At 46.9% G+C, this 70,749-nt stretch overlaps 2 protein-coding genes and 2 long non-coding RNA genes across 12 annotated transcripts; 2 read left to right on the top strand and 2 right to left on the bottom strand.

Moving 5' to 3' along the window:
* Positions 1 to 11,159: 11,159 nt before the first annotated feature.
* Positions 11,160 to 34,614, bottom strand: LOC114012537 (uncharacterized). 8 transcript variants are annotated; one of them, XR_008749254.1, is made up of 8 exons: positions 32,813 to 34,614; positions 29,764 to 29,852; positions 28,651 to 28,780; positions 21,361 to 28,028; positions 19,381 to 19,994; positions 16,682 to 16,811; positions 16,428 to 16,593; positions 11,160 to 14,647 (listed from the first exon to the last, which is right to left on the bottom strand). It is a non-coding gene; the product is annotated as an uncharacterized LOC114012537 (long non-coding RNA). The 8 variants fall into 8 exon arrangements; XR_008749253.1 differs by lacking the exon at positions 21,361 to 28,028 and having other exon boundaries at positions 16,677 to 16,811; XR_008749251.1 differs by lacking the exon at positions 21,361 to 28,028.
* Positions 34,615 to 36,299: 1,685 nt separating this feature from the next.
* Positions 36,300 to 45,201, bottom strand: LOC129785337 (uncharacterized). 2 transcript variants are annotated; one of them, XR_008749260.1, is made up of 5 exons: positions 44,523 to 45,152; positions 43,504 to 43,632; positions 43,044 to 43,305; positions 37,523 to 37,746; positions 36,300 to 36,526 (listed from the first exon to the last, which is right to left on the bottom strand). It is a non-coding gene; the product is annotated as an uncharacterized LOC129785337 (long non-coding RNA). The 2 variants fall into 2 exon arrangements; XR_008749259.1 differs by having other exon boundaries at positions 36,300 to 37,746; positions 44,523 to 45,201.
* A 2,601-nt stretch (positions 45,202 to 47,802) lies between these two features.
* SIX3 (SIX homeobox 3) lies at positions 47,803 to 52,647 on the top strand. Its single transcript, XM_055816719.1, has 2 exons — positions 47,803 to 48,890; positions 51,129 to 52,647. Exons 1-2 carry the CDS (start codon positions 48,124 to 48,126, stop codon positions 51,319 to 51,321), a joined length of 960 nt encoding a protein of 319 aa, XP_055672694.1. The 5' UTR covers positions 47,803 to 48,123; the 3' UTR covers positions 51,322 to 52,647.
* A 3,118-nt stretch (positions 52,648 to 55,765) lies between these two features.
* Positions 55,766 to 62,496, top strand: LOC129785325 (translation initiation factor IF-2-like). Its single transcript, XM_055816473.1, has 3 exons — positions 55,766 to 55,819; positions 58,742 to 59,188; positions 61,937 to 62,496. Exons 1-3 carry the CDS (start codon positions 55,766 to 55,768, stop codon positions 62,183 to 62,185), a joined length of 750 nt encoding a protein of 249 aa, XP_055672448.1. The 3' UTR covers positions 62,186 to 62,496.
* Positions 62,497 to 70,749: the final 8,253 nt, after the last annotated feature.

The raw sequence follows: 70,749 nt of genomic DNA, 5'->3' as shown, positions 1-70,749 counted from the left end.
CTTGAGTGATGCCGAAGTAGTGATTTGAATGTCAGGGGCACCAAAGAGGAGGAGGCTGCAGTGGGCAGCAAAGCAGGTGGTGGGGTTTTGATGTGAGATTTGGTCAGAAATAGATTTTAGGTATGTTCTAGAGATAGATGTGGCAGAATTGTAATGTAGCTTGGATGTGTGATTGGAGAGGAAGTCACAGATGATGCTCAAATTGTAAGTCTCAATGTCAGTGAAAAAAGGCAGCACAGATAACATGGAAGAGGTCAAAAATGTTTAAGCAAAGATGAGGGGCTTGGTTTTTGTTGGAGACAGGCTAAGATACAGGATTGTGCAGATGAAGATGAGACAGGACCTAGCAGAGATGAATTTCTGAGCCGTTGCCACTGAAGTGGTGTTCATTACACAGGTGGCTGAGGGAAAAAGATATGCTAAAGGAAGACATAAGGAAAGAGCTAATAAAAGATAACGCTATAAAAGCAAAGGGAGATGCAACTTTGTGGTGGGGAGAATGTCTGATGTGGAGGGCATGTGATGAGAAAAGCTCAGCAGAGAGTTTATTGAAAACAGTTATGTGAGATTAAACAGATCATAAACAGCTGAATATTGGGTCACAGGGGATGACAAAGCAGAAGTTGATGCAGTAGTTTAATGCTGTTTGATAACATTTGGTCAAGCAATGGGAACACAAACATAGAGTTGGAGACTATATTTAAGACATGGGTCTATGGACAGGAAGCATGCAATGGGAAGAAGGAGCCAGCAAGCATGACTGAGAAGTGGCAGGAGACAACATGAGCAGAAGACATCCAGAGGTAGAAAAGAAGAAAGAAAAAACACAAACCCAGAGTTGTATTGTGAGAAATTAACCAAGATTTTAGTTATCAGTTTCACTCTGTTCCAGAGTAAAAACCTCCATCTGTGGAAATCCCTGGAATGGGGAAGACCTAGCATCCTTTCTGGATCAGCAGAACTTTCCTGATTCAGAATGTACCAACAGTGTTTTACGTAAGTGGATATATTTCACTGTTACCTCAAGTAAGGCTTCCTGACAGCATTTTCTTCAGAAATCAATGTGTTCCCATAAAATTCATGAAACAATTTTTCCTAAAGGAAAGAAAAAACCCAGCCAGTGTTAGAAGTAGAAGAAACCTTCTCATTGGAAATGGACACACATGCTAAATGCAAAAGCTGGGATGCTTCTAAAACCCCACACCTTCTAAAAACACACAGAGCTACAAGGCACAAAACCTGAAATTCACAGATTTTTCATCCTTAGTTCACTTATTCAGAAAGGAAACACTATTTCACTGGCTATCAAATGCAACTGAGAAGCATCACATTTTTAATGCCACTGCCTGCCACCCGAGACATTAAGAGAGTAAGTGGAGAAGAATAGCATATCCAGCTGAAATTGCAGGAAGGACTACAGGCAAAATGTAATGAGATGATCAGTGAATGCAAATGAACCCTCTCATTTGAGAAGGTGATAGAATGACTTCTTTGAATAGTACAAAAACTTCACAGAGGTTTTTAGGCCAATAGATAAGAGAACATTGTTAATTTTAAAAGACAAATTACTTCAATAATTATCCTTCTCTTTAAACATTTTCTTAATTATTCTCAGGCATATCTTCAGTTTTAAAGCAGAAAGTGAAGTGTAAGACTGACAAGCTAGAACGTTTTAAAACTTCGCAGGTACCCAAATCAGAGTTGCTGATAATTGGACTTAATCTGTAGGACTGGTATCTAGAAAAACTCCCATTAACTTCCCACAGAGAAAAATAGAGAATGAAGAAGTAGACCTTACATATTAATTATTCAAAGCTTACAGTTTTGTACTGAAGAATCAGCTAGTTGAGAGTGTGTGTTTATGTATAAATATAGATAGATAAGACAGATAGACAGAATTAAAACGTTGGGGTTTTTTACTATCCTAATTATAGCTATTTCTGTCTGTGATTACTGGTAGGTTTTCTTTTTATCGTACATCACCAATACCAGTTGTTAGCTGTCTTTGACAGTGGGTTGAAATGCGTGAACTTGGCATATATACTGGAAATGGGTGGCATTGAGCAGAACAGCTTTGCCACGCAATGATACACTTGAGCTTTGACAGAATACTAGCCCTGTGTCAATCATCCTGTCTTTGCCAATCAAATGCACATCCTTCTGGAGGCGCCTGTAGTTGACACTGGCACCCCAAACACAGCAAAAAGGTTAATGCAATGACATTTCAAAGATGACACACTGTCAAGGGCCCAGCAGAAACAGCAGAACTAGACTGTGTTTAGGAAAAACTAGTGTGTTTTACAGGACACATACGTGATGACGACATTCCCGGAGGGGATGGGTTTGGTGCAAACACCCTTGAGAGACCTTGTTCAAGAAAATCAGGAGTCAGGAATGGATAACAGCGTAATAGGATCTGGCCAGAACCCTGAGGTTCTTTCTTTTCCCATTGAAAAGCAAACGTCCTTTTGCTAGAGCTCTGGCTAACCTTTGCCAGAGAAAAGAGCAGGAGCTGGAACGACAAAGCCTTTGGAGTCTGCAAAGCCTTCTATCCAATTACAGGGATTTGCAGGGCAGTTTATGATTATAAAAATATATAATAAATTATTTTGCTTCTTAGGTGAAGTTGTGTGGCACCCCGACTCATTTTCAAAAGAGGTAATTGGCAATTAAAATCATTCAGGTAAGGGGAAAACTGCATGTTTAGTAAGACATATGCCAGTATGTATCCCTGGCACAAAGAGACGCTATGTACAAATTTTAGAAGTCCATTTCAGCTGCTCCCTCCCTATGTCAATAAACTTCCCATTTGTTTCCATTCTTCCTCCAGCTTGCTTCTTTTTCACCTGTCTTATGTAGAAGGCCCCCTCTCCTGGCACCTTCTCCTAATCTCACCTCAGTGAAATATAATGCAAACATTCATATTTGACTCATTACTATAAAGAGTAAGTACATTGGAAATGAGGTCAAGTTATTTCCTTTGCCGTGACCATCAACAAAAGATCGGTTGGAGCAGGGACTCTTTTTTTATCGTACTTGCCATTGACTACAATTAAGCTCTGCTGACTTACTCCAGTTATAGATCAGGCCTGGTATGTCCTATTTATTTATTTGTTATTTATATGTCTACATGCTTGCTTATTTATTTGTTGGAACTTGAATGCTGTTTGAAGACATAGTCAAAGGCATAAACAGTCACTAGGCGTAATGGCAGAAGAGGAAGCTATTTCAGAATAATTTGGATGGTGAAACAGAAAACAAAATGCTCAGTGATAAAGGCAAATAAATTTTAAAAAGAGAGCAAGGTCAGAAGTGCTGTGAGGCAATTGTCTCTTCCCTTTGAGACAATGTCAAGGACTTGATGGCTACTGTATCTGGGTCTGAGCTTCTTTTCGTTGACGTCAGTAGTAAAACTTTCATTGACCTCGATAAGAGTAAGACTAGGGTCTACATAAGCTCTTAATGTCGTCCCCTGCAAAGCTAAACGCCACAGACTGGCCTCGCATTATGCACTGATCATCAGCTACTTCTTTATCCTATCGATGTACTTACAAAAATGAAAATATTAAGAAATACTGTTTCTGTTCTAATGAGTGGTTTAGCTTTAAGAACTAGAGATAAGCCCAAGCCAGATGTTCAGAAACAAAAATTTTCCTTGAAATCTTAGAGCAAGAAATCAGAGGGTAATAGCTTGTCTTGACACCTTTCAACATGCTCCATTGTGAAAGGAGAGAAACAATCATCCCTGGGACAGAATCCCTTCCTCTGGTCTTGGATAATTCTCATTCTAGGAGGTGCTTTGCCCTTTGGGGGTGCCTGTCATCTTGCTTGCTTGACTATGGAGGCAGCCTGGGCAATGCAGAGGCCCAACATCAAATATTTAGGCACCAACATTTAGGTGAACTGAATCTTATCCTGAATTGAAGTTCCACTCCTGTGAACTTTAATCTCCCATATTCAACACCTTCCACATCTTAATCACTGTCGTATACCATTTTTGTCTTCTCATAAACAACCTGTCTCTCTTTGCACACTCTTGCCTTCTCCATCTGTGGGACAATTTCAGCAATCTCCATCAATTACCAGCCAATCATCTGTTGGTTTAATTACCTCATTAGACATGAAAACCTGGGAGTTATATCCACACAGCCCATATCTATAGCTGGGTAATGCATATTCTTACCAGAGGGTTATTTTAGAGTGGTGGCTAGTTTTAAGACATGTGTGGATACTGTCCCTTGACAACTGTAGCTGGCATAAGCGTGCTTAGAGTCCTACTGGTAAGACAAGTGAGAAAACGTATTTCCCAGGCTTGCTCCAGGGCTTGTGGGACTGCCAGGCATTGGCAGTTAGCAGTCTTGTGCACATCCATGTCTTTGATAGAAATATTGATGTTGTAGGTGACAAGGAACTGTAGAGGTAGGTTGCAGCTGAGTAGTACATTCAAGGATAATATTAGCACATAAATATCCAACATCTAAAAAGGTCGATGTCTATCCCAAGAAAAAGCAGGATGTTTCAGCTAAAATCAACCCAGCTGTCAGATCCAAGCATGAGAGATCCAGTAGTATTCTTGGACCTATTTAGCTTGAAGAATTTGGAAACGATGCTCTAGTCTAAAGCACATAACTATTGCTCACTTCTCATGCTTGCTTATAGACTGACAGATCTACACAAATAAATTATTGTTCCATAGAAGACTTTCAGAAGACAAGTCAGACTCTATAGTTAATTAGATCAGGTTTTACATAGTTTCAGATTGAAGGTGGTACACCAGCATTAGATGTCTTCTCTCTGGATCACTGAATGTTTCTATAACTCAGCTTGAAATAACCGAGGTTTTAAACCATTTCCTCTTTTATGTTTGTCTTTGTCTACTCTGTAATAGTCATGAGAGTTTGGTAAAGAAGAGATTTTCTAGCTTTGTGTTTGTTGTGCACAAAAAGATCTACAACTTATCATTTATTTCTTGGAGGGAAATTCTTCTGGCTGCTGGACATTTCTTCAAGTCAAGCACAAGATATGAGACTGAACTTCATGGGCTTAGCTTGCTGAACATACAGGTCACAGATGCTCTTGCTTTGCATTTCATTGTCATGACAAAAGTGACAGAGCTAAAGGTCTAAGTAATTTCCTCTCTTCAAAGTGTTCCCAAAGTGTTCTTTTCTTTCTTTGTCTTCATAAGATTAGACAAGAAATGCATTTACATTAGGAAGCAAGAATTCAGGGTGGACATAGACATCACAAACTGGTTGTGGAAGAGCAAAAAACCCTTGTAGGACTATTCAACCAAATAGTGAATCTTTATGAAAGGTGAAATCAACAAAATAAGCTACAAGGTGTAAAAAGAAGTTTATTGCTGCTCTACTCAGTAACAGAAAGAGCAAAGGTTATCACGTAATTATACCTTTGTGTTCCTTTTAACAGGACTCTTACAGCCAGTTACAGTCTTCTGTATCTGTTCTTGGATGCACTTACAAAGTCTACATGCCTTCTGGACCTGCATTGCAAGGATCTGAGGGAATCATGAATGTTTGTGCCATGTAGAATTATTTTTCCTGGGGTTGCTTCTTCCATACAGGTATATATTTAATTATTAACTGTAAAAACTGTTATTGAAGGAATGTGTCCCTTATGTGTCAGGATTTGTAACTGTGTAAGCTTCTCTTTAAGGGTTGTGAAGCAGTTGTATGCTGCCTGAGAAAACTCTGGAGCTTACCAGGCCCTGAAATACTTGGAAGAATAACTTGGCAATGCCTGAAAAACTGGGTACTTATGCATGTTCAGTCTTCCAGATGGTAGTCCAGACAGACCCTTTAGTGTGCCTTGTTTATGCAGTGTTTTGGTCTGCAGCGTATAACGAATCTTTTTGGCTTAGCAATGAATTTTAACTTTGAGCCCCACTGCAAGGAAGAGAATGCAACTGCTTTTATTAATACAAATTGTGCAGTTGGACAAATGTAATGGCATAAAAATAGCATGCTGCTAACTTGCTTTTGAAAAGAAACTTGAAAGAGTCTGTATACAGTGTGAACATTACATTGTACAAGATTTTCCTTTGAAGAGATGAAAAAATATTATGCTTAGTATTTTCATCTGTCTGTTAACCATTCCAAATACAGTCCTTGTTAAATATATGGGATTGCAAGCTTTTTACACAAGGAGTTTATTTTAAAATTGCTCAGACACATAAAAGGTTGCCTTATTCTACAGACTAGAAGTCAGCTAACCCAGAGCATGCCTTTGCATTAGTATTAATAAATAATATTTTTCCACAGCCTGCATAACAATTATTTTCTGTGTATACAAATAAGATGTATGCATAACAAAGACATTAACTTAGAGGGATATAGCATGCAAAATGCATTACAAGGTCAAATCCAGCCCAAACTTCATTTTTCCTTTCATTAATATTTTTAGAAGGAGTCTTCAAACTTGTAGGTGGTGACTCAATGGGATTTGATATGAAGATGTGACACCTCATCTTAAATTCCTTAACCACATTTCTTAAGTTGACAGGAATGTCAGGAAGTGTGCCTGATAAGGCTTGCTGTCCTCTCCGAGCTGACTAATCATACATGAAGTCTTGGCAAGAGATAACCAGGTTACAGTAGAGCCAAAATGACATCACATCAACTCAATTTCATATCCTGTAGACACCAGTGCCTATCACCACTCCAGGTTGCTAACATCCTTGACACACAAATGGTATTTTCAGTCTCTGATGTCCCCCTTTTACCCTGTGTCTGTCACTCTGGGGTAAATCAGGAACAAATTTGTCACTAAATGTAAAGAACCATTAACTCATGGGCACTTTGTCATCTGAAGCATAATTTTCTGTGCACGGCTCGCCAATCCCTGAACTCTAGCTATTTGCATAACAGTTTGCTATACGAATTTATGACGGAGGATAGTGCTGAACTTGTTAAAATTCCATGTGAATCTCAGCACAGAAAATGGACTGGTGCTTTAAATCTTGGAGAGTTGTTCACATCAATAATGAATTTCAAATAATTTATTCACTTCAAGTGTAAGTGGTTGGCATACAGTCCTTACAGCTGGTTTGTTGAGATAATTGATTTCCATATAGTTTAAAGATGGGGAAAAGAAACATATGACAACTACAGCGGGTTTCGAGGCAATTGTGAATGCCATATCAGTTTAATTATAGCTCCATCTTTAGCTGACATGGGTTCTGTCCTATTGGAATTAAAATATCCCAGCAACTTGAAATGTAACAGTGATGAATTTTTTATGTTCTTCTACCTACCTTGTATGCTAGCTTAGGGCACTGTTACAAGTACAGTTCTAGCTTTTTTCAGTGGATAGTTAACATGACATGCAAGACTGGTCTGCATGACACAGATAACTCAAGGGAGTAGCAACAAAGTAAATGAGATGCATTAGTATCTGGATGTGAACTGGGGGATATAAGTTCTCAGAACTTCTTGTTTAATTTATAGAATTGGTTTTTTTCCCCTGTGCATAAGATTTCAAAATGGTAATCATATTCAGGAAATGAGATGTTCCCACTTCAGGTACTAATATCAATATGTAAAAGATAATCATTAACCAGATGTACTACTCAGCGGTGCCTGTTATATGTAAACAACCTAACTGAGGTGGTAAAAGAAGCTTTTACTTAGATTTTAGTTAAATCAGCCATAGAGACTGGGAAAACTGGGAGGTTGTTTGTTTTGGGATTTTTTTTAATTGACTACTGTATGCATGGTCTTAGCAAGGGCTTAGTGAAATAAACAGTGTAATAAAAATTTGCATTACAGTTAACACCACAGTATATGAAACACCCTCATCATATAAGGTCCAAGCTGGCTGCTCCTGCATGTGACCATTTAAAAGGAGATGGGCTGCACCTCCACATTTGCACATATAGGACATAGAGAATAAGCAGCGAACCAGGATGACTAGAAACTCCAAACTTCACTCCATTTTTTTAATTTCCACTAAAAATTGCATCACATAAATTGTAAATAGAACAGCTTTATTTTATTCTTATTCCATTCCTAAGTTTCACAGTGTAGAAAAAGAAGTAACAGATGGGTTGTCTGGTAAACTTTTGTGCAGTCAGGAGCCTGATTCCCTACTGTGTTGTTTCTGCTTCACTTGATGTAACTTCCCTGGTTCCAATCAGGGTCCTCTGCTTAAGTTCCAGTATTAAATTAAAGTAACTTCTGTGGAATGAGGCCACAGTTTTGTTTCAGATTAAAAAAAATTTTTTTAGGTATACCTCAAATATCCTTTCAGCATCTGAATAAACTGGAATAAATTAGAATGGACTCTTCTCTGAAACAAATTATAAACTGTAATGATGAAATAAGGACTTCAGTTGCCTAGCTTGACATAGAACAACATTCCTTGCCATTAACTCTTTTTTTGATTGATAGGTAGGTAGGTAGGTAGGTAGATAGATAGATAGATAGATAGATTAGATAGATTAGATAGATAGATTAGATAGATAGATAGATAGATAGATACATACATACATACATACATACAAAGGGTTTTTTTGACATTGCTCAGGAGCAGGAGGTTCCTCAGCATTGTGACTCCTAGCTTCCAAGATTTCTTAGGGAGTAACTGTTGATGACCTGCCAACTTGGAGTAAAAGTAGTTGGTAAAAAATATTCAGTAGACTCCACAAAGGTCAATACTTCACAAGACAGAGGCAGAGGAAGGGTAGGGTACAGGCTTGGTTAGATGCTTGAAAAGCTCACATCCCCTCCAAAGCCAAAGACAGTTTTGTAAGCCTCTGTCACCAGAGACTGAGAGACTCATCCTCCAGCTCTCTCTTTGAGCAGGGGCAGGTGCTGCGTGGCCGGATGGTTGGTGAGCTCTGTGCAGGCATATTGTTGAGTCCTTTGATGTAAATCAAAAGCTACAAATAGGATAGGAAACAGAGGGGGAAAGGAAGGGGTGATTCTTGCTCTGGTGGCAGTTTCTTCCCCTGGAACCTGCCACATCAACACTCTCGAGGTCTGCAGGCAACAGCTCAGCTACCTCCAGGAGGGCGCTGTGGTCTCAGGGAGCCCTGGTGCCAGTGCACAACTGCCACGGTGTCAAGACTGTCATTCAGACTTTTCAGTGCCATGCAGCAGCAGATCAGGAATCCTCTGTGTGTCCCTCCATGACAAAAAAAATCCAACCTTCCAATCATACCCTGAGCAGGACACACCAGTCACTGGCCATGAGGAGGACAACCTGCCGTAGGGAGTTTTGTTCACCAAAACAGGTGGCATTCAGAAGTAGGCAGAAATCTTTGCTCATGACCATTTTCACAGCTGCCTGTTCTCATTAAAAATTACAGTAAATTTATCAAGAAATGCATTGGTACTCCTGAAGTGCTTGATCAGCTGGTGTGAAAAATACATTAATAAACCCTACACATTAAGTAATCAGACATTACCTAATGTTTAAAATTACAGCACAAAAATGGAAAGCCATGTCGCACATTAGACCTTTGCCTTCCTTTGCCCAGACTGTCCGCAAGAATTCCCTAAAGCTTCTTCTCTGCACCAAGGTATAAAGCACTGTGTGGAGAGTCTTCCCTGGAGGGAGTCTGGCCCTGGAGGGGACGCAGTGGTACTGCTTCTATGCTAAACTATTTGTGTTTGATTCATACTGCACACATACCAACATTTGTGGGGACATAAAGAGCCTCAAGATGCAAAAGGATAGTATCATATTTAAGTATAAACTGGATAGCCAACTTGACTGTTTATACTACAGAAATTCCTGGAAATAAAATAAAGAATTATGAAATAAGTGTATTTCACTTACCCAGATAATGAAATAACCATTTCACAGCTAGTCTGTTAGCATAGAATCAGCAGTGATGTGGACAGGATAGCTCAAGGAAGCAGGCACTTGACAGGTGATCCCTGTATTTCCCCTTTTCATATGAAATTCTGCTTACATACACACTCACACAGAAACAACGCACATAATACTTGTCATCATATTCTTAATGCATCAAACATAACAATATAAATTAAAAAGAATGGCTTCTACCCACACATTTCATTTGCTATAAGATAAAATAATTGAATTCCCACGAGCAGAAAAATAAACTAACATAGACCTTTCACTTTTGCTCTTGAATCTCCTTTATTTTATTCCAGCATTGTATGCCAGTAGTCATATGTGATCTTCTGTCTGGGCTATGCTGCTGCTTTATGCCAGGTCCTGAAGTGAATGGATGCAGTCTGCATGGCAGTGTATGTATGCAAGATGCAGCCCGCTTCCCCTGATGACCATGAATGCGAAGTCTCTGATAGTTTGATCCACTTTGTGATCTTTCTCCAAAACAGTTTTTACTAACTTAATTTTTTTTGGTTAATTAAATTTGTGTCTGCCATCTCCTACTTAAACAAACAATCAAAACAAACAAAAAAACATGCAGAATTGCTGTGTTTGGTATCTACGCATAAGCGGGAAGCCTTGATTTATTTGCTTTCTTGTTTGCATAGCTCTAAGTATGGTTATTTATCTAGATTATTTATTATTCATAGACCTCTGTAAACACTGGCCACACACACCATTAGTACATGTTTGCAGTTCTGCATCTGCAGTGATGGATTCTGACCAGCCTTTCAGAAACATTCTGTAGTCACTTCATTCTAGAAACAGCACCTTGCTGATTAAGTAATGAATTTCAGATCTTGACCCCATATTCAGTCAGTCCTTTATATCAACTGACTTTGGAGTATTAATTAGGAATTTTAATCTCCACATAGGCTTATAGGATGTAACAATAAGTTTTATGAAAGACTAACTGTTTTCAGCTGAACCTGTGACACATACTAGGTGTACAAACACAAAAAACACATACACAGAAATAAAATAACCTTTTCTTTAAGTCTTCTTTTTATTTGCTTTGGTCATAAAATACCAAGATCTTGCTGTAGTTGTCAATCAATATGAAATGTGTTTGGTTTATAAATGAATATTCCGTTTTGCTGTGTTAGTTTATAATGAATGAACAGCAACAGCTAAGTAAAGAACGATTAATTTTCACTTTTATCATTCACTTGCAAGAAGTTATTCTCCAATTACTTATTACCTGTGGAATAACGCTGAAATTAAAATGAAAAACCCAGTCAATATTGCATGCATCAAAAATGAAGGAAATCTTCACACACTGAGAATGGTGAAATGTTTATTGGTTTTTAGACATAGAGTCCTCCAGGGAGTGCTACAAATCCACACAAACTCACTGCATCTTCGATGTTGCATTTGGAGCGTTGATTTAGGTGAAATATGTGTAAAAACTCCTGTAGGCAGACAGCTCTCTAGTAACTATACATCTGCAAAGGCTCAAGAACATAAATTATTCCAGCATGAGTCTGGGATAAACTGTGCTCACTTCACAAACTTTAGATCTGGTTGATCCACACGGCAGCAAAGGAAACAATGTTGTGTTTCCGAGTTAGGGAACGAGAGTTTATTTAACCATTCTGTATATATGTGCGTAATTTTACACTGATTATTTTCTCTAAGTAGCATAACATTAATGCAACCAACAAAGGAAAGAGGACTTCTGAAAATAGGACATGAAATGATGTGAGACTGGCCTGGTACAACAGGTTCCCCAAGTTACATCAGAGCCAAAGGTAAAGCAGCTGCCTTCTCAGGAAGAAAATGCATCAAGCTTTTTGCCCCACAGCTCAGACCCCTGAAAGCTACTTTGTATCCCCTGCAAACATAAAAGCACTGTACTTTCTTTTCTTTTCTATTTGTATCTCAAAGACTATCAAAGAGTATTCTGACTGGATCAAACATAACGGGAAAAAAAAAACCCACACAAAACATTTTCCAGTATTCTGTCTCCAGAAAACCGGAGAACTATATAGTGGTTCATCACTTGCTACTACTACACACCCAGATCTGGCATCTCAATGCTGCACTGTGGCAGGGCTTGCCTTCCATGATTTACTGAGTCTTTTCTGAGTTTACTTATCTTTAAGCCTTGGCAACATCTTGTAGCAAAGAGTCTTACACTTCAGCTACTCTGTGAAAAAAATACTCTCTTTCATTTGCTTTGTTGCCCCGTGATTTCTTATGTACCACTTGTTCCTTTGTTGTGATAAATAGTTAATAGCCTTTCATATTTACCTTCTCTGTGTCTCCTGAAGAAATAACATGCTATTCAATGCAGATAACCATTCTTTCTGTCTTTCAGTGTATTTTTCTAGGTTTACCTACGTTGTTTTTGTGATGAGGTGACTGTCCACCACAGGCTACATATCAGCAGAATAGTTTCTGATTTTTTCTCCAGTGTTTTCCTAATAATTCTTAATTGTTTTTACTGCTGCTGACCACTAAGCTGACATCTTTATCAGGCTCTTGAAGATGTGTTTCCTGAGATGAAATAGCTCATTTAGTGCTCATCGCCATGTAGATGTATTTGTTTTCCCTACATGCATTGTCATTATTGAACTAGAATTTATTGAGTTCTGGTTTATTACCCAGATACTCAGTATCAAGAGGGATCAAGAGGGGGTTTCTGAACTCTTCACCTAAGTTTTAGTTTTTCTATCTTGAGTAATTCTGTTTTAATATAGATCTCAGCCCAGATTCCTGTGGGTCTCCAGCAGCCACCTCCTCTCCTTGAGATAACTGACCATTCATTCTTTCTTCCCTAGTTGTTTCTGTCATGCTTTTCCTGACAGTGAACGTGCTGTGTTTATCTGTGAAAACAAGCCTGATTTTTACTGTCATATCGCAGCTACAAACACTGTTTCAGACAATGAAATACGCAATTAGTCTTCCTTGCCATTTGCTTTTTCTTTCCACCTTATTTCTTTATATAGTTCTTATGTCTTTTTTGCTTTCGTTTTCTGTCTCTATCACTCTCCCTCCCTGTTCACTTTCTCAATGATCCACTTTCCCATCCAACATCTTCTCCTGTTCAACTTTCCTGCAAGGTCCTGACCCTTTCCTCACGACTCGCATCTCTTTATGTGGGCTTACTAGACCTAGAATAACTGTGTACATGGTTCTATTTCTCTGCTTTCCCTATCCATCCATCTTTCACTAAAAATGGAGGCAAGCAGATATAATCTGTGCATCAGTCAAAGCCAGGGAACCTAGTGGAAGTCTCTGCATTGGAGTAAGTAGAGTTGGAGCAGTTTTCTGTGAAAGCAGGCTGACTTATGTATGAGGCTGGGTTACGGATAGATGCTGCACTGCTATTCTCAGCGGAGTTAGGGGGCAGGGAATATGCCACATCTCCTCTTGGGCTGGTCAACCAGGTGATTTGGACTTCATGACAAGATGGAGCAATTTTCCCAAATGGGTTGAGGTGCACAAGGCTAAATCATACCCCTGGCTCATCTGCCCCTCTGGTGAATTGCACACAAGGGGTGAACAGCTCTAGGAGGAAAATGGTAAAAGTTCAGCTGCCTATGTCTTTCCTAATATTTGGCAACTAGGGGATAACAGAGCTGCCAGCACATACAGAGAAGAATGAACAAACCAGTGCAACAGGCAGATTAACTCACCTAGGCTTGCTGCAGATGCCTGTAAAGACCACAAGAGCAAAACACAGGACAGCGAGCACTGCAGTCACTGGCTTGGAGAGCTGTGTTACATTTTGCTCTTCAGTCCCACGAGCCCTATGAAGAGGGAGCAACCACAGTACTTAGATCTGTTAGCATGATCATAGCAGAGATGAAGCAGCCATCCTATCTCCCGTCTGTCACCGACGACACTGATGACACCGATGTGGAGCAACACATATTGGGAAACCATAGTGGAACTTCTTTCCAACACAATGGAACTTTCCCACATGGTGCGACTTCTTTCCTCATACTTCAAGCCCTGATTCTCTTAACTTCCCTATTTGATGCCAGCAATTCCTTTTCTTCCTCATATACCCAGCATTTACCCAGTCATCACCAGAGAGTTCTGTGGGATTCAAGATTCCCAGTATATGGAAAACTTTGTGAGAAGATGTTGTGATGGGTGAGAAAGTGGAGAAGATAATTTCTGTGAAATAGCTTGTTACTTTTACCATTCTCAAATCTATTTGTCAAGCACTAAGTCGAATAACAGATAACAGGACATCTTCACAGTGAAGCATCCATATTTTTCAGCTATCCACACCGGACTTTGTTCTGACATTCACAAATACCTTGCTCCTTCAATGGCACTGAAACCAGCAGGGATATTTTGTAGACTGAGATATTCTTCCACCAAATAAATTATTCTCCGTGAGAAAAAGCGATGGACTGAATGTATTTGGCACAGCGAGGCAATCTGCAGAACTGAGGACAGCATGGGGGAGTAAAGGTGCCGCAATCAACTATTTCAGTGAAAATAACTGCATGAGTCAGCTGTTAGGCGTTAGAAGCGGTAATGGCGATAATGACCACACCTCACGGCCACGCTGCTCTCCTTTTGCCAAGGACTGTTTTCTGTTGGGTGACCTCTTCTTCAGGGTAGTCAGGATACTTCTGCTGCTGCAATGCTTTTGCACAAAGGTTCTTTGTGCCAAATAACATCATATTTTTGCCAGAGGGTGTTCATGGTTATTGTTTCTTCAGTGCGTCTCTAATTAATTTTGCCAAAGCCACCCACCTTCTGCCATCTGTCAGGTGGCAAGAAGAAAGAATGTGGCTCCAGACAGCTAGACAGGACAGAAGAGCATGTGGTGAGGTGAGAAGGATATAGAGACAAATTCAAATCATCACTTCACAATAGTTTCTTTTATATGATAGTTTACAAATCATAATGGGCTATTATATCTATAGTATACAAACTAGGGAGTTAAAAACCCACAGATTAAGAAATTGCAGCAATGTTCTGAAGCAAGAGATGCTAAAGCCCTTTCTGGCCTAATATATCAATGACAACAATAATACAGTTATTGTCGTGATTCTTTTTAACCAGTAAGCTTAGTCTTTGTAGACAATGCCCATAGTTTATACTTCCTGTAAGAACAAATGTGTATTATCTTTTACCTTAACTGTTTCCACGTTTCCATGTGCTTCCAGTTATTTATCTTAATTTTGGAAACAAAAACAAATACACATCATCTAAAGAAATGGCTTGACCTTCCTTCCATAGGCCACATCCTATATTCTTTGCATGCTCCAAAGCTATTTTGCACTCTGGTTAACTCAACTAGGAGTTGTGTTTGTGTATATTCCCGCACAAAACGTATATATAACCTGACCTCACACGGCTTCACAGCACTGAACTAAAATCCCAGTAGAACTTCAGCTATGGTATTTATCATGTATTCATGACTGAATGTGGATTGCAAGAAAATATTTAAGAGTCCATAGAAACTTTTCTTTAAAGTATGCAATCCCTAAATATTTGGGTATACATTATGGTCCTTTAGTTAGGAGTTTTTAGACTATTTCATATTTGCCTTTCTGTTTATTTTGTAAAAGTATACTTGTCTAGCACACATTTTTATGCCAGCCTTGCTTTGCATTTTTACAGTCTGCTAATTAGACCATTTTAACTAATTTGTTTGCATTTTGTATGAGCAAGTTGGGCTTTTGGATTGACTAATGTAATTGCAGCCAGTTTCTGCCAAATACAAATTACTCTTTCTAGTGTGAGCTAGAGAGAAAAGTAAATATTTAATAGCCATCAATACCCTTGCAGCATTTTAGAGTGTGCTTTTTTCCTATGGAAAGTTTAAATAATTTCTTCAGTGCTTGATTGCACTTTAATGTTAAGAAATTATTTTTTAATCTTTTTTGAAATAATAATGAATTAGACATTTTAGCGTCTCCATAAGGGTTTTCTTTCTGTGCACTTTGCAGTTTTAGATTCCAAGCTTTAAGATCTGGTACTTTCATGTCTGAAGTTTACTTGTGTATCTTTTTGCATATTGAATACTGTCTCCTAAAACTATTTTCCTGGAATGTACCCGGGTTTTAATGTTTCTAAGTAGATGAAGTCAAGTCTTAACAGCAATGTGAAACTGTGGGACTTGCTTTCTCTTTTCTTTTTCAGAGGAGCATAGGAGAAGACAGGAACTGGTTACCAAACCTCAGCATTATTGGAATCTGTCTTTTGAACAGCAAATCTTATGCTCTTCATCTCTGCAGAGGTGGACATAAAGGCATAGGTGCACCAGAGATTTAAACAGGCTAAAGCTCCTCAATTTTCAGCTTTAACATTCCCAGGGTACTTGCTCCAGTGCAGATCAAGAAGACCACCTGTTTGCCAGCACAGAGCAGCTCTCTTCCTTCCCCTTTTCCTTCCTCACACCTCCCTCCTTCCGTGACCTACCCGGAGGCCAGGGTGAGTCTGCCTCGCCCGAAGGGCTGTCTCCCAAACATTATACACAGACCACACTTCTCAGATCAGGGCCAGAATAAGAGTGCTGACAGGTGTTGCTTTCTGAAAAAATCTGGGGATGGTGCTCTTCACCCCGGTGTACCCACCTGCATGGTGCCACTGCATTTGGCCTGGGGTATGAGTGTTTCAGGCTCTATTTTCTTTTCCCACGTGAAGCTTTCAAACACATGGGTCCCATAAGTGTCCTAACCAATGGCCTAAGGAGCAGGGCTGCTGTCTCTCTTCGTTCCCCAGTGAAGGTGGGAATAATCCCTGCGAAGTAGATGGGTTTGAGCAGGAGCAGTGGGGAATGGCTGGCTGATGCTGGGGTTGCCTTAGTGTGTTTCTAACCTTACCTTACCTCTTGTCAGTCGTCTTGTGCAGCTGCTACCAGTCCCAGGATGCTGTAGAAAGGAGAATCTGCCTTTGGCCATCTTGCTGTTTCATCTGATGAAGCTAAAATGATAACAGACCGACAGCGAGATCCAGCACTAAGGAGAGAGAAACCAAAACACCTTTAAGCTGAGTCCTTGACATGTCAGACCTCATTTTCTTTTCAGAAAGGGTGCAACTTCATATAATATTAACCCATAATTATTAATCCATAATTATTATTTAAGAGGGTGAATACATAATCACTGCCAAGTGACAACAGAGTTCCATGTCATCATCAGGCTGTATAATCAGGTCCTGAATTTCATAACCACAACTAAATTCCTTCTCCCTGTCCCATTCCTGTTACATCAAATGTGCCATGGAAAATGACATGTCATGTAACAACATGTTTTTGATGGATGCTCTATCATTATCCCTCACTGTCTTTGCAATCCTCCCCATCATGCACTAAGAACAGGTGCACTGCAAAAGGTAATAATTTTTTTTTGTTTCAGGTATTTGCTTGGCCTAGACAGATAGGCGGGTGATTTGATCAGTGAACAAACAATGCTGTTCTGAGAAAGTTACTGTTAACAAGCAGGCTTACCTGCCCTCCCAGATAAGTTTAAGTGTGGCACTTCATTAGCGAACCCAACACTGCCACTGTCCGATATCTGCAAGTCTCACAAACATCTGTAGCAAATTTGAGCATAACTCAGTGATAGAATTTGTCTGCTTGGATCAAAACCTAATTTTTTTCAAATTTAACACTACATTTAATACTAAAATCTAATATCAAAAAGCTGTAATTATCTTACCAACAAATTTAATAAAAGTAGATTTAATACTGAATTTCTAGTGTATATTTTCCATTATGGGCATGGTCGATCTTTGGGAACAGTGTTCTGTGGTCCTAATTTATATGAATTTCTTGATTACATACTTTCTGGTCCTAGATACAGAGAAAAGTAACTTCCTGTGTATCCTTATATTTGTTATTTTGGAAACGAAGAGGACAGATTATCAAATGTATTTGAGTATGTACCCAGTACATCTCTGAGTGTGCCTAGCTGAATGCACATTGCAATGCTGGTGTGATTTTGGTACTCCTGAAAGGAGGTAAAAGGCTGAAGGCTTTGAAGATGTTCGTACCATCGCACAAGAAGGCTGTCTAAAATAGCTGCACAGATCGTCTTTAGAAATGAGAAGGAAGTTAGGCTATTTTCTCACTTCTAACCATTCTACAATTTATTCATGCCTATATTCTCTTGGTGCTAATAGGATTACTCACACAAGTAACACAATAGCACTTTAGCCTTAAGCAGTTGGCCTCCACGCTGATATACAAGTGAGCATGTCAGCTGGTGCTTACTGTGATGCAGAGAACAAATTCACCAAGAACTGAACTGGCTCTGTTTTAAGTCATAGATAACTGAAATCTATTTTCATCATTGCAGTCACAGGAAAGTGTTTTCTAAATGTGTTATGTCAAAACATCCCAAAAAGTGACATGTAATCCAAGGCACACGTTTTATTCTTGATTACATTTGCAAATTGAATCTCAGTCCTTTCAAGGCATTTTGAATTTAAAGTAATATTGTTGAACACTTCTGTTCTTGATATTCTACTAAAGTAGCACCACAGGAATGTTCCATAAAGGACTTCAGCACAATAATTCATTTATTCACTGAATACCCTGTCTTAACAACTGACAATTTTTACAGATCTCACCCCTCTCCAGGGATTTAGTCATTCTCCAAAATGTAACAGCAAGAGATGCAGAGATGTTTAAAAAATGTATAGCACTTTCCGAATTCTTCAGTAAATAAATATCCAACAGAAAATACAGATGCTTTTCACCAGCTACATCACAAGACCTTTCAGTGTCTGCTCTCTGCTTATGAACTCTCTATTTCTTTAAAAGCCTATGAGAATCAATGTCTTTACAGTGTCAGGTCCTGGTTAAACTACACAGGGAAACAAATCCCAAACATTTAGCTTTCTAAAGCTACAATGGCATTTCTCACACTGACTCAGCCCAAGTCTTCTGCTGTGCTAGGTTGTGTCAGTAATTTTCAGAATTTCATATTTCAATGCAAAATTATTTGTTTGAAATTTTGGCTGTTTCTAAGCCCAGTATTTCTGTGCCTGAAGAGTAGCTTGAATGTAAGGTGCATGAGTGTCTCTGTGTTGCTGTAACATTCCAGCAGGAAAATTCTTGACTCAAATGATGAACACAGAGTATGGTATAGCGGTTCGTTCTTAAACATACCCTCTCCTAAATTTGTGCTCTGCCCATGACATTTTTCCACTAAGGATAGGCATACTTAGAAGACAAATTTCCATGTGAATGGCAAGATATTTTGCAATCATTGTGTGAACTATAAGAGGAAATGCCAATCACCAATTTTAGACTATTTTATTTATACCAAGCAGTAGATGTTTCTAGTGTTAATTAAACTCTTTCAAATATAACAGCAATGAAATGTCCAAGAGAAATCGTTGGTCCGTTTTATGTCATTTGCACCTGTATTTTGGACTTAATAGAGCAAAATGAAGATATGTATGGGGAAGGTATGCGAGGGAAAAGGGCATGCAAAGCAGTGACGTGAATAGCAAGAAAGAAAAGCTGAAGAAGAAAAAATAATGGTCTGATTAGGTGCTGGTGGAAGATTTTCTACTCACCTGTGCTGGAAAGTGGTATTAAAATATCTGGTCCTCATAGAGCGCTACAGTAACACAGGACTTCTGCAAAATTTAGTGTCTTGATCAACAATCGGGTTTGCACCTCCAAGAGTTTAGATTTACATCTGGCCATCACCTAAGTAATGCACTTTGACACAAAGCATTGCTTATGTTGCTGCTAACTAACAAAATTTATTTGCAAAGGTGAACACTTATAAAGGTGTTAAAGACACAATGAACAGGAGCCAAACTTTTGAACTTTTAACCCATTCTATAACCTATGTGAGGTATACTTATAAAAACAGGAATGCCAGTTATGTTTGCAAGTGGCTTCAGATTAACAAGGGCAGATATAATCCAAAGTACTGCTTACAGGTCAGTGAAAAGTTTAAAGGTTAAACCCTGCTACTTTTTTTCAGTTCAGATTCCAAAGAGTTCGAAAAGAAAGGCCCATTTCTACTCCCAGCTACACTAGTGTGAATTTAGTATTCACAAGTGCTTGGTCTTAGTTGAATTGATGTGGATTTGCAGCACAAGGACTACCAGCTCTGGCTCTATACTGTTGCTTCGCTGCTTGGTTGAAAGAACATGTTTTGTTCAGCTGCCACTTTCCCCTGAAAAAAAAAAAAAATCCATGTAAATTTGCCCATGGAGTTTTCAGAGCAGAGAAGCTACACAAAATACTTGAATACACTGTAGAAGTTGAAAATAAATATATTGGGAAAGGTGAATTTCCATATTAAATAAGTTTATTTGATGCTCATTATCTCATAGCAAAAATAACATTCTTCCATCAGCAGTTCTACAGCATTTTTTAAATATGGTGCAAATGTTGGATTATATTTTACAAGAGAGGTTTGTTAACAATAAAATCATCATAGCCTTACTTCTATAATAACCTAACAGGAGCCACACCACTGAAAAGAATAATGTCTTATCTGAAATGAGATTTCCAACTAAGATCATCTAAGGAAATATATAACAACACTGTGACTCTTGGGTGACCTTATGTTTTTCTTTTCTACTTGTTTTTCTACTATTAGCAGTAATAAAACCACACTATTTAGCAACACTTTTAAAAACGTCAGACAACAAATACCAGTATTCACATCTGCATCTTTTCTTCCTGAAGAAATACTTCAAGTCTCCCTTTTGGACTCCACTCTTACTGATACTACCTGGGAACAGAAAATCTTCCAGGGAGTGGAAGGGTTTAGGGCCACTCCTGATACAAACTGCAAACATAACACACTGGGGCACTGCCTTTACCACCTCTCTACCAGTCACGCTACCCACAAAAAGCCCATCTGTAATTGTTCTGTCCTGGCCAGGTTCCTGAGCAGTAACTACTGGAGAAAGTTGCTTAAAGACAATGTACAGAGAGCAGTGATAAATATAGAGAAAGATTACAAACCACGTTCTGCAAATTCCTTTTGGGTATCTTCCCAGAATGTTATGCAGAGAGGTAGATGGGTTAATAGCAGCAAGGAGCCTCACAGCATCCCTGCACTCCCCCCTGGTCTTACAGACTCTTTGAGATTGCCTGTTCTGCTCATGTCCTCCCGATGGTTCCTTTTCAGCAACTTTTGTTTCATATCCCACTTCTTCAAGTGTTCTCTTAGCATCTCCACTGCTCCTGTTCGTACCACGCTATCCTGCTGCTTTTCTATGCCTGTGCAATGCCAGTCCCCAGGCAGTTCTCACCTCACAGCTCCCTGTCTGGTTTTCAAACCACATAACTCTATGGAGAGGCTTTTTATAATATTATTTTTTTTCAGTGTTTTGGTTTTGGTTTTTTAACCTTTTGAAACTCTCTGAAGGAACTAGATGAGCTTTAAGTCATGATCTCATGCAGAAGGAAGAACAAAGTGTTGCACAAGGGGGAAGAATGAGAAATGGTAGACTTTGTATAATACATCCAAACATTCCTGAAAAAAATACTATACGGTTCTGGAAATTGCAACTTTTCTTATGACCCACCTTACAACTCGCGGCTTGAAAAGCTGCAAAACTTTTTCTTCCCTTGAAAACCTATCTGTAAAAGCACTTCCAGCAAGAAGGGTTGCCCATACAGCCCTGTGGGTTTTTTTTCCTTTTCAACCTTTGTAAACATTCATACAAAGAAATTCAGTTGCTTGGTTATGGATAGAAAATGGATCCACAAGAACGAGAACTTGGGCAATGTATATTCATTTCAAAGTTAAGGAAATATTGATGGAAAACACTTCTGCATCTTCCACTAGAATTACTGAATATATCTGATTAAATATATAAACTTCACTTTGCTATTCAAGTTCACCAAGCATGTTTGGAATATCAATTATTTTGTTAACATACTGACATGATCTAGTCAAACAAATGCGTTTTGGGGTAATAAAATGTAAAGCCCTATTTAAGTATCTTTGCTTTTTTAAAACAATGGAGAGAGAGAGATTTCTGCAAAAGCAAAATTATATTTCCACAAAAACTGTAAATTACAATCATTAACCTCAGCCTTGCCATAAGCACCTTTTTTCCTCAGGGGCATGGACCAGCTGTCCTCAAAGAGAAATTTTAGTTTCAGAAAGCTCTTGGGAAAAAGATACAAAATACACTGTTAGGCTATTTATAAAACACAACAAGTTATCTCTAATCTGTTCCTACTAATCAGTGTAAACCACAAGAAAAAAAAATTGCTCTTAGAATAAAAATTCCTAAAGAGTCTTAGGGACACAGGGAAGCTTCTGAAGGAAAAAGTTTAATTTTAAGTAAGGCATCACATTCTGACCATGGCATTGGCTTAATAAACTGTACAGGCTCAGATGCATGAATTTATGCCAGATTTTCCAAACTGTAAAGCATGACTGATATTTCTTACCTTGCTCAGAGCAGCTGACACACTTTAGTTCAAACAGTACTTGATTTTCCTTCTCCCCTTGCCTGCTCTGGCGCACCAGGGTCTGCCTTTTTAGTATTTTACTGTGACATCCTTGTTATCTGTTGCCTCAAAGTTTTTGATGGTACCATATATGTACGTGATGCCTTGTAAGAGTAAGGTTCAAAACTGCTGAACTTGTGCACCCATGCATTAATCTACACGCAAGAATAATCTAGTTAATGAAAAGATGGCCGGGGGAAAGCAGAGCCTGTCTGTGAGCTCGGGATGTGAGAGGTAGCACGGGCTGTGGTTGGCACTAGGAAGACCTAAAACTGCCAGTGACCCATTGTGTGATTCCAAGGAAGCCATTTCACCTTTCTATTGTGCTTTTCTTCTCAGCCTCCGTCTCTCCAACCCGCCAGCCCTTCACAGCAAGATCTGTCTCTTACGATATGTGTCTCACAGCGGGAGCTCAGCTGGGGCTTCCAAATTAGAGCTGATTGGGAATTTTTCAACAAAATGAATTTTCATTAGAAAGTGCAGCTCAGTTCCAGTGCAGTTCTGCAGCGCAGTTGTGGGGACGCTCACCCAATATATGAGGATGCAAATTCAGCTAATGACTCTGAAGAATACATTGCTATAGGAAGCAGATCATCTCTAGCAGAAGCTGTGGAGTGTACCTTGCCCTAGGATAACTATCAGGCTGTGGGTGAATTGGCACAGTCATCTGTAGTTAGAGAGATAGCAGGTCAGGAATCTGAACCTGAGAATGTAGGGGAGATCACATGCTGTACATCCCTTTTGTTGTTGTGCGTGTTTGTATAAAAACAAACTTTCTAAAAGCACCCGAGTTTGCTACAGGAAAGAACTGGAGCATCAATGAAATCCTGAGAAGTTTCATGAGTGGGTTTACTTGATCTCACTCGGTTCTGCTCTGAACCCTGCAAAGTGTTAACAGTGAGATCAGACACGTTTTATCTTGTAAAACACTTACAGTCTAAAGGAAACAGACAACTTCAGAATAAACCATGACCAACCATTTGAAGAGAGTTAATGGCAAAGAGAGAAGTTATTTTCAAAAATCATTCCAACCAGAAATAGAAAGGCTTTCTGGTGATTAGTAAAAACAGGTTGTCCCCAGCATGAGGAAGGAGATGGCAGTAGGCAGGTGTGGGCAAAGGGAATAATCAGATCAGTAAAGTCAAGAGCATAGTCACAAAGTTCAGTGGAGACAACAGGAAATTAAAGCATGGATTTAGGGGGAAACTCATATGGGCCTTTAGTAAGTTTTGGTGTGCCATAATGAGAGAAAGGAAATAACCAGGAATTTCCAAAAGTGATGCCATTAAAGCTTTTAGAATATTTCCTTAGCAGCTTCTGAGTCTTGATTCTGGTGAATCACTCTGAAAAAAGAAACTTTTAGAAAGAGGGTTTTTTTATCAAAAAATATTCATTGGTATGAAGCAGATCTCCGCTACATGCCAGCATATTGTGTAGGACACTGCAGGAATCCCAAAACGGCAGTGCTGAGGGGAATGTGTTTTATCCCCTTCCCAGGCCGACTGCAGCTTCTCTTACTGCCTGCCAGTCTAAGCCAGCCTGCATTCGTAACCCAGAGAGCAGCTGAGTCATATTCCGTTCACATGGTCACTTTGCAGCTGACGATGATTGCACTACCTATGTGGCATTTCCAAAGAATATGCAAAATGTCATTTGCTGAAATGGCAACTCTGTAAACATGTCTCCAGGGGGCATTTTGTGCAAAAGTTAAAGACTATCAGGAACATTATATCACTTAGGTGAAAGATTTGTACTGGATCATGCACTATTCTCTCTCTAGCCTCTGTCTACCAAACACCAGTTCTGTGCGCACGGCTGTGAACCTGGGGCAAGGGTTCAGGCTCTGGTGTAGCTGAAATGAGGACACAGCCTCCCGCCTGGCATCAGCACTGCCACTGTGCTCACCTTTCAGGAAAATTAGAGCCTCTTTCTCTGGGAGCTAATTTTGCTTAAGCTCGCTCCATGAGTTCCCATTCTCTAATTGTTCACTTTAAACTCAGCCAGAACAAATCATTTTTCCAACTTCAGAACAATATGCTGGGAGAATATATGGAGAAATGAGTCAAGCCCTGAAAGAAAGCTCAACAAAAATATTGCATCGACAGTACAGATTACTAACAAAACCACTAGATGAAGCTCCTTCTTGATGAAGACTGTAACTTTTCCAATGCAGGATGATGACCTGTATTACTTCCTCAGAAAGAAAAAATTGTCTCCGTTTAAATGATATGACTAGTAAAAAAACACTAAACTCTGGAGCCTTCTGTGGGCAAAAGGTTTGCCTGTGAACCTTCTGCTACATAAATTGAGATTAAGAAGAGAAAAATTTGAGACAAACAAGCACTGACCTGTGAGTGAGAATTAAGCAAACACGCAGATGAATTCAGAGATGGAGCCCTGCGATGGGGAAATACCCAGGGTAAGAGATGTTTACAGAGAAAAATTCTGTGGATTTTCAGGCAGGGGAATAGTGGTGGTTACCTCCTGCTAAAATATCACAGCCGCAATGAAGTGGCAAAGACGACAACTGACATGTCAGAGACACATAAATCTATCTTTATAGGGCTGACAACCTGGTATGATTGCTCTCCAAAGATAACTTTATAACTTGCTGAAGTGTGATTTAAGGACGCCCTGGAGCAGCACTAACCTGTGTACCTTTCTTGTGGGTAACTTTTTATAAGCTATAGCTTTATTTAATAGCTTATGCAATTTTTCATTTGACCTACGGGTGTCCCATGTGGGTGGGATTTTCAAAAAGACTCAGGCCCAGATCCCCAAAGGGATTTACACAGAGATGATTGCACCTATAACATGTGTAGGGAGCAGAGCAGAGACGTGGCCACAGTTTACACTGTAATCTAGCGAGGATGCTGCAACACCCTTAAATGTTCACCAGGAAATCTACCCATGCTTATGTGTGAAATTGCTCTGGACTCTGGTGATGCTTTAGCTCTATCCCACCAAAATGGAGTAATATTAGGCACCAACCAAGTTCTCTTGAAAAGGCCAGACTGAACCTTTCCTTTCCTACTGTAACTTTGACCCTTTCTAAAGTATCTTTTAGAAATGAGTACTTGTATCTTATTACCAGGTAGACCACTTCAGCAGGAAAAATGTGTGCTGCTTTTATTTCAGTGTTTTGTTTTTCAAGTGAACTATTGTATATACATGTAAGAATAAAAAGAATGGTAAAAAGGATAGTAACGCAATATCCAGTTTGGTCCCAGTGATGTTAGATGTGCTTAATCTGAAGCAGCTGATAATCTCTGCATACAACTTGGGCTGTAGATCTTTGAGCACATCTTCCTTTTGATGCTGGCAAAGAGCAGGGGTGGTATCTTCATATATGTCAAACACTAGGATAAATTATGTCTTCCATGGGAAAGAAGCCACAAGCAGCAGTCTACCTTATAAATAAGCCTTTAGGGAAGCTGCTGTATTTCCATTTTTTCCCTGTCTTTTCACAAAGCCAAACTGTCCCCTGCGGCATTTGGGCACTCAGAAGACAGTTGTATTTGAAAGGCCATAAACAGTCAAACTAAATAAAGAGATGTGAAAAGCTGAAGTCCTTGCAATGCCGTGCTACAAAACAGGTGCCAGACTGGCAAGTTCTGCTTGAAGGCTCGATGCTGATTTGCTTCCTCAGACCCAGAGAGCTCTTGGCAAGAGTCTCTAAAGAAAAGCAAAGTGCAGGCTGCGCTGGCCTCACGCCTGTGGAGCAGACAGCTACCTTTCTGAAGGCTAGTGCAGCACAGGGGCATTACAAGCTAAACTCTCGGATCCATGTTCTGACCTCCGTCAGTGGCTGAATTTACGCTCCTCTGAGTGGGGAGAAAGCATCTTGAAAGCAGTAGAGGACCTCAAGGCTCTTTAGAGCTCCTCAAATACTCAAGTGTAGTGGTAGCAGAACATCCTCATCTGACTTTCACTATGACAGGTAGTAAGCCCAGTAAACATAACTCAGGGTAGACTTCTGAGGGCTGCAGAGTAAACTGGAGAAAAGCCTTAGTCCTCCCAAAACCCGCCTGGACGCAACTCTGTGCAGCCTGCTCTAGGACAACCTGCTTTAGCAGGTGGTTGGACTAGATGATCTCCAGAGGTCCTTTCCAACCCCAATCATTCTGTGCTTCTGGGATTCTGTGACAGTGTTACGGGAAAGCCTACAAAGCTGTAGGTCCGAGCACAGAGCCTCTGCTCACTTCCAGGGGAGCACCAACTGCAAATAAAATAGCAGTGCAAAAGGGCTAAAGGCATGGTAAGAATTCATCTCAAAAGCATTATAAGTTTACTTTGCTCACACCTACAGGACAAAGTATGGTAATGTTACTGCTGTTGTAGCAGTAGTATGTCTACAGACAAGAACTCCAGTATTTTCAGAAAAGCAGCAGTATTTTCTTTTAGACCAACTGTTTTAACTAGGGGGGGGGAAAGCTTGCAAACATAAGTCCTCTTTAGTATACAAAAAAACCTTCCTCCTGCTACTGGTATCAGCTCTTCCAGGAGAACAGCTTTCTTTTCTCTGTAACTTTGCCTTGGAAACAAAGATCTGAACTCTTCTCCAATGTAAAATAGGGGGTAAGCTATGCCTACACAGTAAAAAAGCATTGAAAATGTTTACTGGGAAAACTGATGGACTCATAGCACGCTTTTTCCTAAGACTGACGTAATTTTAAGGTTAGTCAGAAAAGAGGTTTCTTCCCAGTGGGTCTGTTTTGTAGGCATAGTGATTTAAAGTCCCATTCTCGCAGAAAGCCATCACAGAGCTTAACTAAGAACACTTAAATCCTAAGGGTGAACTGTGGGCCCTGTGGAATTGGTATGGTTATACGAGTGCACAGGTATTGTATTAAGGCATGTTTGTAACAAGGTAGAAGTTCACATATAGAATGGGAGAAGAGGAAAGCAGATTCTATCCTAAAGCACTTGCACCCTGGCTCTGGATAAGTCAAATAAGTGTTTTACGCTACATAGCACTTCAAAATTTATGACCTCTTGTCCTTGCTAATAAAGAAAATACCACTTCGCCACAAGTGGAAGAAAAATTACATAAAAATAATTTCAGCTACTTCCTACTTCATAAGAACTAAAGTGATGCTGTTGTCCCTCAGCATCAAAAAATTTACACTTCGTCAGATAAAGTGCACCATTCACCATTGCCAGCAAAACACATGTTCTTGTTGGTCCTAGCACTTCATTCTTTTTGTGCTTTCTGGCTCTTAAATGAGGGAAAATATGAGGATGATGCTTTAGGATCACAGAAAAGGGAAGTATGCTACTTTTTAAAGCTTTCTACTTCCAAGGAACTAGAGTATTCATTGCAAAGGCCGGGACAACTAAGGAAAAGTGACTCCAAAATACCATCTGCAGTCAGATTTGGGATGAATGTTCTCAAAAACTGTTTTCTCTTACACCTACATTTTGTGGGCTTGAGCATTATGCCCAAAAAGATGACTGGGGACTATGAAAAAAGGAACAGAAACCTAAAAGCAGGTTAATCTCCTAGAGCCCTGAATCCAGGGCAGCTATGTTGTATTTCTGAGGCTGCCTTAATGTCTCAGTCAGTCATTCTTGCCCTGTTCTCGTACCTGATCTAAAGAGGGTAGTAACATTATTTCCTCTCACCCATCCATTTTTAATTAATGTTCATTTTAATCACAGGTGCCATCAGAGACTCTTTCTTAATGTGTATTATTCCTTTGGCCAGCATGGAGGGTTTCTCTTGGCAACCCTAGATGTAGGAGCAGTATAAATATAGTCAGTGCTACAGTGATAAGCAAAGTCTTTAAAATAACATAGATCTCAGCATACATGCATATTCATACGTAAATGGTAAGGTACATTCAGCATTAGCCTAAACAGAGGAAATCAGGTAACACAGCACAAGCACAGAAAGCAAGTATAAAATTATTTGATCAAACTGTTTCTACTTCATTTATTTTTGTCCTGCTCTGACTGGTGTAACTTATAATTAGTCTCTGCCTGCAGTGGTGTGGTTCCAAAGAATGGTGGATTAAGGAGAAACTCTAGAATATCTCCGTAACTTGACAAGTTCTAACCTGAAAAGCTACACTTAGTCCATTAAGGATTTTTCACAGTGACATTTTAGTGCAGCTAGGGAAATATGCCACTTTGGCATTTATCATTTTCAGGGCACGGACAGTGAAAAGGAGTTTGCTATGAAGAACAAAATAAATTAGATTACACATATAGAAGTGAGGTGAAGAATACCGATAAATATACACCACTGAATGTCAGCGAATGTCACTTGAGAAGCCATTTGCAGCTACCAGAACAGCCTTGCAAACCAGCAAAAGTAGCAAAACCAGGCAAAACAAGTTGGGTGTACTCACTTCCACATGAATAAGCAATAAACCTCTCTGAAGTTACACCAGAAAGTTGTTTAACTTGATAGATGAATCTTTTCCAAATTGCTCTGTCGCATACTGTATATGGCTACAAAGGACTATGGACGATTTAAAGCTAAAAAAAGAAGCCATTGCTGAGAATGCAACAATTTAAGCATTTTTGTTAAAACATTTGTATTCTGCTTTGTATTAAAGGGACAGTTGGAACAAAGGAGTGATTCATCACACTGCTTTTTCTTCCATAGGGCTGCTCTTTTTTTTTTTTTTGTCACAACTATTGCATTATTACTGTTTCTCCTTTAAACGTATCTGCTGCTCTAGCAACAGGGCCTAGAGGTAAATCAGCTTAGGTTTGGTAGGCAGAAACGTTGCAAATGAAAGCTTTTCTGTTGAAAAATTTCTAATGGTAGCTATCTAGCATGCCATCTGAGTATAAGTGAAAGACCTGCAAGATGTCTCCTATCTTTCCAGCAGCATCCGATTTGTAGATCTATGGATCAACTCCATTTGGGTTTATAGACACGCTGACCTGGAAAAAGCCCTCCTTGTGAAAGTTACAATACTTGAGAGACAACATCAAGATTCCTTCAGGCTTATTTTAATCTGGGCTTTCTGTTTGCAACCTCTTGAACCACTACTCTTCATTGATAATAAACAGAAGTGAAGATCTTTGACTCAGAAAATATCTCCAAGGAAAAGTAGGAGTTCTTAAAATTTCAGAAACCCTGACTGCTTTTATATTTAATTTTCCATGAGATTCTTCCTCCCAAATTCTAATTTATCTTAGCAAAATCAGAGGCAGCCTGCATCATTTTGATTTCATGAGACTGTTATCCCCAGACACCACACTCATGCAAATTTCAGATCAGTTTTGTTTTCATTAGTGAAAAGCAGCAACACAGATCACATAAATGGGGTCATACAGGAACTGCTTTATTCAAAATATTTCGTACACGCTAAGATATGCTGACTGTAGAACTGTTTCAGTCAAACTTCTCGCCATATGTTCATGTAAAAGCTACAAACCACCAGCCCTGTAACAGCATCCTAAAGCCTGGAAGTTTAAATCTTTGAAGAGAACAAATTTCATGTACTTACAAATCCTGTAGATGAGGTAAGGGCAAACCTTCCCTTCTTGGGCAGGTGTTTATGCAGTGAATTTTCTTTGTACAAGTCTTCACTCTATTCTTGCAAAAGCAAAATCAAAAGTGATCCTTATTAGTCAAGCTGAACACTTTATTAAATTAAATGTAAAACCTGTTTTAGAAATGGACAATGAAAATCAGAGAACAAAGATTAAACAGATGGGTTGAACTTTCCTGAACCGCTCCCTGCCGCCCTCCCCCCCCCTCCGATTCTTTGAAAACTGAAGTAATCTTTGAGGCAAAACAGGCGTTTGACAGCATCCGTCACCCAGAAGCTCTGTAGCAGTAGTGCTGCTTTGGTCTTGTTTTGAATTTCTCTGTCAATTTGAATAGACACAACAGAGTCTCAAGCAGCGATGCTCACAAGCTGAGAAGGCAAGGACCGTGTCACGTGCAACAAAGGAGAAAGGATCATTTTGTTACCTCATCACAAATATCAGTGTTCCCGAAAGATTCTCCCTTCACATAAATGTATGCAGTTCAGCGAAAAACACAAGAAAGCTTATTTACCTTTTACATGTGAAATTTAATACTCTGCGTAATAATATGCTTAACATTTTTAGAAGCTCTGAGATGTATCACATATGCCTTCAAGAGAGACAAAAATACAGATTCTTAAAGGTTATTTGAAAAGCATATATGCTTGGCCAAGAGGTTTTAGAAGAATTCCCAAACAAACAGGCAGCACATGCATAAATATGCTGATTTTGTGACAAGCACTGAAAAGAAACTTCTGGTTAGCAGCCTGCCTAACCTAACGAATGGTTTAGTCCTTCCTTCCTCCATCCTAAGCGTGAAAGCTGCTATCCACACCCCAGACTTGATCTGAGCTACGGAATGCGATGGCGAAATGCCTACTGACGTCGGATCAGGCCCAGCAGCCTCCAGGCTTGAGCCTGTAGGCCTTCACCAACCTACACTTCCCCACAACCAAAAGTCCCTCAAATGCAGCTGTTAAGGTATGTGCAAAATATCTGAAGCTCTTAATCGGACAGATCTTGTCCTTTGGAACAAGTAGAAATTTTGCCTGAATAAAGCAGTACAGGGTTTGGCGTGGCACAGCCAATAATAACGAAGAATCACAGTTTCTGTTATCAGGGGGTTTTGATACATTTGTCTTTCTAAGTAAAAAGAACATACAGTTCTAAGGGGGGGTGTCATTTTTTGGTCCTTTTTTATTTTAATGGCTAAACATTGTAATGCTAGCTAAATAGAAATTCTTGTCTGTTAATAGGTTCCTTTAGTTTGTAATAAATAGGAATGCTAATGACTAAAATTTGGTATTTGGTATGCATTAGCTTTTGTACGTCTTTTCTTTACAGGCTTCATTGACATTCAATATGGCAAGCTTCCTTTGAAACATATTTATAAAATAACTACAGTATAATTAAACCAACAAAGCCATCTTTTAAGTAAGCTTAATAGCTCCGTTTTTCACTCTGTAAATTTTTTAGTTTAAGGAGGAAAAATAGTTATGCTTCAATTCTACTGTATATTTCATTTTGCATCTGGTATTTTCTTTCCATTTGCAATCTGTGCATATCTAATTCTTGAAAACTGTGATTATTAATAAGTGTGCATGAAAAACATGCTTTGTAGAATCTTCCACAAGAATACTTTTGTTAATGAGAACTGAAACATATCTTGGCAAAGACAATATAGGTAATACATATATGTGTGCGTATATATACATATTTCAATAGCTAATGGTGGTGTAGTTAATACACAAAAATGGATTAATAGATATTGTAGGTAATACTCGAAGTGGATGCTGTTTAATAAATGTAACTAAAAATATTTTAATGATATAAAAGCAATAGGTAAATAAAAGCAATTACATTTAATTTTGCTTTCAGCTTCTGAGCTTTTTCTGTAAGCTTTAATAGAGGGGAGAGCTTGTGCAGAAAGCTAATGGTAGAGTCAGCATTAGCATTATTCATTAGGGTTTCTAAGTAGTACTTATTCCGAGGTATTTTCCGGAAGGCTGAAATGTTCTTGGTAAGGGTACTTGGATCCTGATAACCCTAATTCGTAATAATATCCCCCTCATTCAGAAAATTAAAGTTTACAGAGTCCTCAGCAGTCTGAAAATCTTTATACTATTTAGAAACATGATCGTGTTTACTAAGGACAAGCTAAAAAGTGATAGCTGGCATGATGGTAAGCAAAGTGGAACCTCGGCACTGTCTCTTAAACTCTGTCCTTTTACAGGCACAATAATATTGAGCCCCCATTTACGGTATGGTGAAGAAAAACAGTTGACATCATTGTTATAATCTTTATTTAAAACTGTTACCAAGGTTACAAATTACCATCACTGTGTGCAACAGGTCCCTCTGAAGCAGTATCATTACAGATTAACTGTAATGTGTAGGATTATAATAAAAGGCATAAGGGATTACGCACGAGCAAAAGTGCTAGAAACAACACAAATACATCTACACTATCCAGCGCATCGCGTCGCAAAACCTCCGCTCTCCGTGCGGCTTTTTGTTTCGTTCGGGCATTCAGAGAGATGTTAACCGTGCCCTGAAGTGGCTTTACCAGTGCCAGGGCGCGGAGGGGCAGGGTTTGTCTCGGCCTGGAAAACCGCCGCTGCTGGAAACGTCCCCAGGCCACCGCCGCCCTTGGCGGTGCACCGGCGCAAGGGAAGCACGCCTCCATTGTGCGGGGCGGGACGGCGGCGACGGGAAACGGCGGCGGCACGGCACCCTCCCGGGGCCCGCAGCCCCAGCACAGCCCGACCGGGCGGCGGGGACCAGCCCGGGGCCGCGGCCTCCCCCGCCCGCGGGGGGTCTCGCCGAGCGGCGGGGGCGGTGGGCGGCCGGGCACCTCCCGCTGGCCGAGCCGGCGGCCGCCCCGGCCGGCACCTCCGTCCCCCGCTAAGTCACTCTACCCCGCCCTCAACTTAATGACACAAATCCGGGCTCTTAAAGTCTTTGCGACTGATCGTACGCGCTCATTTATAAATAATGATCTCCATATAGATGCATAACAACAACATACCAGAAGTGTTTGGGGAGAAATCCGATTAAAGTCTATAGCTTTCTTCCCCGCTCTCTCCCGGAGCAAAAGTCTTGCCACAGGTCAGCCGCCGCGGCCGGCCCAGGCTGCGGGGTTAAAGGGAAGAAAGGGCTCCAGGCGAGCCGCTCCCCCGGCCGGCGGAACGGGGGCTGCCGCCGAACGGCTGGTGCTGCCGGGGCGCGGCCCGCCGCCCCCTCCGCCCGCCCGGCCTGGGCCGCTCGGCCGCGCCGCCGGCGGGGACGGCGGGCGTTTCGGGGGCAAGGAGCCGCTGCCCCGGCCGGAGCGTGAACTCCGCGGCCGAGGCCGATGTCCCCCCGGCGCCGGCGCCCCCGGGCAGGGGCGTGGGGCCGCCCCGCTCCGCCCGGCCCGGCCGGCGGTGACGCAGGACCGCGCTGTCCTTTCCTCTTTCGGGCGATTTACGGGAACTAGAAAAACAAACATCGGGCTGTTTCATGGAACCGGTGGAGAAAGCTCCGAGGGGAAAGAGAGCGGGGCACATCCTTTTAGAGGAAGGACAAGGGTTCTCTGAGGAGGGAAAACAAAAGATGACAGTGGTGGCTGTAACCCCACCATGAACCAGGGACCTCCTGGCCACGCTCGGAGAGCTAACCTCCCCGGACTTCCCATTACCTCTCCATGACACTTCACTAATGCTCACACAATGGCCAACTGAGCAGTTCAAGTAAAGATATTTTAACCTGAACCAAACATTGTCTCCAGACAATAGGATGCAAAGCAACATCTGGTACCACACATAAACAATGCTGTGCAACAGCATATGCTCGACGTCTGGAAGTTTGTGTCAACACTAAGTAGCGGAGGAGGCTGTTGCTGCTCGGCATGAAACCTTCATAAATGGCCGCTCGCCGAGCCTCCGAGGTGAGCATCGAGCCTCCTTCCTCCCGGGGCATCCTCTCCAGCTGGAGGTTGCCCGGCCAGACACCTTCGGACCCCACCCGCGCCTCCGCCCTCCCGCCCTCGGAGCGAACCACCGGTGAGAGGTGCCACGGGGACAGCCCGCGGCCCGGCCTAGGGACAGCACCGGGTCACCCCTGCCCCGCCGCGGCTCCTGGGGACACAGCGCGGCCGCCGCCGCCGGTGGAAGCAGCCGGCGCTGAATGGCCAACTTCAGGGAAGCGCGCCTTGCAGGGGGAGGCTCTAGGCTAATGAAACAACGGGAGGTGACTATTGCAAACAGCTGTTCCTCATACATATTTCATTATACAATCAGATAATGCGTCTTACCACCTTCTCAATTATTCACAGATAAACATTTTCAAGACGTTTTGACATCTGTCTTAGGGCCTGCTATTAATTTAGTAATCGCTGTGGTTAAAAATGTATGGGGACTGCACCTCACAAAAACTCCGATTTTATTTACGAGGACACCTTCCGTAACAGCTCGCCCTCAGCAGCACGTCGGGTCACAGAGAGCCCCGAGCTGCCGGGCGCAGGTGATCCTCGCCCTGCAGCCCTCGCACTGGCCGCCCCGGGGGGGCTGCGCCGGGGCCGTGCAGCGCCGGGCACCTCCCGGCACCCTCCGGAGCTCCCAGGGAGAAGCGCCGGGCGCAGGACACGCGGCACTTTCCCTCCCCGGTGAGCCAGGAAGCCACCCAGGAAAGTCACGTCCGTCCCCTCGGTTGGCACCAGCGCTCCCGCTCCTCTCCACGGGCAACGGGCGCTCACTGTTGCCTCGGGCCGCCCCGCAGGGGGACAGCCGCCTGCCCGGCTCGCCCTGGCTGGGGCTGCGGGGCGCCTGCTCCCCCCAGCACCCGCCAGCCGCCCGGGGCCAGCGGTGGCAGCTCCTGCGGCTCCGCTGCCCGCCGGAGCAAAGCCCGCGGGTCCCCGGCCGGGCGGCGGGACGCGCCTGTCCCTCCTGAGCGTCAGGGAACTTCTGACAGAAAGTTTGTTTCGCTGCCGCTTGGGCTGGTTGTAAAACTGCAAGGCTGTAGGGAGTCGCGGCGTCTTAAACCTGCCTCTTTTGTGTCTCTTCCCTGGCGATAATCCCTTCTCTTAAAAGAAGGAGCACACCACCCCCCGAAACACACATGCACATGCACAACTACCAGATGGCACACATGAGCATTAAAGAGCGAGTTAAACGAGCAAAGGGGGGAATCAAATCTCGACAACTTTCAGATACTTTAGTGATTAAACCAAACCATTCAGCACCTCTCCCCTCCCTCCCCTTCCCCAGGCTACCTCTTTTAACCACCAAATTCACAGGCAAGCAATCGCCCCCCTTCACGACCCCTCATGCCCAGGTAAGTGGGTGGAAACGCGTGCGGGTTTTCCCGTTCTGCTACAAAAGACCTTGGTTACTACCAGCTTCCAGAACTGCGTGCAGGGGCACGGGGCTTCTGCTTTGCAGAGGGCGCAGGACCCACGCCTGAGCCAGCAGAACGAGGGAGAAGTGCTTCCAGCCTGGCCCCGCTCCTCTCCCTGTCCCGCTGGGGCTTGGCCGCCCCCACGGGCCTCACCCCCCCTGCTCGGAGACGGCCGCTGCCCGCGGAGGTCGCACGCGGGGGTGTCCTGCAGCCACCACAGTGCGGGCCAGCGCATCCCGGCGGGTACCGGGCTGCGGCTGTAGTTGCTCTAAAACCTCAACCGAAGTCCCGGCTGTGAATTTCATCTTTAGCGCACCGCCAAGAGAAGGGCCGGCTCCCAGGGAGAACGGTTGGGGGATGTAAAAGCCCTTCTGCTTTGCAGGTGGAGGAAGGCAGAGGAGGATTTGGGGTCATACGGAAGAGGGGATACTCTGTGAGCTGGAACCAAGAATACTTACTGCTCCCTCAAAATATTACAGGCAGCTGAAGACCCTGACTGCCGACGAGTGCTCTGTAAACAGCAAGAGGGTTATTGGTGAACTCCGAGTCCCTTGTTCGGATCTACACGGAACCCACAGTTTTTAACGCCAGAAATAGGGGAAATCGGGCTGTGAACGTGCGGAGGGGACCCTTCCACCTCAGCAGCGTTCGTCGTGTTTTAAAGGGCAGCGTCAGAAGCCCTAGAATAAACCCGGCGCTGGAAGCTTTCCACCAGCCGCTCTTGAATTGGTCCTCCGCTCCCTCAGAGCTGGTCTGTGCCTACCTGGCCCTTGACTTCAGCTCTCTGAAGTCCTTGGATAGTTTCAGCACTGTACTTGCAACTGTGTCCCCGCAGAGCCGCCCTGCTCACCGTCCCCACCCCAGCCTCAAGACGTCCTTCGCCCTATTGATTTGCGCTATAGCCAAACAGGGCGAAAAGACGAGAATTGTATTCGACAGATGCTGCTCACTCGTGAATAACAGGTTCAGCGCATACGGTATCTCTCGCCATTATCCTGTAAGTTAATATTGAGTAGCAATAGCTGTCTAAATATCAAAATCTATTTATAGGGGTTGCAGAGCCATGACCTCTCCACCTGACCTTCAGGAACCGCAGGCTGGAAAACAGGGCAAAATGGGTGGGGTGGGGTGGGGTGGGGGGGGGATGGGGTGGTGGGGGGTGGTGTGTGAGCCCAAGATTACAATGGAGCTTTGTGCGTGGCGGAGCTGGGCTGGGCTGCCTTTGTTCCGAAATCCTGAGGGGGACTTGAACCTTTAGGACGCCCCCGGCCCTGCGGCCCCGGGGAGGAGCGGCTCTGTCCGACTTCTCCTTGTCCCCGCCGCGATCGCGGTGTTGCTTCGTCCACTTCTGCCCATCTGCAAAAGCTGGGATTTTATTCGCATTAAAAAAACAAACAAACAAACCACAAACTAACAGAAAAAAACGAATAATGGGAAAAGATGAAGCAGCGCGGTTGACTAAGCAGCAAGTCCCAGCGCGAGTTGGGGGCGCGGAGAGCTCAGCATAGTGCAGACCCACAGCTTAAGGAATCACTTTCCATGGGGGGAGATGGGAGATGGGGGGTGTTCTCTTATTTTGCTGCTCACAGCCTTCCCAGCGCAAATGAGGGGTACGCGGAGGAAGGGGAGCTTGGGGAGCCTTCCCACCCCGCCCCGGTGCGCAGTAGGATGGGGGAGACCCGGGGGGTCTCAGGCACTGCCTGGGGCCCCCCGCAAGGTGAGTGTCCGGGCCCTGGGCCGGGACCCCATGGCACCCCGCGCTCCCGAGGGTCGCCCCCACCACCCCCTTCCCCACCGGGCGGGGAGAGGGAGGATGCTCCATAGCGTCCCAGAGCAAGGATCAGTATTACAAAGCTCAACCCCTCGGGGCGAGTGGAAACGGGGGGGGCGGGGGGAGAATGCCGAAGTACTTTTTCTTTTTACAGAGCCGTGGAGAGCTCGTCCAGTCTGAATTAACAACGGCGTAAACCTAAAGCAACTACGAAACCGCCCTCCCCCCGCCCCAGCCCCAGCTCCCGGCATTAATATGGCGCCTGCGAGCGAGAGAAGCACTTTTCTCGATGTTTGGCAGTTGAAACGTGCTCCCTGAAGGTCACCCCAGGCGACGCGCCCGCTGGATGCCGCACAGGGCGAGGGCGCGGGCCGGGCCGAGCCGGCGGCAGCCCCCGCAGCCCCCGCCGGGGACAACAGCGGCCCGCAGCACGGGGCCGGCTCCCACAGCCAGATGTGCCCCGGCTTGGCTTTTTTCAACACCTTTATCCTTCTGTGTGCTTAAGGGAGACGTACCCAGCTTCCCTTTCTGTCGGGGGGGAGGGGGGGGGAACACACCAAAACACACACACCCAAAATCCCCAAACAAACCGGGTCTCCGAGGGAGTAATTCCTTGTGCCTGGAAATTAAAAGGCTCCAGTCTCCTATGTGACCCTGTTAAGACACGGGAGTGCTGTTCGCAGCTACTTTGGAGCAGCAGTCTCAGTTAGTTTGGAGGTCGGAGCTACTGTTCTTCGGAAGCGGGAGTGTCGTTCAGGAGGCAAACCCTGTCCCCGGAGCGGCGTGCGGGCTCCCTGCCCGCCGGCTGATGCACCTACCAAAGGAAGAGAGAGGCAGGGCTGCTAACGGCGCTGTTGAAATGTTCTCTGCTTTCTCCTACCGAGGGCTAAGCAAGGAACAAGCTTCTCTAGCTGCCCGAACAAAATGAGAAAGGTGATTTACTTTTTTTTTCTTCCTCAAAATCTATCCTTGGCATTTGCGTCCCACTTGAGGAAAGTGTCTGGAAATACATCGCCCAAACTCGACCCACCATACTTGGCAATAATCCCCTTTTAAATCTTGGATCTTGCTACTACATTAGGTTCCGTGATATTGCATTCCAAAGAAAATAGACTGGGTATTAGAAGAGGAATCTCCTCTTCCTAATGAATATTTACCCTGAGGTCATTACATCCGTAATGGTCCTCGCTTAACTTACCTTCCTCCCCTGTTTCTCTGCTAGAGACTGTGATTTCAATCACAATGCCCTCGATTTTAAAGTGCCGTGTACCATTTAATGGCGGGGTGCAGGCAAGGTTAGAATATTATTGACTTCATGCAATATATAAGATGGATACATTTAAGACTTTTAACTTTTTGTTGCAATGACACGCTGTATTTTTATGAGATACCTATTATGCAGACAGAACCATTGTGCTGTAGCTGCCTCACAGTTGCTGGATCGTTTCTATCAGATGAAAGATTTTGAATAGTTTTCTTTCAACAATGCATCCTTTTGGTCTTGATACAAAGAATGTAGGCATGGTATACACTTAAACAGCTCTGTCACAGAGCAAGATTAAATAGAGTATATATCGAATGCTGTCTGCAGTATAATACGCACAGGGAACAGAATGGAGCTCCATCCGCCGCTGAAGGAGCCCATTAAGGTCTGATGTCCTGGGAGCATCTTCCAGATTTCCCTTATCTGTGATATTCGCTAAGCTGTTAAAAATCTTTACAGACGGGCTGTAAAATCGGCTGTTGCTCACGGAAAGACCGAGTTTGATAACGGAGCCTTGCAACAAAACCTGCTGCTGGCGCTGCGGTGAAGGGGCAAACTGCGCTCTACCTAGTCCCCCACGGCGGCGGCTGCCTGGCTGCTGCAGCGCCGGGGCAGCCCGGCCCGAGCCAGGCGGCTTCTCCCCACGCCCCCGCGCTGGCTCAAGGGGGGGCCCCGTCCAACGCGGCCCCCGGTGCTCCCCGGCACCCTCAGCCCCGGCGGCGGCCCCGGGCCGGACAGCGGGCGGTGGCGGCGGGCGGACGGTGCCCGCGGCCGGCCGGTGCCGGTGCCGGGAGCGGGGGCGGGGGTGAAGCCGGGGGGATGCTCCGCGCCCGCAGCTCCCCCTCCGGTGCTCACTCGAGCGACTTGACCAAAGTGCACGTGCTGAGCCCAACTTTCCTCTCCCCCTTTCCCCAGCTTTGTGCTCTCCGCTGATTGAGTCCCCATATTAAGCTCGAGATCCTTTCTAAGCAACTGCTAAGAAGTCAAGAGCATCCTTGCTTGCTTTCTCTCCATGGCCTTTCATGCCCTCAATTTGTTATTCTACTGACACTTTTCTTAAAGTTAGCGCCTAGCATTGAAACATTAGCAACAAAAGCCCTGGAAAATCTCTCCCTCCTCGCCGCTAAATCCTCTAATGGGTCAGTGCGTGTCGAATTTTTATTTGATTTCCAATAATCTCTAGCACTTCAATACTAAACCTATCTCAGCCCAGCGCCTCACCTATGGGATATTTTTCAGCTTCGCTTTGGAAAGTGGAGACGCTCAGATTTCCTTCCACGTGCACCCACTAATTTATAAATGAGTGTATACAGCTGTCTTCGTATGTATCTATGTCTCTATATCTGCGGTAACGCTTTCATTTTGTGTCAAAATAACATATCCTGTCACTCCACGCCAAAAGTATATTTCTCGAATGAAATAGCACCGCAAGCTGCATCTTCTTTATCAAACCTTCATTTCTGTTTTACCCAATTGTTAAATATCTTTTCATTTCTTTTCCCATTTTAAAATGTGTATTACAGTAATTGTTACTTGGAGGTCTTTTGTGTATCTATAGCTCCTTTGATTCATATCTTTTCCTTTCTTTTAATCTTGTTATGCGAAATTATATACATATTTCTCAGGAAATCCAAGGAGCATAACTTTATTAAATAAAAAACCTCCTAATCCTGGAGTTTAGCATCAAATATCAATTTTTTTTTTAGTACACGTTCCTAACCCATGTTTTTTGAATGAAGATCCCTAAGTCCACTTTACTACGCGGATTTTGTGAAATGATTCTTCAGCTCTCTGATTTAAATAAGTTTTAGTGTGAACCAAGAATGAACATTATCCTCTAACCTGAGGTCAAGTGAAGGGTGATTTACATGACAAAGAATAATGCCCATTTTGTCCAATATGAAACAACTTCACCTTCGGCATCATTAAGAAGAATTTAGCACTTTCAGGGCTTTGGGGGTTGGGGTTTTTTTTGGTAAATAGTTGGCTATGTATAGCGCAATTTCCCTTTTATAAATCACAATACAAAGGCCAACTTCTTGTGCTCTTGAATTTAGGCATTATTTTTATAGCCTTAAGTAGAGCGAATTTGCACCTGCTGGTATTTAAACTTTAACATATTAGCTAGGGAGGACTTATCAGCCCGGCGCACTGCCTGGAAACAAATTAACAATCTTCATTAAAGTAAAGGAAGGGGATGACGGGGGGTGGGGGGAGAGGTGACCATCTTAAGACGTTCTCCCGGATCTCCCCGATCTATGCAGGTTCCGAGTGGATTGTTTGGGGTCCTTATAGCAGCAAAATTACCGCTTTACTCCCCCTCCCCCCAACACACACACTCGCTTCCAAATTTCTGCTGCTCTCCGGGCACTTTAACCCTCTCGATGCCTCCTTCCCCTCCGCCTGAGCGGTGCCCTGCAGGGGGAGGTTACGGGGAGGCAGGGGCACCTCGCTGCACTCCGGGGGCTCAGCCCCGGCGGCCCCCCGCACCTCCCTTCGAAAGCGCTGCCCCCCAAATCAGGTTGTGCTCTTGGCGGTCTCCTCGCTCTCTTTTGTGGCCGTTTTCGGCTGAGCTCTCTCCCTCCCCTCCTGTCTCTCTCTCCCACACACACACACTCCACAAGAGCCCCTGAGGAAGTGATCTTAATCTAAATATCAAACTTACCGTCCGGAGGATCCTGCCTTTGAAAAGTTCTGCTCTGCTGGGTCTCAGAGTTAGAGAAACAACCGTCATCCCTCCTTTGGAGCTCAGGGCCGGGGAGAGGGGCTGCGGGCGGAGGGCCACGGGCGGGGAGCTCAGCTCCCCGGCTCTGCCCGCTCTGCGCCCCCCGGGCCGCGGGGCACCCAGACCCCCTTCCCCGCAGGCGGCTCCGGCGCGCTCGGGACGGGGCGAACCGGGCACCGGCCCCAGGATTTCTCCCGCCGACACGGGCGAGCGCACCTAGACGTGCCTCAGCGGGGGGGTCCCGCGGCGGGAGGGGGCCCCCGGGCAGAGCCCCGGGTCTGCCCGGCCGCCCGCTTCTTTGGGGCGGGGGGGGGAGGGGGGGAGAGAGTTGGGGCGGGGGGGGTGGGGGGTGTCGTGTGCTTGATCACAGCTACACGGGGAAAGTGGGAGCATTTCGTGTTTACAACCGGCTCCGGCTCGTAATGGTGAGATGTAGTTCAAGCAGTGCTCCTGTGTGTCGCGGGCTCTTAACCGGAGCTTTGCTCAGTCATTGAGAGCAATAGAAAGTATACGGAAATCAATATATAGACAGTGTGGAAGGCAGATAATGGATTCGAGTCAGTGAGTGTTATAATCTGCATTATGGGCTTCCTATTGTTTAGACTGAGCACAAATTTCCAAAGGGTGAGGTGTTGGGTTGGGGTTTTTTACCCCCTCTCTCTCTGCCTTCTTCTTCTCCTTTTTGGAGGGCTTTGTGTGCATAGGGGGAGGGGGAGTGTTAAATCCTCCTGCCACAATTATCAAAGTACCCCCCCTCTTCCCGCCCGCCCCATCTGATTTTAAAGGTAGTGCTTTCACGGCGAAGCTAATGACTTTCATTTAATTGAACATGCCCTGATGTAGCGGATTGTTCTCGCAGCCCTGCCGCCTTTGTTGCTTTTGGGGGGAAATAAAGCTAATCAAACCTTTTGTCACGGCCAAATTCTCCCTCAGGGTCTCCCAAACATTTGTTTGAATAATTCACCTCAAGAATTGAAAATACTAATTGATTTTAAAATGCTAGCCCGGAGGGACGGGGAGGTGGGGGGTTGGAGGGGATGTGGGGGGCTGGAAATTGGAGGCGAAGAGCAAACCTCTACCTGCCAGCGGCAAAGCCTCCGCAGCCGCTGCCCTCGCCGGGAGCCGGGGCCGGGCTGTGCCCCCCCCCCCCCCGGGACTGCGGAGCCCCCGCCGCTGCCGGCCGCACGCTCCGTCCCCTCCCTCGGCCTCTTCCCCCCCGCCCGCCACCGAACTGCGCCTGGTCACCTCGGTCTCGGATGCTCCACTAAAGTGCCGGCGGTGGCAGGGGTGGGCTCCGCCGGGCGGGGAGGGGATCCCGGTCCGGGCGCCTCGGCCCCATTCAGGGAAGAATTTTGATGCGATTCATTAGAAGTAACGAGTTGACATAAGGTAAATCTACATCGAGGGGGCCTTTCTTTGAGTGCATGGGGAAGCTTCATTAACCATCGCTAACAAGGCGTGCAAATGCTCTGATTGGGCAGCTTTCTTGTAACGCCAGGGCCTTAGCAGGATGCCCACCTAATGAGGGTCACTACAAGAGACTGATAAAATATTCAAATTTTCCGTCGCACCAGGAACTTTGTACTAAAGGAGAAAGTTGAGGCAACTGTGTGCTTGTTTACCTTGGGAAGGCACACTCGGGGGAGAAGGCATCTAGCTCTGACATCTCCATCTCCCGGAGAAGCCCCGAGCTGGATGGTAGCTGCTTTTTGGACATTTGTTTGTTAAATTCGTCGACAGATTTCCTCCCGCCTTCCCTCGTTTTCCCCCGGTCTAATTATGTTTCTCCGGGCTTTAATTCGCTGATAAATAAGTAACTTGTATGCAGGATACCACGCTTTTTTCTTTTTCTCTCCTTTTTTTTTTTTTTCTTGAAGAAGAATTATTAAAATCAGCCTGATGGCTTTAATGATACGTCAATCATTTCAAAGTTGCTGCTTGTTGCTAATATGTCAGCCTCTGTACACATCACCGCTACTTCCCTCGCTGCCGCGTTTAAAGGCTGTCCCCTCCTCCCCCCGCAATTTGTTTCTTCAAGTTTTCATTGCTAGGTTACGATTTCTAATTAGAGCTAAGTATTTCACTTAATATTTAATTTAGACGCCCAGCACATATATCATACCTAGATCAGTCAATCAAGTGTCCCTTGTTGATAATGCTACATCATTAGGAGTTGTGTTTAATTCAGGAGCAAGCGACTGCACGGCTGCTGCTACTGCTGCTACAGGGCAGGTAACTTTCGGCTGACGGGAGCTGCCAGCAGATCCAGAGGGATGCGGGGAAGCAGCCCAGCCCGGCGGCTGAGCCTCCATCGCCTCCTCGGGAAAGTTTGCTGCTTCCCAAGCCGGCATCTCGCCACGGAGGCAAGCCGCACTCTTTTTCTCCTTCCTTTAACAAAAAAAAAAAAAAAAATCAAAAAACCACTCATGTTTTCGTCCTCCAACCTCTGTGTTTATGCAAAATAAAGTGGGGAGGGGGGGTGCCCAAAAGTTTGACTTAGAAGCTGGACCACTTTTTGGACCAGTAATAAAATACTCCCCTCGTCTCCTTAATCCAATCCAAACCGTTAAAAAAAATATCACTTGCCCACTTGTTCCTTAGCACGACCGGTACAGCACACATGGCATCGACAGGGCTGCATTACAGGAGCCGCATGGGCCACATCTCATACACCCATCAAATACGCGTCCATGTATCTCGGGAAATCGTGACTAGAAGAAGAAGGAGAGGAAGAAAGAGAGAAGGAAAGAGGGAAGGGAGGAGGAGGATAGCTGTGTTTGTAAAGACAGCATCAGTGCAAAATTGTCAGCCCTTGCCAGTGAAGACTGACAAAGTTTCAATTAAATAGTAATAATAATAATAATAAGCCTAAGAAGACCAACACGATGGGCTCTCCTTTACCTGCCCCGGGCTCTCCCTCTCTCCCCCCATCGCCTTCCCCCTCGCCGCGGCCGCGGTGCTGCATTTTCCGCTCGTCGGTACCTCGACCGCAACGCCCCAGCCCCATCTGAACCCCTGTCTCCCCCGATAAAAAAATAATCAGCCCTTGCAAGCGTCGACTGAGTCACTCCCGAGTCAGGATTAAGGGGCACTAACTAGGCAGCAGAAAATCTCAGCCTCCTGGGAGCGACCATCAAAACAAGCAGTGAAATAAAAGAGCTTTCCTCTCTGCTTCCCTTCCTCTGCCCGGAAAAGTCCTCCAGGTTGGCAGCCCGACACACACACACGCACACACACGCACACAACTTCGCAGGGCTCCCTCCAGAAGAGAGCACCGGCTTGTCCTGGTTTATTTAGGGGGAGGTTTGGGGGGGGCGGGGGGGGGGGGGGGGGGAGCTGCTCCCCTGCCCTGCAGAGCCACATGTCATTCTAGCAGCTGAAACAATGAATCGTGTGGGATCAAGCAAGATTGACTGGAAACGGACGGCAGGCTCCCCAGCCCGGGGAAGACGGCTGTCGGTAGCGAGGGGGGGGACCCCGCCTGCCACCGCCCCGGACCCCCGAGCCCCAGCGCGGGGGTGAGGAAGGGCGGGGGGGACCGCGGCAGCGCACCCCCGGGGGGCTCCCCCGCGGGACCTCCGCCTGCCCGTAACAAACTTACAGGATCCGGAAAGGATTTTCCCAGCCGAGAGGGCAGCCTCCGTCCGGCCCCGGCCGCCGCCGCGCTCCCGCTGCCGCCGGCCGCGCCCGGCCCCGCATCCCGCTGCGCGCGCGGCTCCGCGCTGCCCCGCGCGCCCCTCCGCGCCCGCTCCGCGCCGCTGCGCGCTGCCGCCGCTGCGCCCGCCCGGCTGCGGCTCGGCGCCCGGCTGGTCCGGGCTCGGCATTAGCCGATCCCATTGACAGTTTGCAGCCAGCAGCTGCAGTCATTAAAAGCCATTTACACCCTGGCCTCCTCACACAAAGCTGGAGCGCCAACAATTATCTGCTTGCACATTTCAGGACATGAGAGTGTGTCCCTAACAGGCTTAGGGGAGCGCTGAATCCCCGGCCGGGCTGGGCGAGCACCGGCTCCGCTCCCCGAGGTCTGGCTAACGACCACCGCGCCTCCGTGACCCGCGCCGGCGAGCCGCGGGAGCAGAGGCGACCGTTTTGGGATGCTGGCTCCGTCCCTGCCGGGGCTGCCGGCTGGCAGAGCCCTGCGCTGGGCGTCCGCGGGCGCAGGGAGGAGCGCGGGCTGCAGGGAGCCCTTGGCATCAGCTGAGAGGCACATCAGGGTTGTGGGTTTGCTGGGCTTTGAACACACAGGCACGCACGCAGAGCAGACGTGCATTGAAATGCCCTACAGAAGGGTATTTTGGAAGACATTTGCACCAGAAATGCAGTTGTATGTTTCTTATGTCTGGGGAAAAGAGAGAAAGGGGGGGAGAGAGGGGAGAGAGAGAGAAAGAAAGAAAGAAAGACTATATATTGAAGCTCTGAAAGGTTCACCAGGAATTCTAACAGAGGGATGCAACCTACAGGCAAACGACCAGTGTATGATAGTCTGGGAGATTAAAAAAAAAAAAAAAAAAAAAAAAGCCGGTTTTGTTATTATTCTGGAAATACATTTTAAGGTAGTTTAATTTGCAGCTTGAAGAAAAATGGAATCAAATATTAAGAAACTCCCGCAGGAATTCCCCCCACCCTCCCCTCTGTAATCCTTTACATAAAAGGAAAGGATTACAAAGAAAAAGATTTTGTGTGTATGTGTATTAAAATCTTTGGCTAAACATATTGTTGTCCAATTAATACCTCCAAGTCGATTTGTAGAGGGGCTGAGAAGTCTCCTTCCCTCCTTAGCTGTGCAACTGGAAATATGAGCCAGGGAGGGAGGGAGGGGAAAAAAGAACTTTTCCCCAAGTCTGTTAACAGAAGTGTTTAAGCAGATCACTAAAAATTAAGAGGGCGAGTTATTTCCATTAAGACTATGAAGCCATGTAGCACACCGATGACAGTTTAGTGGAAATCAGATGAATGTGTAATACAGCGAGCTTCTTCCAGTCCAGCAGCTCTTCCAACTGGACCTATTCATCTGCCACTTGGAATTATTTCACGAGGAGTGCGCTGTGAAAGGATCACAACCAGTTTGGAGCCCTGCTAAAGAACTTCTACCACCCATAGCAGTATTATTACTATCCTTCGGATAGGGCAAGTCACGCTATGTTTTCACATTTTAATTGTAATATCTCTCTCCCCCCTCTCTCTTTCCCTCCATTGATGTCTGAAAGTAGTTTGGGCTCCAAGCCTCACCCCTCGATCTCCATCGGAATGCAGAAAAGATCTTTAAAAAAGTTTTGAATTCCTCAATGATTTTTCTTCTAGAAAGGCGGCTTAGGATAATTATTTCAGCTTTATTGAGGGCAGATTAGTTGAAGTCTGGATGCTGCGTTTCAATACTCGTTGTACATGCCTTTACAATGTCGGTATTGTTTGCTACTGTGTGTGAACCTATTCAAAATATACACTTTTTAACACCAAGCAAAGTCCTGTCTAAATATACACAGTAAGTCTGGAAAGATGTCCATGACCCGTACAAATCTCTGTAAATCACACTTCCATAGCTACAGAAACTAAACAAAAGAGTTACCAGCTCAAGATGCTGATTAAATCTTCTTAAAAGCAACATACCTAATAATAAATATAGTTGCATGGTAGCAAGGTCTGGCGACCCAGTTAGGTCTGACTGAAGGATGGACTCAAACCACCACAGAGATTTTCCTTGCTCCCAATTTAAAAAAAAATAAAAATAAAAATAATCTGGGTTTCTGGGTTCAAACCCACTTTTGCTCGCCTCCCTTTCCTCCTCCCCGCACAGAAGCCCTGCATGTTCGGGGCAGAAATTGCGGGGAAAAGGAGAGGTGCGGTGTAAAACCTCAGCGGGTTTGGGGGTGAGGACCACCCTTGCAAGGTCGCCGGGCTCCGGAGAAAGGAAGGGGCGAGAGGAGGTGAGGAGAGTGGGAGGAGGAAAGCCAGAAGGAAAGAAAAACAAAGTGGAGAGAGGGAAGAGAAAGGAGAGGGAAAGGGAAGGCGAGAAGGAGCTGGAGGGCGGGGGAAGCCAGGCGTGGGACGGGGGAGGCAGCGAGCGGGGCGCCGCCGGAGCTGGGCGCGGAGCGGGGCGCGGAGCCGGGCGCGGAGCGGAACTGCCGGAGCGGGTCCGGGCTGGGCGCCCTGCGCGGCGCTCGGCCGAGCCTCCGAGGAACTCCGCGGGCGGCGGATCCCTCCTTCCGCGGAGAGAGGCTGGGAGCAGGAGAGGGGAGGAGAGGAGAGAGACTCTTCAGGGAACCAGGGCTGAACCCAGCCTGTACTGTATGTGCCTGCTTCTGGGAGGGTCACCGGCGTGAGGATGGGTCTAATGATCTCATCTTTCTTTTCTTCCCCGGCACTATTAGTGCTCAGATAGGCAGAATGAAGTGAAACTACGTGCAAATCATGTGTAAATTGTCTCAGTTAGGAGCCCTTTATCCGAACGTGTATCCCAGCCTGGCCCATTTACTTTTCCCCCATATCTCCTTTAGCTTTAACGAGGCTCGTTAAGATCACAATAATATTCCACCCTCTAATTGCTCATCCCATTCAACAAATATGTGCACACTGCTTTTCGCATTATTTGATCCCTTATTTAGGAGGGGTGTGGAGAGGGAGGGGGGAGAGACAGGGAGAAGGGGAAGTGCTGAGATTAGGAGTTGCAAAGATTAAGAAGAAAAAAAAAAAAAGAAACCACAAACCAGTCTTTTCCACCAACCGCCCCGCTTCCCTCCCCCCCCGCGCATTTGGGTGAAGTGGTAAAAACCTTCCTTACGTACTCCGTAATGATTGGCAGGGCTGACAGTGATTGGCAGGGGCTGCCATGGCAACGCCACAACGACACTCAGGAGACCAATAGAAAAGCGAAACAAAATGTTTCAGCGCTGCACTCACTGTGGATTTAGGGGAGATATTATGAGGCTGTTGTCATTAGGGCGATTGCTGTTGAATCACTGAATCCTGACTCGGCGGCGGCGCGGGGCCGGGTGTGTGTGAGTGCGTGTGCGTGTGTGTGTGTGCGTGAGCGCGTGTGCGTGTGCCCGCGTGTGCATGTGAGTGTGTGTGCCCCCGTGCCTCTATGTGGCTGTGTGTGCGTGTGCGGGTGTGGATGCGTGCGCGGTGCGTGTGCCCTTTCCTCCCTTCTTCCTCCCTTTCTTTCTTTTCTCCTTGATTTATCTTCCCCTCTCCCCGGTCATCCCATGGTGTTCAGGTCCCCGCTAGAGCTTTATCCCACCCATTTCTTCTTGCCAAACTTCGCCGCCGACCCGCACCACCGCTCCCTCCTTCTCGCCAGCGGCGGCGGCGGCGGCGGCAGCGGCAGCGGCTCGGGCTGCAGCCCCGGTGCCGGCGGCGGTGGAGGCGGCAGCTCCCGGGCACCCCACGAAGAGTTGTCAATGTTTCAGCTGCCCACACTCAACTTCTCCCCGGAGCAAGTGGCCAGCGTCTGCGAGACGCTGGAGGAGACTGGAGACATAGAGAGGCTGGGGAGGTTCCTCTGGTCGCTGCCGGTGGCGCCGGGGGCATGCGAGGCCATCAACAAGCACGAGTCCATCCTCCGCGCCCGGGCAGTGGTGGCCTTCCACACGGGCAACTTCCGAGACCTCTACCACATCCTGGAGAACCACAAATTCACCAAGGAGTCCCACGGCAAGTTGCAGGCCATGTGGCTCGAAGCGCACTACCAGGAGGCCGAGAAGCTAAGGGGTCGCCCGCTGGGGCCGGTTGATAAATACAGGGTGAGGAAGAAGTTTCCGCTGCCCAGGACCATTTGGGATGGCGAGCAGAAGACGCACTGCTTCAAGGAGAGGACTCGCAGCCTCCTGAGGGAGTGGTACCTGCAGGACCCTTACCCCAACCCCAGCAAGAAAAGGGAACTGGCTCAGGCCACGGGGCTCACCCCCACGCAAGTAGGCAACTGGTTCAAAAACCGAAGGCAAAGAGACAGAGCGGCGGCGGCTAAGAACAGGTCAGTGGGGCTGCGGGCCCCCGCTCCGGGGCGGGGGGCGAGGTGGGCGGCGGGGCCCCGCGGGCGGCCGCGCTCCGCACCGTGGCTCGGCGGCCGCCCGGCCGGCAGCGCGCCTCTGCCTCTGCTTTCCTCCTCCTCCTCCTCTTCGTCCTCCTCCTCTCCATCACCGCCACCGTGAGCAATCCGTGCCCCCGCCGGGCGGGTAGGTCTGCTCCCGGCAGCCGCAGAGACGCGGCGGGGGCCGGCACGGCTCAAAGTTGCCCGGCGCGCCCCAAGCCCTGCCCGGGCTCCCCACGGGCTCCCGGGGTGCGGGCCGGGCTGGGGCTCCCCGCGGGCGTGGGCAGCTCCGGTCGCGTGTGTGTGTGCGCGTGTGTGCGGGCGCGGCGGCGGCGGGGGCAGAGCCCGGCTCTCCCTGCGCCCTGGCCGCGGCGGCGGCGGCGGCCGTGAAACCCCACGGCCCCGGGTCGGTGGGCTCTGGCTTTGCTTTCTGCTCGTGGGGATCTGCGCCTGGCCTGGCCCGCCGAAGGGCCGAGGCGGGCTGTGCGATCCGGGGTTGCTGCGGAGCGGGCGGCTCCGCTCCAATTGTTCGTGCTCTCTGCATGCGCGGCGGGACCGGCGCAGGCACACGCGGACCCCGGAGCTGTTTGGCTCTGGGAGAAAGAGGGGAAAAAAGCCTTTAAGGGATCGGGAAACCTCTTTTTCCCCCCCATCCCCATTTCTGTTTACACCACATGGCGACCTGGCCCTCCGGTCGTGTGTTTCCTGTGCATTTACGCTTGCATTTATTTGCGTGCTTCTCGGTGTCTTTTTTTTTTTAATATATTTCTGCTTTGCCATGATAAAAACGAGGCACCCTTCTTTCTTTCTTTCTTTTTTTCTTCGTCACCCTCCGTAAAAGTTATTTTGCAAATGAAAATGGACCCTTAATCTAGCTTGACGCATTGTTTTTATTTTAATTTAAGTCCGGCTACCGCTGTAAGGGTGTAAACAAAACTTCTTGCTCTTGTAAATGCTGTCTCGTAAATTCCTCCTAATTATAGCACTGGTGCTATTGATTCTAGATTCTGTAGGAGAAATGCAACCTAAAAGTGCCTCGCCATTTAATTTCCATTAAATGGAGAACAGATCAGCTTAGGACTGTAAATAAACAGAAGTTGCCTACGGATGCTTTTGTTGACTCAGCGCTGTTGACAGCAGATGAATGCACCAGGAATCGTAAATGGGTAAAAAATCAAAGACGCTGAAATTAGAGAACTTAAAATAATGAGAAATGTGGAATAAACCGGCTGCATTTTTCTGTCCTTTGCAGGCAGTTAAATAAAAACATCCCGGTGAGAAGCAGTTGAGCGAAGAGTGTATTTTGATTCACACTGGCAATGCTAGGCGCTAGAGGTTGTGGCCGGCTGCTCAGTCCAGGGGCATTTAGGTCTTTTCCTTGAATCAGGCTTCCTCTGGGTTTCGGGCAGAATAAACGGGCGCAGAGGATGATTCGCAACACGCGAGGGAACCTAAAAATTATTTATTGCCTTTTAAAAAAAATAATAGTGTTCAACGGCAATGTACCTTTGAGTGTTGACGGTGAAAGGACCGGCACTTTAAAGCTGATTTTGGCTTTCAGATGGAAAAGGGACTTAAATTTCGAGCGGAGAGAAGCGCTGTGTTCCGCAATCGCCCTCTTCCATTTTATCCCCGCGCTGCGCCCACGGGACGGGACCTCGCCCCGGTCCCGCCGCAGGGCCGGAGCGTTTCCCTGTGCCCTGGAAACAGCGGGGCAGCCACTCGCCAGAGCACAAAACGCGGATCCTGCGGGATTCTTTCCCGCTTCAGAGCGGGCGTGTGGCAGCTTTCTGCGGTGGCCAAGCGTTTCGGGAGCCCGCACGGCCACGCTTTTCTCCTAGGCCCGCGGTACTGCGGGGTGAGCGGCCCGTCTGGGGGAAGGGCGGGCGCTGCCCGTCTTTCCCAAACCACGGGGCAGGGAACGGCTTCTGCCCCCGGCCCCCGGCCACCTGAGACCCCTGCAGCTGCCTTGGCGCTGTGTGCCACCCCGGGGCGGCCTGCCCCGGCGGCGCGGGGGAGCCCCGGCCAGGGCGCACGGCTCGGCCCTGCGGGGCTGCGGGGGCTCCGCGGGACGGCGGCCGGGCCGGGGCCGCGGGGCGGTGCGCGGGCGGGCGCCGTGCCCCGGCGCGGCCGGTGTCTCAGAGGGGCTGTGCTGTTGTTTTGTCTCCCGGCGCGATGCAGGCTCCAGCACCAGGCGATAGGACAGAGCGGCATGCGGTCGCTGGCAGAGCCCGGCTGCCCGACACACAGCTCGGCCGAGTCTCCGTCCACGGCGGCCAGCCCGACCACCAGCGTCTCCAGTTTGACAGAAAGAGCCGAGACGGGCACCTCCATCCTCTCGGTAACCTCCAGCGACTCGGAATGTGATGTATGATATCGGAAAACAAACAAACAAACAAACAAAAAAAATCCAAATCCAAACAGCCAAGCACCCTCTCCCCGACTCGAGCAAAACAAACCGAGGCAACCTAGAATCAGGACACACACACGCGTGCACGCACACACACAGCCGGGAGGAAAGAAAAGGCCAAACCCGACCCAAACATAATAGCAAACAAACAGACAGGGATCAGAGAATCCACCACCACCACCGTCAGCCAACACCACCACCAAGAGATGGAGCTAAAACTTCAACAGTCACAAACGCTGGTGCTGCAGCGGGAGGGGTGGGGGGTGGGGCGGGAAATAATAATTATTATATATATAAAAAGAAAAAAAAAAGAAAAAAAAACAAAGAAAAAGTGACAATTGTATTCTTTTTAGGACAAGCACGATTTCTCCTTTGCGCTTTTCCATGGACGCATTTCACCCACTTGCATGATGATGATAATTAAATTTATATCTGGGAAAAAATATTCTCTATAGTAAAGGAAAACAAACAGAAACCAGACAAACAAATACAAACTCCGATCGAATTTGTACAAAAACAAAAAATGAAAAAAATTAAAAAGGAACTCCTTGAAGAGGGAAATAACAAATGTTTATCGCCTTTTTGTTGGTCCTATTTCTCTCTCTTTCTCTCTCCCTCTCCCTTTCTCTCTGTTTATTTGGTTGTTGGTTGTTTTTTTTTTTAAGTCCAAGTGATGGTCCAGCCAAGATGCAATTTTCTGTTTTTTTGTTCAGCAGACAATCATTCTATTCGTAAGCACCTTTTTTTCTACACTTCTGTCACTGCCTGTGTGGGTACTGGTTATAAATGTGGAAAAAGAATAGTTATGACTGTAACAGATTTTTATTTTTATTTCAAAATTTTATATGAATTATGTATATCTTAATGATGCGGTCATTTTCCCAGTTTGTAATATATGTGTAGAAATGCTTGTATATGATATTTGCTCTACTCTTTCTTTCTTCCTCCCCCTTCTCTATCTATCTCCCTCCCACCTTTTCTCTCTCTCTCTCTCCTTTTTATTTTCCTTGACTCGGTGTTCCTTGCACAAACTTAGCTGTCAAGATCTGACGTGCTAGGTTTTCAAAAGGGACCTCAGCGATAGAAAAAAAAAAGGAAAAAGAAAAAAAAAAGCTTAGGGTGCAACTGTAGTATCTTATGCAAAAGCTATTTTGAGTATTTCATAGCAGCTTTGGGGGGTCTCTTCTTAAACTCCACGTAGGACGCTTAAACTATTGTTTCCTTAAACTGCGTGTTTATCTATATGTACAAACTTTCTAAATCAAATACAGTATTCCATTTTCTTATCTATCCAGCGATGTTGGTGTTTTTGTCCGCCACGGAAAAACACGCCCTCCCCGTGGACGCTTCGCCCCACGCCCTGCCCCGCCGCGGCTCCGGCCTGCCCCGGCTCGGCGTGACGCCACGGAGAGGATCTGGGGGGACAGGGGAGGCCACGGGCGGCAGCGGGGACACCGGGCTGCAATAGCAGCGGCGACGCGGGGCACGGCCGTGTCCCTCCGGGTCCCCTGCGCCGCCCCGGGCTCCAGTCCTTCCCCGGCCGCCTCCCCCCCGCCCCCCCTCTGCCCCCCTGTCCTTTTTTTGTGCACTCCGAGCTGAAAGGCTCCCCCGGCCGCCTGTCTGCAGGTCCGGGTGTCTCCAGAGAACGGTTAAGACATTTCAGGATTTGTTTTGTAGCTTTAAGTGAAAACAAAAACATAAACTCCTCGCCCTAAGCAGGCTGCAGCTCCTCCCCTCGAATCCGGAGTATATTGTAATGTGCTGAAAGAAGCCTTTATTTGCATGACTAACAGTATTTCAGCATTTTTCTTTTTTTTTCTTTTCTTTTTTTTTTCTTTTCCTTTTTTTTTTTTTTTATTAAAGTTTTACTTTGCCCCGAGCAGATTATTCAGCCATGAATTAACGAGAGGTAAATTCTAGACTTGTTTTTACTTGAAAATATAATTTTGAAATTTACCAGGGATTTAGGGGAAAACGTGCCTGGAATTTCTTGACCATTTCCAAACTAATTTGGACTTCCGATCTACCTTTGTGTTGCCCGAGTCCTCTCTCCCTCTTCCGACCTCCCCTTTTCTTGGGAAGTCCGAGCTAGGTTTACGTAAAGGCTTAGGAAGCGCCTGGGCATCCCCAAGAGGCTACCAGGGGATCTGGGAGAACCTCCCAGGGTGTGCGATCTTAGAGCAAGCCACTGATGGGTGACTTTAATGAATAAGCTGATGTACAATTACGTTCATACAACTTTGGTGCCCCTGAGGAAAAGCCGCGCGTGTGCTCTTAGAGAGCGCATAGGGGACGTTTGTGTCCCCCCCCGGGAGACCCCCTTGGCCGGGGCAGGAAAGAGTTTCCGCGTTGGGCTGCTGAGCGCCTTCGAACGGCGGATGCCCGCGTAGGGGTCGCAGGAGGGCATTTCTCCTCCGTTTCCCCCGCGGGAGGTGCCGCGGGGAAGGACACGGATGGCCCGAGGCAGCGCCCGCCCCGTCGGGGTTCGCCTCCCCCGCCCCGCGGCTTCTCCCAACGCGCGGCTCCGCGGCGGGGCCTCCCCACCGGCAGCCCCGCCGCCAGCACGAGTAGGGTGTTAAAAGAAAATAACGCCCGGCTGTATGAAACCGGAATGGACGAGAATTGCCGGGGGTGGAGGCGGGGGGCACACATACAATAGGGCTCCCGTGCTCCGCGTGGGTCGGAGAAGGGGGTCGTGTGATGGACCTAGTTCTTCCCTCACGCAGGCAGCTTTTAGAGGGGAGAAACATTCCCCAGGAGGGGACAAAAAGCTCCCCAGTGGCCGGCACCCTCGCACGGCTCTCACGCTTGAGCTCGGGCTGCCCTTCCCTCAGACGCACACACACACACACACCGGCCCCGAGGCAGCAGAGGCCTTTACAGGGAAACAGCCCGGCCCTTCCAGCCACCGCGGGTTTGGGCAGAGGGGAGACCTTCCATGTCGGTACATTGTTTCTAAGCCCAGTATTTCTGCTCCTGGTTGGTAGGGGTGTCGTCCTCATCCTGCTTTATTTTTAACGGAGTTCAATACCTGAAAGGACTTAAAGGCGTGAAAGTTTGGGATTTTATTTTCTTTCTTTTCCTTCATTTTCGTGTCTCGAAGCTGCAGCTAGAAGGCATCAAGCCTGCAGCAATGATTTATCCCAGCTGAGCCTTACACTGATAGGTTTGGATTTTTCTTCCCTCATATTCTGCTTTCAGAAGATCGCCCTATCGTGCTGTGGCGGTTGGGGGAGGCCAGAGATCACCTTTAGCCTCCCCCCACCCCTACCTGCCCTCAGGCCCCAGCCTCCCAGGCAGGGCCCTTGCTCCTTATGCCGTTTGTCACAAGCCCCCATCCCCAAAAAGTTACCCCTTTGGCTGGAGAGCCAGCTCACGTCGGGGAGCGAGCTGCCCCGGGGTGCTGGCCTTCCCCCCGGCGCCGCCGGCCTTTGTGCGGGGGATCGGGACGGGGACACACAAACACACACACACACACACACACACACACACGCACATCCAGGGGGACCGCAATGCCTGCGCGGTTTCGGGGTGCCAAGGGTGCAGCTAATGATATGCCGTTTCAAAGCCGGGCTCCGTACTGGATAAATGATGTTGTTTTAGGATTTGCATTAAAAACCTGAATGGCTGATTGAGGTGTAAATCTATGAAAAGCTCCGTTTAAGCCCTCTCACCCACTAAGTCCATCTGCCCCGGGAAGATAGGGCCTATCGAGCCCCGCCAAACTGGGGGGCTGCCTCCTCCCTGCCCCTGGCCGAGCGTTATCGACAGCCCCTCTCCAGCATTAGTTTATTATCCGCGCCTAGCTCGGCCGTTGATTAAGATGAAATTACTCGGAAGCTGAAGTGCGTTTGATCAATACTGAAGCGAAAGCCGGCGGACGGGAGGCAGATGGCCGGAGCCCGGTAGCACACGGCGCTGCCTCCCCGGGAGCCGGCCCCGCTGCCCCGGCCTGCGCCGGCCCGCGCAGCCTCCCGCCCCCGGCGCCCCGCCCGTCGGAAGTCGGGCCGAGACCAGCCGGTTCCGGCAGCACTTTGAGGCCGGTGGTCTCCCGCTCCCCCGCGCCGCCCACCGCCCCGCCGGGGGGTGACACCGCTGCCTCCCTCCCAGAGGAGCTGCGGTTTGCGGCTCCACCGGCGGGCGCGCACCCCGACGCGGGGGTCCGGAGACCCTCGAAGTCACCTGCCCGCCGCCCGCCCTCCCCGCTGCCGCTGCCCGGGGGCCGGCGGGGCCCTTTGGCGTGGCTGGGTGTCCTTTGTCTGTCTGCTGGGCCGCGGCTGCTGCCGGCCTGCCGCGGCCAGGCGTGGGCTTCGATCATCCCCAGCTCCCCCTGCCCGATCAATTACAGCCGCCTTTTCGAGGGACTTGAATCCGCTTGCCCGTTGCCCTTAATTTTTAGCATACCCGGATGAGGTTACTGCCCCGGCCCGAAGTGAAAAGAAATGTGGACGTTGGTGCCCTGGTATTGCTCTGATTTCTTCGGTTAGCTGAGCACAACTTTCTATTCGTGTTTATTCATGCAGTTTCTTATTGAGCTCCACATCGCGCTGGCCTGGATTCCGCGTGTGGGGAGACGACAGGCGAGCGCTGCCCTTCTCCAGCGCGCGCACACACGCACACGGGTGTGCGGGCTGACACGCGCACGCACGCACACACGCACCCTCTAGTCCAAAAGACGGTGGGCACCCATGGCACCTGTAACCCCATCACCACCCAGCAGAGAGCCCCGACACAAAAGTTTGTGAAAGGTGTATAAAAAAAGGGGGAAATGAACCGAGCCACCCGGCTGCAAACTGAGATGGAGAAAGCGGGGGGGGTGGGGGGGTGGGGTGGGGGTGGCGACGGGGCGACGAGGTGAAAAGAGTTGGGAAGTGAAAGTACCCAGGATGTTACCGATGATGGTGCTAAATATTCTCTTCTGGCACGGTAACGACAAAAGGCAGGGGCTGTCGGGATAGAGCAATGATTAAATGATACTGAAGGGATTTGTGTTGCTGTGTCTGGGGGAGGGACGGCTGCGAGGTTTTGTTTTCCGCGCTGTTCTTTTTTTTTTATTTTGGAAGCAAGGTGTTTTCAGACCAGGAGGCTTCAAAGTGGCTCAGCACCTCGCGATCTGCAAGAGAAGAAAGATGCAAAAGAGTAACGAAAAAATAAAGGGTAGCTGTAAATGTCTGGTTAGAATCGCCTGGCTGTAAGCGAGATGAAGTGGTAGAATCGGCTTTCCCTGCGGCAGGCAGGTCCTTTGCCGAACAGGTAGAAAAAGAAAGAAGAAAACTACACTGGAAGTCAAGATTTACAATATCTAAAGCCAGGCTGCGACTGACTTTAATTCCAGTCCTGGCTATTAGAGGGAGATTTAACCCTACTGCAAATATTTGCGCTTCCCCCCCCCCCCCCCCCGAAACATCATGAGGGGAAGTTCATTTAATAATAAGGTCAATTAAAGAGTATTTTTCAATGAGCGGAGGAAAAATTGCTTTCCTACTGGAATAACCTCTCCAGCAATATCTGGGAACAACAAAGTAGTGCGGCGGTTTACCAGAACACGCTGATTTCTACGCGGGCCTGGAGGAGTGCATGTGTTTGCGTGGCTGTGTGTACATGTGTGCACGGGTGAGCACACACGTCCACGCAGCGTGGCTGTGTGCACCCGCTGGTGGGATGGAGTGAATGTATATAACGTCCACACGCGCTCGCATATATATGTGGACGCACATATACGTCGACATACGCATGTTTTCAGATTAAAGCAGCTCTTGTAATATCTTGTAGAACAGTGAATATTCCCTTTTAATATCTAAATAGGTCAGTAATATAGTTCAATAACATTGGAGGTGTCTGTATATTCTCTCCCTTCAGTCTGTGATAAAACATTCTTTAAGACTATTGGGATTTTCCACTGTAATTCTATTAAATAGTAATTGAAGGGTCGCGAGAGGCTATGATACAGGATCAGCAGTGTGTAAGCCATCCGTTTGAACTTTAATTTGGAATCATAGGCAGATGGGATCACGGCCTCTTTGTGGTGCTTGCAGATTTAAAACTAGCCGGCACATGGAGGGGGAAAAAAACCCAACCCTGCAATGCAGATTCATTCATTAAACATGAAAGGTTAGCGCTAGAGAGGATAAACGTTTAGACGTTTAGGTAAATACAGAAATAAACTTCCCTCCCCTCCCTCCCCTCCTACCATAACCCCCAACTATCTTAGTTACTGTTTTTCTATTGTTATTACAACTAACTGTCCTTTATATCCCCAGTGGGGATAAGGGTACCTGAATGACTGACTTATACCTGCATCACAGTCTATCTGTGAAACTTTTATTCCGCTGGCAGCCAGGGGGGAAGGCAGCTTTATTTATTTATTTACCCTTTCACTGCCTCTTCCTTGCGCCTTCTTGGACCATTTAAAAAAACCTCCCTTGGCAGGATGGCCGGAGCCAAGCCCCGCTGTATCGTTGGGGACACGGCGGGGAAGGGGCGAGCTGTTTTCAGTTTAAGGGGGGGAGGACGGGGGGACACGACAATGTGTGGTACGAATCGATCTGCCTGAGCCGAGGGGCGAGCGACACCAGCCACGTTCTGCGGGAGGAGCCGTGGGTGCTTGCCGCTGCGCGTCGCGGGGAGCCGCTGAGAGCGGCCGGGGCGGCGGGCGCGCGCGGGAACGGGAGCGGGTGCGGGCCGGTGGGTGCGTGTCCGTGGCTGTGAGCTGGTGAACTCTGAGGCCCGAGGACGTTGTAGTTCCACCTTATCTGAAAACAAAAGACTTTCCGACTGCGAGGATCAAATCCGCCCCCCCCCCCCCCCCCGCTTCCTCGCCTGTATCGTATTAAAAAGGAGCTTTCATTGTTTATTTCTAAATATTTGTGAAGCAGACAGTGTATGGGTTAACCTAATTAACACATCCATACTGTATATTCGTGGACCAAACGGTACGGCGACTTTCTAATGCGATGGTTGAATGTGATAGTCATTTCTGTGTTACAGGAGATTACAGCAACACTGGAGCATTTCCAGATTGTAGATGGTTTTAGATGTTGAATTTCCAGATGAGTATTTACCATCATAACTAATTTAAGACCATTATTAAATAGAAATTCTCAGCAGGGCTCTTTAATGATGGAACACGTTACTAATTACAGAGTTTACGCTCTGTTTTGGCTAAGCAGTCTAGAGGGATGGGATTGTGCTCTGCATGCAAAGCCAATATTACTAACGAGGAGGCATCATACCCCTAACATTTCAATCATATTATTAAAGAAAGCCACTTCTCGCCTTATCTGCACAAGGAGATAGCAAGAGCATTTTGTTTACCGGGCTCCCGAGCTCTGGAAATAGCTGGAATAGAGCGCGGGATCCCTCCCCTGCCTCCCCCTGCTCCCAGAGCTCTGGCCTCGGCAGTCGGCCGGCAGCAGAGCCGTGCGAGCGGGCCGCCCCCACCGCCCGCCGCCCGCCGCGGCCCCGGGGCTCGGTCCCTGCCGCCTCCGCCCCGCCGCCCCCGGCGGCCGCAGCGAGCAGCCTCTGCCCGGCACTGCGCGCCGGGGGGAGCGCGACAGCGGGGGCTGAAGTGGTGAGAGCAGCTGGGGAGCCTTCCCCGCTCCCCCCGAAAGTCACGGGCACAGATGCACGCACACCGGGCAGCTACACGGCACTGGCGTGCGCGGGTCCACACGCCCGTGGAAGTAAAGGGCACGCAGAGATTCTGGTGCCCCTCGGCTCCCCCACCCCTCCATCCCCTGGGAGACCACGTCCCGGGAAGCGGCCTGCGCGTTTCCCCCGGAGGACCTCGACGATCGCGTCGAAGCCCGAGGAGGCAGATCCGCGCCACGAGGTTTGTAACAAACTGGGCAGAGGTGAGACGGGCTGCGGGAAGGGGGGCCGCCGCCCCCGCGCCCCCCGCCCCGGTAGGAGCGGGGGAAGGGGGACCCCAGGGCGGCCCCGGCCCGGCGGCTGGCTGAGCCCCTGCTCCCCCGGGTCACCCCGCACGTGCAGGGCTGGCACTCGCCTGCCCTCGCCGTTTCTCTGGGAATACAATAGCCCTGGAGACGGAAGGAGGCAAAGGAGATCCATGGCTTATTTACTCATCTCGAGATGTGGGCCACCTAAAATTACATTTAGTTTTCCTGACAATGGCAATTTTCCTCTTACACACCCACTTCCCGGCCCACCTCCTCCCTCTCTCCAGGTTACGGAGCACGCTGTTGCGTTCAGACCTGGTGTCACTACTGCGTTTTCGTTGCCCTTGAAAGGGCGACAGACGGTTCTCAGCCTATTTTCATTCTCGCTATCCATTGATGTATTTGATCTGGGCGATTAATAAGTACTGAAGACAGGTTGGCAATAACCTGCTATTATGTTCAGTGGCGGTTTTGCTCGAGTAAAGACTTTTTGGATTGGCTCGCTCTGCCTGTCTTAAAAAGGCTCAGGATCTCTTCTCTCTACAGATAGCCAAAAGCATGCACATGTGTGGAGGGAGAGAAAAACACATTTCCTCTTTATACATACGTATGTATTTGCAAGAGCAGTGGCATATTTTCCATTATACCCCCCCCCCCCCCCGCGCCCCCTCCCCCCCCCTCCAACCTGGCCTTATGGAACACGAAAATCGAGGAGGCAACAAGAATACAGGCCAATGGTCAAAGGCTCGAAAGGTTTCCCCCTCTCCTTCTCTTTTAAAGAACCCTCTCATGCCATCTAAACAACAATCTCAACATTAAAAAATCTTCGGATGGATTTGAGGGAAATTAGATTGTCTCCCCCCACTGTGTGCTTGTGAGCGAGTCAGGCTGTGTTAACTGTTCTAAATGGATTCTCTTGGTTTGTCTACTTATGTGTTTTACTGCAGCGTGTCGTGTTCGATAACGTGGGATGTGGCACTCGGTGTAAATCCGGCCGCTTTTCTGGGGCCTCGCCGCTTCCCGGTGCCCAGGAACTTCCCCCGGGGCGGCCGGGCCGCCCCCTCGGGCCCAGGACGGGCACCCACTCCCAGCCGCGCCGGGGCGCCCCGCACAGCGTGGCTTCTCCGGGACTGCGACTACCCAATCCCGCAGGCTCAGCGGGGCGGAGGGCGAGTCCCGCAGGTCGACGTGCCTCCCCTCGGGCCGGCCGGCCGAGACCCTCTCCCGCAACTGCCCCGCTCCCGCCGCCGCGGAGCCGGCCCCCGCGGGGGGACGGGTGCCCTGCGCGCCCGGGGCTGCCGAGCCGCCTCCCCTCGGCCGGGCAGCGCGGGGGCTGCGGGGGGCCGGGGGCGCCGGGCCGGGCTCGGTGCGGGGAAGCCGCCCCGCTCTGACCGCCCCCCCGCCAGGCGGGCCCTGCCGAGCCGTGCCGAGCCGTGCCGAGCCGAGCCGAGCCGAGCCGAGTCGAGCCGAGCCGTGCCGTGCCGTGCCGCTGGCCGTGGGTGCGGGGCGAGCAGAGCAGTGCCCCCTCCACGGCGGGTCCTTCCCGCCCCCCGGCGTCCCGGGCGCCGTGTCCCCCGCCGCGCCGTGCTCCCCGCCGGCGGCGGCAGCGCCTCAGCCCGTTTGGAAACTGACTCATTCTGTAAATAATCTTTGACGTCCCCACAAAGCCGCCCTTCGAGAGGAGTTTATTAGCACGGAGCCATTAAAACAGATGTCATGTTAGCTTCCCTGTGACATTTGGGTGACACATCTCTCCCGATGAATCGCTAATTGTCTTCCCGCCCGCAGTAAACATCCCGCTCCATTGTCTGCGCTCAAGAGAGTTTCTGCCGCAAAATACGGTCCCGGGCGGCGGCGGGACCTCGCCGTGCGCCGCCCCGGCCCCGCGTCCCGGCCCCCTCGGCCGCACGGCGAGGTCTCGCCCGCCCCTGGCCTCCCTCCTGCCGCTGCTGCCCCGGCCCCCTCCCCGCACCTGGCGTGCGGCAGGCCCGGCCCGACAGCCCGCTGCTCCGGCCGCTGCCCCCGGCGCTGCGCCCCGGGCTGGGGGCGCACCGCTCCCGCCGCGGGCCCGGGCCCTGCCCCGCAGCACCCCCGGGCCCGGCCCGTCTCCTTCCCGCCGGGTCCCGGGGCGCCGTGCGGGAGCGCGACCCGCCCGCCGCCTCCCTCCTCCTCCGGGCGCGACACAGTTCCCCAGCTCCTCCGAAATGTTTATTTTGCCGGGAACAAAAGGGGTGTGTGGCGGGGTGCGGGGAGGCTGCCCATCTCCAGCAGAGCCCAGCACGGCGGTGACACGTCGTTCTCGGAGGTAAGCAGGGGTGCGCAGCGCCGAGCCTGCTCCTCCGTACCCCCGGTGGCGGCACCCGGGGGACACTGCCTGAGCGCTTGGAGAGGGTGAGACAGGGCAGCCCTAAAGCAGAGCTTTGCAGCTGAGTGGCTGACTTGAGTCCGTCTTACCTATGCACGTAGGGTTTCATATTCATAGCCGTTGTCTGTACGTTGATACATAATCTCTTGCCCTTGTTAATTCTCAATAGATGCAGAGATAACTAATCCTCCCGGCTAGATAGACACGGGCAGATTACGTGAGTGCAATCTATCTACCTATCTGCCTGTATATCCGCACGCACATATAGACACGCACCGGCAGACGTAAAGCGATTTAACAGGGTTTTCTTCCACAGGAGTACATGGAGGTGGGCAGATGCGGAGTCCGACGCCTTGCCTACCAGATGCAGAAATATTTGGTGAGAATAAACATATACATACCGCTCACATATTCGAGGCTACCTGGTGTTACATTTTTTTATGTACTGCACCCACTTTCTCTCCCTCTCCTCCACAGCGTGCTCGAGTTTTGCACAAACACATACGAGCTTTTCTTTGAGGGGAAAATTAGGGAAAGAGGGAGAAGGAGGCGAAAGACTGGGTAAATCCGGAGTCTTCACAAAAAACCCCAAGCCCCACACCAAAACAGCACTTGAAATTATTTAGCTGCTGGATAAAGACACCTATTTTGGCATCAACTGAGACATTATTTTGATTACCCAAAAGCGTACCCGTCCTTAACGCCAGTCAGCATTTGTAAGCGAGAGTTACCTGGGCTCTGCTTTGTTCTGATTTTTAGCAAGAGATGTTTTATGGATGGCAATAGCAAAACAAAGCGGTCTTGGGATGCCTGCTACATCTCGCCCCGAGTGTGCTCAGCCCCTGCCGGCCCCCAGCCCGGGAGTGCTCAGCCCCCTCTCCCCAGTGAAGCCGGGGGCGATGATGCCCGGGGATGGGGGGGGGGGGGGGGGGATGGGGGGGGGGGGCAGCGCCCAGCCCCTCCGGCTGCTCCAGCAGAGTTTGTGGATGGGGCTGGGTACCTGCAGGCCCCCGCGGGGGGATCGCCCCGCAGGCGCTAGGGGAGGGGCTGGGCCCCCCGCCAGCCCCCGGCCCCCGGCCGGCCCGCCGGCCCCCGGGAGCGGCCCCCGCGGGCAGCGCAGCCCGCCAGCCGCAGCGCTGCGCCAACGGGAACCCTGCCCCCGGCGCGGGGGGGTTCACATGCCACCTCACTACTCCTCGGTGAATATTAAACATCATTGTCTTACAAATGAGGAGAAACCGCTACCGTCAGAATAATAATAAACTACTTCTTGAAACCCCGAGTCTTTCATAGCGGGGTCGTCAGAGGCGACGAAGCTCTTAGCTCTAAAATCGGATTCCTCCCACCTGCGACTTCCCCGTGTCCTGATGTCCTGAAACTGTCCGTCCTGTTCGTAATCTTTGTTCTACTGCTAGCGATACAATACACACTGGTCCCCGTAAGAGTGATCGCGGATCAGTTACTCCTGCGGGGACTCTTCCCCCCAAAAGGCTGTCTTCACCCCGCTCCTGCCCTTCCGACGAGCAAGTTGTCTCCTTGCCCGGGAACTGTAATTTTCGGGGAGGGGGACGGGACTTTGCCACTGAGCCTGTGTCAGAAGAGGAAGGTAGCTCCTTCCCAAGATTTTTCCCTCCGGGCTAATGACTGTCCTATATCAGTGAAGTCGCTAAGACTTGTTTTTGTCTGCGGGTCCAGAGCAAATGTGGAAGAATCCTTGAATTTTACACCTCTCTGCTGCGGCTGTGAATGAGTCAGTCGCTCACTCGAGAATTACCGTGTATCGGAGGGGAAGCAGCTCCCTGCAGAGAAATCGGGATCATGTATTAGGGAACAGCTTCCCGAGCTGTATTGTTCAGACTGATGCTTATTTCTCGTATTACAAAATCAAGGTACTCCTCGGTCTCATGCAACATCCTCTCGCTGCATCTCGAGAAGGGCGAGAAAAGTCAGAAGAAGTGACGCTGACAGGTCGGAAAATGCAGGCAGGAAACAAGCCGCATCCCCTCTCCAAAATAAAAACCCTCTCACCAAAATAAAGCAACCGAATAAACCACAAATCTATACGTAATCAATACTGATCTGGAACCAATCTGTTCCTCCCCGGCTGCATGCAGATCCCAGGGCTGCAAGTGCTTGTGATTACAGAGAGTAGGAGGGTCATTTTCTAACAAGGGTGCTCACTGTATCTGAGCTCCAAATTATCCCGAGAGGACAGATGGCCCTTCTGATCTTATAATGAGAGCAGGGAGTGATTATCAGTCTGAACCAAAAAATGATGCTCTGCTGACATATTTTCACAGTTCTGAAATCTGTGCTTGCACTTCTGCCTCGCTTCATATCCCTCTTCCTTTAATTTAGGCATCGTTCGGGATTTCGGAGGGCTGTGTGAAATCCGTTCATTTATCTCTGTGCGTCTCTGCCTTTCTCCCCATGTATCTATCTAGGACGTGTACAGACACAAAACAAAGGAAAGCAAAAGGTCACTTCACAGGAACTCTTAAGCCAAATCACGCTTGGCAAAATATTTATATATAAATATATTTGCCAATAATTAAGAAGCCCAGCTGCCTCCCGGATGCCTAGACTTTATGTTTGCTTGTTGGCAGTTTTCTGGAGCTGTTGCATTCCATCTTTGCAATTACTGCGATACGTGGTGAGTCAGCCCAGACCCGAGCTCCCTTTGAAAAAAGTTCATGTATGTACATATTTGGGTTTTGTATTCACGCTGTGACCTCTTTTTCTCTCCCCCCCTCCCCCCCCCTCCCCCCCCCCCCCAAGGGAACTGTAGCAGAGAGCAGAATCCCATGTGGGAGAGAAATACTATCACGATGGCCGAGTAAATGTAAAGGTAAATCCTTTCGTTTGCAAATTACTGCGACTTTTCAGCCTAAAAGCAGTGTCAGTTCACCTCTGTCTTGCGCAGAAAGTGTGACAGAGAAGGAGGCCCAGGGAAGTTTCCAAAATATCTCTGGTGACTGGCAGCAGTCAGAGCTCCATCCATCCCTCTGTTCCAGTCCCTCATAGGTGAACTTGCAATTGCAGAGAAATTTGGTCAGTACAAACAAATTAAATCGGGGAACTGTTCAGTGGTTACACAGTCATTTCATTCTCTTATTTGCACTGCAATATTGCATTACCCTCTAATTGTCACATATACTTTTCACTCTCCAAATATGAAAGACAAATACTGAATCCATTTGAAGTTGCACCGCTTGCCGGGCACCGGCTGGCCCAGCTCAGCCTTTTCAGCGAGTTCTTGCTGCCATCTACTGGTCCCGCAGCTCTGAGCCAGCCCCTCACCCCCCAAACTTTCTTCCATTTTCGCAGCCGAGAAGGTCTACGGCAAACAGCCGGAAAAGCAGCTGATAGGAAAAGTCGTGGTAATGTCGCCAGGGGCACTGGGAGGTCGCCACGCCATCCCCTTTAAGCATAGAGAATAACTCCTCTTTTCTTCACTGGAGCTATACTCACTCCTTGGAGCCAAGCACGTGCATGTATCTTTGCAGACGCAGCTTTAGATGTAAAGTGATTTTGTACAAGGAAGGCACTTATGTCATATCTTGGTGCTAAGAGATTCCAATTATATATTCTTTGAAGAAAAAACACTTGTTCTGCTGGAAAAAAAATGCTTTAGATATCCTATATCATCATATTTAAATACAGTTGTTGCCCAAGTGTTCCCTAGCCCCTTTTCCCTCTTCAATACCCATCTGAATTTCACCCCTGAGCAGTGGCAGGAGGTGTGCCACACTACATAACAGCAGCATGGCTTCATCTGCATTTTGTCAACACTTCCTCTAGAAAGTACTTTGTTTTCATAGCAGAAGCATTTTCCCTGAGGTATCATCTCATGCTATTGTCTGTTTATTTCCAAATGACTGCTGATTTGAAATAATGACACCATCTAGTAATTTTATCCCATGAAACACACACCACACACATAAACAACTTCTTGAAGGAATGTGTGGTTATGAGACATGGATAGAGTAATGCTGTTTCTACCTCTAGGTTGCGTGGGCCAGATCCACTGAGGGCTTAACTATCACTTAACTCCACTAAATCTCCCAGGTCCCTACGATTCCCCTGGTGAAGCCTCCACAACACCCACACTGCAGGTGCACAGTGTATAGCAGCTCTCCGTGTTCTGAGGGCACTAAGAAGCAGATACCTCAGGTCAAGCATCCCTTCCCAGAGCCCACCTGCAGGGCTGCACTCAGGGGCACTGATTTGTCCTCTTAAAAATACTGCCACCTTCGTGGCCTCGTGGGATGTGAGAAACTTGGGTATTGATTCTTACTCCAAACCAGGCAGGATGTAATCACAGTTAACCATAGAAACCCTTTCTTCTTCCATGTGACAGAAGTCCAAATGAAGGAAAGGGTTTTTGACTAAGAGCGCTGATTGGATGGGCCACATCCCTCTAGAGCAGTGACTTAGGCAAAGTCCTAATTCCTTTAACGCCTTAGGTTTTATCTTTTGGAGACAGGTTTCTGAGGTAGCCTTTCTGAGTTGCCTTACCTTCTCTATTCATAATTCTGCCTAATTTAGCCATCCCCTGGCTCCAAGTCACAGCCTCTGGCACACCTGCCATTTGGCACCAGGGATCTCCGCATAACTGGTTTAAGAACCTGAAGTTTCAAACTCCACTAGGCAAGAGAACACCAACAATGCAGGTGATGCAATGCTGAGAGTTTAAGTTGCCCGTGTCTTACTCTGAAAAGCCAAAGTTAGGCAGCATGGTCTCCAGGCAAGGAAACAGAGACTCAGAGAGGAAACACCACGCTTCCCATCATACAGCTGATCAAGGAATAAAGCCCCAACCTGCGGATTCCCATATGGCCTTGATTTCTTCACTGTCTGACAGAGCTTACAGGCCTTTTTAAGGATATGCTATGACTTATAATGTGTATTTTGAAACTGCAGATTTTTAAAGTAAGACTAAAGGCATTTACAATGCGTCATGAAACACAGACGCCCTGGCGGTCCCCTCCCACCCTCCCCTACACACTGCCGATTTTGACAAATGGCTTCAACGAGATCTGAGCAGAGGGGTGGGCTGCTGAGAAGTATCTGAGGTATTGACAAGCAGATCAAGGCCTTCACAAACTGGCAGAGGGGCATATCCATCTCTCCAAGATCTCAGAGTGTCACTCCACCTTTCAAGTGCTGCTTGTTTCTGATTAAGCAATATGGTGCTAGTTGTACCTGTAGGAAGCAGGCGTGACAGCTTTTTGGCTCCTAAGTGACTAGCTAGCCATCCTGGGAAAGTTGCATGATGCCTGCTTTTCTTTTTTACTGCTGTTAGTCTGAGTCTGAATGTCCACAGAGATTCTGTTTTAGCATATATGATCAACACCATCATATTAAACAGAACATTATATTTAAAAGTGTTTAGCAGGACTGCTGAACAACAGTGGAACATATTTGTTGTACATTCTGCTTTGCCAGTGTGACATCTGCATGACAGCTGCGGTCCATGATCACTTGTTTTTTAGTCTGATAGCCACTTTCACTTACACTTGCAAAGTGCACTAATGCACTGCAATATAGCGCTGTAATGCAGCATATACTAGCTGCGTGCATTTAACCTGTGTGCTGCTCTAAAATACCTGTGCTTCCCAGGTTGAACAGATGGCTGTAGAGGATGCTACATGATATTGCTGGTTAAATGCTTCTCTGCACATGAGAAAGTTATTTTTGGGCAGTATAACATATGATCATATAGGTCCTCTGTGACTGAGATGCAAGCGTACAGAGAACACATCTGAGGCATGTTCTCAGCTTGAGCTGTGGTGGATGAGACAGCTTTGTGTCTTTTTGCACATTCTGAATGATTCAGAAATCATGGCAATGGGCTTTGTGGTGAGTCTGTTGGCTAGCTTTCATTAAATAAGAGAATATTTTCATTCAAGGGAACTGTTCAGAATCTTGTATAAGTGAAGACATCACAAGGGATTCTGAAAAGCCCAGTGGAAAAAATTATGTTATTGTTGTTTTAAATAATGTTCAGCATATGACACTGTGAAACATAATGTGTAGCCTGAACATCTTGCTGCATCACTAATTCATTGTAATACAATTCTTTTTTCCGAGATGGTTTGCAGTACTTATTGTACTAAAGTGTAAGTGGTACTTTGAAGTCAGTTGATGCCTACTGTTCAACACAGCTAGCAGATTTAGAATGCAGAGATTTTATTCTGTGGAAGTGTTAACCTTCCAAACTTTTCTTTCAGGGCATCAAAAAGGTAAACTCTTGAAACCGAACATACTCAGGAATATCTACATGAGCTACCAAAATCTTCCATTTCAGTAAGGCTGGAATGCTTCATCCTAGTAAGGATTTCTTTTGAGTTAATTTCCATTTTTCTACTCTATTAACCTAAACTATAAAACCAAAGGGAAACACTTCAACAACTTAGAAATGAAATGTTCCAGTATTCTTTGCAAAGAATATTCATAGAATTTTGAGCAACTGGTATTGAAATCGACAAATTAGAACATTTTTAACCAGCTGTAATTACCAGATAATAAAGTGGCTAGGATAGGAGACTGACTGCTCAGCAAAATAATCATTTACACTGAAACTGATCACTTTTATTATTATGATTTATGCGTTAAAATAGTGAGTATAAATTATGAAACAAGGGAACTTGCGTTTAATTTCAATAGTATTCAGAGCAGAACTATTGAGATACAGAGACCTTAAGAGTGCCTTAAGCATTACTCTATCTAAGCTGAGATTCCTACAGTCAGACAAAGCACAATGGGACAAATAGGATTTATTTTTCCTATTTTGTTCTGTGAAGGGGAAAACAGTATCCTATTTTTAGTGTAGCAATTCTCTTTGATCTTTAAAACTGCCATGAGGTTAGATGAAGAGAAGAAGCTGTGACATACACCTTCACACATAAATTGCAAACCCTCGTCCTCCTGGTACCGAACATCCATTTGGGAATGACCCAGGCTTCCCACGTGGATCTGGCCTACTCAGTGTTCACCTGAAAGTCTTGTTCCAGAGGTGATGTGGTTGAACAGTACATCCTAAAGAATCACCCGTTTCAGAGTCAAGTTCCTAAATCCCTTGCAGAGCTGCCTACCCCAATGCATGGTGCTTGAAAACTTTTTTTTCCCTCCAAATCACATTCAGAGCACTTTAAACACTTTTAAGTACATTCACCTGAACTGTATCTGGTGAACTGCCCTTCTCTTTGATGCTTCCATGCTTGTGCCTATGGGAAGCATAAAATGAAGCCTTGCTTTCATAGGGGACCAAAGCATCTCTGTGCTAAATTTGATGCTGCAGACTGGATGGATGAATTCTGAATGAATGCCAGTTTTACCCCTGTGATATGCACTTTCAGAAAATGCTCCATGGCCCATCTTCCCACCAAATATATTAAAGTGACATATTTTCTGGCCTCCACTGGCTTCTGGTTGGACTAATTTGGTCTTTACAGTCATAAGTGGTGTAGGAAATATTATGCATTTTAGAACGGAAACTTTGACATGATACAAATTAGACCTCGTTGAGCAATCTGGATAATCACGTGGTTTATGGCTTTCAAATATTCTTGCTGCAGTGTAAAGGTCCATAAATATTTAGAACAGGAAGTCCATGGTCCATTTATGCCTATTTTATGTAGCATTGTTTTCCTTTACTGAAATTTGCTATTTCATGTGTGACAGCAGCATTGTAGTTTTCAAATAGGAATATTTTTTTTTCTTATGGAGCTTGTTGTAACACAGAAGCAATGAGGTGATCAGAAGATGAACTCTATTTTAACACCCACAAACTGGAAGATATCAACAAAGATTAGCTGGAGAAAAATAAAGAAATAATCTATGACAGTGTTGGGAATGATTTCCAGAATTTTAAATACTTGTTAAAGGCTTTGCTGTATTTCACTTCAATAAACATCATGCTCCAGTTACTACTTGAAACCATAGGGGCATTATCCTGTGCAGCACTTATCAATATTTTAACATGTGAAAGTCAAATGATGTTGAAACATTGAACTATATTTCCATCTGTGCAAGCTAAAATGGTACAAATGCATCCTGTGTAATGGAATACCACATCCCCAGTTACTTTCTTACAACTGATACCTGATTCCTCTGTATTTTCTGTAGTTTCCATTGCTCTGATGGTACCCAAAGGAAGACTGCCTTTTAAAATTAAATTTTATAGCATTTGAGGAGTTTTAATCCAACCTGCTTCAAATCCAGAGAAAAAGAATGCTTGGAACATGCTATTAAAATTGGTAACTCATCTTCAGTTGCCCTTGCCCTGGTAGTAAATCTCTCTGTGCATGCACATTTTGCACAGAAATGTACCAAAACAAAGCACAGAAATGTACCAAAACAAAGACCCTGAGAGTGGCTACAGCAGAAATGTACTGCTTCTGTAAGAGAACCTGGGAGCTTGTGCCCAGCAGAAAAATGACCGACATTGTCCATGTACTGCTTAGTGGGCAATAAGGTAAGAGGACTGTGTGTTCCATCACATGACATGAAGCAGCGGAAGAAGAGAAGAAGGTTGCTGCCAAAGACTGAACATTTCAGTGGGGTTTCTCTGAAACCTCTGGCAAGACAGTCCCAGTCACAGACCTGCAATGTGACCTCTATGTGCCACGGTCCCAGAGCTTTTGATTGTAAATGTTAAATGTTTTCAGCCAAGATTGGAGCAGAGCTGTGGTAGGCACTCCTGGGTGTCTGCAATGAAGTCAGACACAGAGGTAAATAATGCCAAGTGAGGGGTGTGACACCGATGTCAAATGTTCCATGTTTGAGGCCCAGGTGACCCTGGCTTCTGTTTGTTGTGTGCCCTACAAACGATGCTGCCTGCAGATTTACATGTGGATGCCTGTTATCACCTATATTAAGTACATAAGCACTGAAAGTACTTGTTAGACATTATAATATATCACAATGGTCGTGCAGTGTTTTAGACTGTCTTTTGTACCTTTCCTCCCAAAGACATGATAAAAAAAAAATCTTCACATTCTCATATAACTATCCCTCATGCCTAGCTTGCTATATAATCTCTATTCCTAATTTCATGGTTTTTGCAAAGTTTTTGATCTGGAGATCCAGCATCGTTAGAAGTGTGAGTCCTCTCATACAGGCGGG

The sequence above is a fragment of the Falco peregrinus genome, chromosome 11, assembly GCF_023634155.1.
Source record: "Falco peregrinus isolate bFalPer1 chromosome 11, bFalPer1.pri, whole genome shotgun sequence".
NCBI lineage: Eukaryota > Metazoa > Chordata > Aves > Falconiformes > Falconidae > Falco > Falco peregrinus.
The sequence above is the reverse complement of the archived record's forward strand: the minus strand, read 5'-3'. Positions and strand labels throughout refer to the sequence as shown.

Bases quoted from the DNA above. Each gene is read 5' to 3' on its own strand.
- SIX3 (XM_055816719.1), top strand. From the start codon at position 48,124: ATGGTGTTCAGGTCCCCGCTAGAGCTTTATCCCACCCATTTCTTCTTG. The intron at 48,891-51,128 runs GTCAGTGGGGCT...GGCGCGATGCAG, and splicing joins GCGGCGGCGGCTAAGAACAG to GCTCCAGCACCAGGCGATAG.
- LOC129785325 (XM_055816473.1), top strand. From the start codon at position 55,766: ATGAGGTTACTGCCCCGGCCCGAAGTGAAAAGAAATGTGGACGTTGGT. The intron at 55,820-58,741 runs GTATTGCTCTGA...CCCTGCTCCCAG, and splicing joins ATGTGGACGTTGGTGCCCTG to AGCTCTGGCCTCGGCAGTCG. The intron at 59,189-61,936 runs GTTTGTAACAAA...TTTCTTCCACAG, and splicing joins AGGCAGATCCGCGCCACGAG to GAGTACATGGAGGTGGGCAG.